At 39.7% G+C, this 72,089-nt stretch overlaps 1 long non-coding RNA gene across 2 annotated transcripts; it reads left to right on the plus strand.

Moving 5' to 3' along the window:
- Positions 1-31,796: 31,796 nt before the first annotated feature.
- Positions 31,797-56,869, plus strand: LOC132994414 (uncharacterized). Of its 2 annotated transcripts, XR_009676697.1 has the most exons (5): positions 31,797-31,938; positions 41,994-42,100; positions 42,387-42,501; positions 45,530-45,614; positions 56,644-56,869. It is a non-coding gene; the product is annotated as an uncharacterized LOC132994414 (long non-coding RNA). The 2 variants fall into 2 exon arrangements; XR_009676696.1 differs by lacking the exons at positions 45,530-45,614; positions 56,644-56,869 and having other exon boundaries at positions 42,387-43,086.
- Positions 56,870-72,089: the final 15,220 nt, after the last annotated feature.

Below are 72,089 nucleotides of genomic sequence, written 5' to 3' on the forward strand. Positions count from 1 at the left end.
GGTTGAGACAAAAGCTAGTACTCTCTATCTAGAAGTACTAACTGACAATTGTTACTTGTCCAAAAAAAAAATTCATTTAAAACCTTGTTTAACGAAAGAAACTTGGGGCCACAGTTATATGATTGGTCAATGCACTTCCTCACCGTTATGAGACCAAAGTCACATTATTAGATGGAGAGTAATATCATTAGATGTATCAGTGTATCATCAGAATAATGTCAAAATGAGACTGAATACGACAGATCAGAGCCTCCATTTTTAAATCTGACTACCACTGAGTATGTTCTTTTGTTTTTTTAATGTATGCATAAAGTAGTTATGTATCTGTATCTGGTCAAGGCTGAGTTGCTTGTTAGGGTGGATATCATGGGATGCACCAACGTTTTCAAATTCAAGGCTGACTGATCCAGCTCTTAACCCACAAACTGTTTCCCTCCACCCCCAGCTGAGCCCGTGTTTCCTCGAGAGCTCTTGAGACAATGCACTGAGGAAAGCAGGGAAAAGATACACTTGTATTCAATGAACCCTTACCCTGGATGTGTTTTATTTTACATTTGATTAAAAACACATTTGTAAGTGCGGTGAACTACTTGAAGTACTCCATGGACATAGATAAGTGTAAGTTCAGCATTGATGCATGTTCTCTTTTATCGTGAGATGTGCTAATTGTATCTTTTTTTTCTTTCTTTCTTCTCTCCCATCCCTTCATGTTCCCTCCCTCCTACTGTCTATTTTCCCTTCTCCTGTCCTTTCTTTCTCTTCCTTGGCCGCCTTGTTCTTCCCTTTTCCACAGAGAAGTGCGATGAAGCCCGACAGAAGAGGATGTAGACAAACACACAGAGACGTGCAGCGACAAAGCCTGCTTATGTTCGCACACTGTTGTAAATTGTTGGATTTACATACGCACATCCTGTAGAGGGAAAAGTAAATATCTATTTCAGTTGCATTTACATACATCCTTATGAACGATTGTACAGACTACACACTGGGAGGCAAACACCCAATCTGTCAGAGAGTCACGGACAGTTTCTCTCATCGTCCTCCTTCTCTATTTCTTTATACTCTCTCTTAAATTTTTACCTCTTTAATAGATCCCCCTGATCTTTCCTTCCCTTCCTCAGCGCCACTCATTTTCTCAGTGACTCAGACTGGAGCTGATTTCCACATCAGTCCACAGCAGGGAGAGAGACAGTGCCAGACAATTACACCCCTCTATGTTTATACAATTAATAATTCATTTGTTACCATCTAATATAGTCACACCACAGCTGAGACAACAGCACTCAGAGCTGACAAAAAAAAGAAAAGGTAATCTGCTGTGCTTAATCATAACAAATAGAATTATTACTGAGAGAGGACAGGACTGTTCATCCTTTAACAAAGACACACACACAAGATGCAAAGAACAGAAAACTATATATAGTCTGTGTTCTATCCTAAAATGCTTTCTTTACATTTCTTTTCGAATAGAGGTCCTTGGGGAGGTTGTTGTTGTTGTTGTGCCGGAAACTGTTGTGCATGTTAACTGCAGGTTAAAATGGATTGTGTGGAGGGTTGTGCAATAAGCAATGAGAGAGAGGGAGCTTAAACAGAACAGTATCAAACTAGCAATGTGAATGACAAAAAGTTTCATTGTGTTCTTTATGTCTTTGTGTCCTTTTAAGAACTGTGTGCAGATGATGAGGTCAGCATCTTGTGAGCATACTTGACATGACAAAGGAAGAATATAAAATGAAAAGAGAAAAAGAACAGCTGAGGTGCTCGACATGAAGGATGATGAGATTTATTTTTCAGAAAAGATTTTCAAACAAGGATGGCTGAAAAGATCATATACAAGCATTAAACATTTATTTTTGGTATAAAAAAAAATAAGAAGCTTAACACTGATTCTCTGGTCTGTCTTTAACAGGGTTGGAAATCACATAAACACAAGTCATTAAACAGTCATGCACACACAACCACTTGAAGGATATACATTCAAACAAGCAAGCATAGCTAATTCAATTAAAGTGTGTGTGCGTAAGAAGACAGTGACAGATGCGCAAGAAAACATGATAATGTAAGAAACAGCCTGGAAAATTGTTGATTTGGAAAATCTTTATTGTTCTCTAGGGGCAATTTGGTTTGCAACACAAGTCCACACTGGTTATACTCATCATGAAAACTGCACAAAGACATAAATACATACTATACAAAACTCTTATGAATGTCATCATGAACGATGTGCAGTGAGATATCAGACACAAATTCCAATGGTAATCTATAAATTAGCAATGGCAACAGGTTATTTAAAAATCCAACTGCTGATGGAACATGTACACCTGACAAAAGTACACATTTTAAACAGCCCCACTCTCACAGACACACAAGAATTGTTAAAAAAACGGGATTACACCGCACACTTGTTCATTTATTCAAACAAAAACAGTAGCTGACGCATGGAAGTGCACACATTCAACACACACACACATACTTACATTCACACAGTCCCCCATGCCCACGCAGTCATACTATGAGGACGAGTACCTCTGAGCGGTGACATTTGGCAGCCAAATGTGCCGTCAGTGGCATGAGTGTGCCTTGATAAGCCAATCTACTCCAATCTCCCAGAGCTGTGGAGCAGGGGAGGCACAAAATCAATGGGACACACCACTCATATTAGGCTGCATTGTGAATGCTGACAGCTTTAAGAGATTTAGGCTATGTATGTGTGTCAGGCTGTGTTTTTTTTCTGCATGTATATGTATTTCTTTGCTGGTGAGTGTGTGCATGAGAAAGAGAGAGGTGAAATTATGCTGTACGATTTTCTGACAGGCTGTCTGCTGTATGCCAGCCTGCCAGCCTTCAGACCCCAAGTAAAAAGCATTCGTACTCTTGCCTACTGACAGGTACACTGTGTTCTCCACCCATATATGAGAGTATGTAACTGTGTGTTTAATTTGGGTAACTGCATGTCGAATGGCTGTTTCTATGTGTTCTATGTGGTCGGGTAGATGGGAACCAGCTTGTGCACATTGAGTTATTTATGTGTTGATTTGAAAAGAGAGCTCGTTGAAGTGCAAACGTAAAGCGATGACTTGAAAAGGAAGAGGTCATGAGAGGAAACACCATTTAACTTGTGTTAGCCGAGCACACAGGAGAACCATATTTGTGAAGAAAGTTGGTGCAGAAGTGGGTGAACCGATGTGTGTGCACTGCATGAGCATGCATGGCTGTGCCCAATCTTCTGCAGATGATGGTGACCAAGCATGATATTGGGCCCCTCATCACATTTCTTTCACTTTCTGTAATCTGGGCAAAAAGTTGTTTGGTGTCTAGTTGTTTCAGTCATCCCTCCAAAATGGCGGTCCGCTATAAATTCAAAGGCTCCGTCTCCCTCTGCTCCCTTTGCTCCATCACACAAAGATGGAGTGCTAGCAGAGGGCTAACCAGCTGTTTTCTCTATGCACCCTTTGTTTCGGCAGCCTCGCATCTTAATTAATTAACATGTTTTATTTTCTCTAAATGTGCTTTTGGCATCTTGGAAAAACTCCTTCTAATACGTTCTCTTAACAAAAGAGCCACAAGCGAGTATAAACCCTCATGTGCAGGGGTACATTTAATTTGAAAGACGCCCACTCACACAGACAGTAAGACAGAGGAGAGACATTCTTCTTGTTTGATGCGCCGCTTTGACGCCGTCACTTTTGTTTGTGTGTCGTCCTGTCACCAACTTCTCACCCCTCGTCCAAATATTACACCTTCATTACTCTCTCTTCGTATATTCCCCTTTATGTTTAAGGAGTCTGGTTTTTCCTCCTCTTTTCCTCTCTCACACAGTTGTTCAGTTCCTGCCTTCAGTTTTTTCCTTGTTCGATTTCTTTTGTTTTTGCTGGACTGATAAGACTCAACACGGCAGAAGCTGCATACAGGAACAAAATACATTTGTGTGCACTCTTCTACTTTTGTATGAGAACAATTTTTGACCATAATCAGCACTGGTATCAGCGGGATTCTATTACAACACACACTCCCCACCTGGGCCTCCTGTGCCACAATGCAGGGTTATCTGTCTCATCACAGATAGCTCAGACCTTGTTGTACAACCCTGGAGAAACTCCAGCAATGTTTTTTTTGGCCTCAGTGAGCTCCATTTATCTCAGGAAGAGCCTCTCTGTGTGAATCCATTTAGCCAGCACCATGAAGGGCACCACACAAGGACAGTTTCACCGGGGTAGCTTTGAGGTAGCAGATTCATCTGATATCTAACGTGCTGCTTTTTAAAAAAAATGCACCAGCACCAGTATGACCATAGACAGAATGGTATTACAAACATGTGAATTTCACCAGTGTGAAAATGTTTTCAGAGGACCGAGGGCTGTTTGAAATGAGTCTGGTTTTGCTCGAGGTTTCTCCCTCTTAAAAGGAAGTTTTTCCTTGCCACTGTAACTTTAATAATTACATACATAAAATGTGTTTATGTTTCATTATTCCACAATATGCATCGCAATAAACCTTAAAGCAGGACTTTCATCTGTTTTGGTGAAGAACAGATGTGGTGGCCGTGCTCTGTTCCTGTCGTTTTGCTTTCATGCTTTATTCTCACTCAAGCGTTTGTCCTGAGCTCTAGCTCCTGATCGTCCTCTGTGTAACTCACTTTTCTCCATGTCTTTCGTCTCTTCCTCAGAGGTGGTTCCTTTGCCCTCCTCTGATCCCCTTTTATCTCCCCTATCTACCGCCTGCTCCTCCTTTCCTCCCCAAACATCTGTACGTGTGACAGGTGAGGGAATAGTGACATTCCCCCGGCCGCCCCATCCCCTCTCCTTTCTTTCCTCCCTCGTCTGTCGATGATCCCCAGTCTCACCCTCTCACCTCCCATTCCCCCACCACCTGTCTCCTCCATCTCCACTTCATTCAGTCAGCCTCCTCTCGTTTCCCTCCTCTCTGCCTTTGGCTTTCACCGTTGCAACACCTATGTTCTTTTTTTTTTTAATACATCACTCGTCACCCCCTTCATAACCTTTGTGAAGCTGCCTCTCCTCCCCTCTCCCCTTTCTTTTTGTGGCTACTCTTGTTTTATAAGTGTTCCTTGTTCCTCCTCTGCCCTATAACATCTTCTATTTGGCTCACTGCTCTTCTCTCATTTTTTGGTTAATTCCTCTCACACATTTTTCCCATCACTTCTTCAATCTTTTGAACCCTTATACGTCTCTGTGGACTGTCTTCTATCCATTTGTCTCTCCCTCATTCCCGTCTGTTACTTCTGGTAACCCCATATCCCTCTTCAACCCCAGTTCTCTTACCCACATCCTGTCCTCTAATTCACGCCTTAAAGCAAAAAAAACCAAATTGCCCATCAAAATGTTTTATCCTTGATTAACTTGTTAAGTTGACAGAAGTGCACTGTGCTTGGCAAACCATTATTTTCACATCTTGTATTGTCATGTGTGTTGAAGCCAAATAGTTGATTTTGTGATTTATTGGATATTTTGCATTTGTTTATCAATTTTGAGTTGTTTATTGATTATTTATCATTTAAATGAATTATTAACACTGTTTTTAGACCGCAGCAAAGCAGCCACAAAATCTACACAAAAGAATCTATCGCCAGGTAACGCATCAGCCTGTGTCTCCTCCATCCCGGTAAGAAAAGAATGCTAAAATTGTCTGTTAAGAAGAGGAATAAACAACCTTAAAAAAAAGGAAAACTTGTGGTTAATTGGGCGCGTCTAGCAGCGCATATCCTGGAAACCTAAAGAAAAGTATTGCACTTTTAATGTGAATGTAGTTTCAACTCGTAGATTTGCATCGTTGGGAATTCTGACCCGTCCTCTAAACTCCCAACTATAACTTTCAGCCAACCTGCAGTCTTACTCTTCTTTGATGGATTCCCCCTCTCTCCAGTGTTGAATGGTTTATCTCAACCTCCCAAGTTTCTCATCCTTTTCCCTCTGCTGTCCCTCCTCCCCTCTTCACTTTTGTCCTCATCTATCACCTCTTTTACCATACCTCTATTGCTCCCTCTTAGTCCTTTATTTCCTTCCCCTCAACGAGCTATCTCATCTCCGGCCTCCGTGGTATCAAAGCCATAAAAACCCCTCTCATTGCCCACTCTTCTCCCCAGCTCATCCATCTCTCTTAACCCTCCCTGATTTCCATTTCTCTGCCTCCTCCCGTCACTCGTCACCCCCTCGGATCACACCTTCTTGTCACTCTGTCTGACATGCTATCCTAAGATCTTGCACTCCCTTGCTCATTGTCCGCTTAGCTTGATTTCTTAATCTATATTTTCAATTGTCTCTTTACTTATCACCATTGCCCCATCCCTCCCGTTCCCGATTCCTCAGCCCTCCAGCCGCTCATGCCTCTTTTCTCTCCTTCTTTTTGATTGTGTTTTATACCCCTAAGAGAATGGCTTTGCTACAACGGTTATTTGAGGTATTGACATTTCAACTGATACGGGCCTTGTTATCTGTCAAGGCAGGTTCTGGAGTGTAATGGCTTTGTAATTGGATAAAATACAGGATTTTTGTCGTGGGGGGGAGGGGGGGGTACATTGCAAACTGCCTAACCCCCTATTTTATCATATGACCAATATCACTCAAGGCTTCTCCACTATGGTTTGTACTCTACTTCCTTTCTCATATTTTCTTCATCCTGTTATCTCCAATTCTCTTATTTGACCCATCTTCAAAGAGAATCAAAGGAGACGGCCGTGACATGGCCAGTCCATCCACCACCTACTCTTACCGATAATCATTTCAAAGTTGCATTCTGTCACAGGCTCGGCTGTTTGCTGCTCTGATACAGCTTCAGTGGTTGGTTTGTGTTTGTGTGCATGCATCTTTTTCATGCACTCTAACGCACACTGCATTCCTCACACTGGTTTGACTGTTCTCTCAGTAGCATACACATAATGCTGGCATCATGCCTCTTGCTTTTTCTCTTCATAGCAGATGGAATCAGGTCAGCGGGACCCTGTCCAGAATGTTTTCTTTCCCTTCTATCTTGCTCTTTTGTTTCTGCATCATTTAACTTAAGGCTGAGGCCCGTTTTGCCTGCTAGGTCTAGTATTGTTTGCCCTTGCTCAGGTAGAAACCTGGAGGTGTGATATGGGGCAACTTTTGGAGGACACATGGGTGTTTGTTTGGAATTGAAGGCAGACTTAAGGTTCCAGGCGGGGGATTCAAGGATGTCAACTGCCACTGGGTGGATTATGTGACAAATACAGCCATCTATTACAACAGTCAAGACTGTGGCCATGGAAAAACACTGTTAAAACATTCTCCTTTTGGTGCTTTAAAGGTCCCATATTATGCTTTTTCTGGTTTTATATGCTCTTTAGTGTGTTTTCCAAGTGTCCTGTGCATGTTTAGGCACAGCTATTTGCAAAAATTCAAAGTCTGCGGAAACGCGGCTTCTCCTACCTCCTCCTGTTAGCTGTAGCATTAGCCGCATGTAACGCTCGGTTCTAGCCCCCCTCGATAAAAATTTGTCAGTCCAACATCATTGTCAGTGTGAGATCACTGATCTAAGCCCATTGGCTCGCTGTGGCAAGTCCAGCAGCTCATGTTGCACGCCCGTTAACTTCTGTAGCACGCCCACGATATGCCGTAGCCTGCGGTAGCACAGTAGTGCTAAGCTGCACCCCTACATGCCTAGCCGATCTCTCAGGTCAGCTGACCAGCTGCTCCTGACAGTCCCTAAAGCTAGGCTTAAGCTCAGAGGGGACCGAGCTTTTGCTATTGCTGCTCCAAGGCTTTGGAATGGGCTGCCGCTGCACATTAGGCAGGCCTCTTCTCTATCTCGTTTTAAAACTCTTCTTAAAACCTACTTCTTTTCTTTGGCTTTTACCCCCACGTAGAGTGTTGATTTTATGTGTTTTATGTGACTGTATTTGTTTTATGTGTACACATGCATATTTTTATATATTTTTATTTATTTGTTATCTCTATTTTACTCTCTTGTGCAGCACTTTGGAAACCTTGTGTTTGTTTAAACTTGTGCTATATAAATAAAGTGGATTGGATTGGATTGAAGGTGCTAATGTTTATGCTACCCTCGGATGGAGCCAGTGGCTGCATTCCCATTATGGTAAAAGGGGCGTGACATTTCCGAGAACCGTGCTGAGCAACTGACCAATTACGGCAGAGCCGACAGGCCGACCAATCAGATCAGACTTGGCACACGTGGGGACTCTGAACGTGGGCACTTCAGAGCCTTAGAGAGAGAGTCAGAAGCGAGCCGGTGCATGGAGCGGCAGTACATGAAAACAGACACTTTTTTCAAAGTTTAGCTATTGTGAACGTACTTTAGTAGGTACATAGATTAAATATATGAACCCCAAAAAGGGCATAATATGGGCTCTTTAAGAGGTTGTCATTTCATTCAAAACACTATTTCCTTGGCTTTATTTTCTGTAAATGAGATCATAAAACCTGAAATTGGGTTCAAATAATTCAACCAAACAAAAAAGAAACATGTCAGCCCTGTTTAAGCACTGAGTGATAAATAGATATTACATTGTAATGTTGTGCTGACATTCTTATTCTGGCTTTATTCTTTGTTGTGTTTGAGCTTAAACTACACATATCTGCAGGACTACAAAAAATATTGATATATGTCTTGAATACCATTATTGAAAAGAAATCATCCTGAAATGTCAAACATACCTCTTCTACTCCAGGATGTGTGTGCTGTTTGTGAGTGTATAAAGTATGTACATAGTAGTTAGGAAGAGTGTACTCTTAAATCAGGTGAAAAATCTTTGATAGTAAGCAGGGTCAAGCCTTTCTGTGTCCATCTCCTTTTCCGTGCCTTTCAGAATTCATATTGGGAATTCGGGTTCCTGAGTGTAGACTAGAAAGCGCAGGAACATTACCAACCTCAAAGAAGACATTTGTCTGCTCTCAGAAGAAAGCGGTACAACTCAATATCCACGGTCATCATGCATGCTGGCCCAATTGACATGCCACGTAGGCAATCTGAGCTTTTGAAAATGGACTTAATCTTATTTTTAACATTCTGAAAACCAGCGGGAGTTTTTATTTTTTATTTTTTTATAAACTCTGGCACCTTACCGTGTATCATTCGGCCCCAAAGGAGTTTTGGCAGGCTACTTAGCATTCACGCATGGCTGGAGTTACAATGCAGTCTTCTGAACTTAGATTTTATTGTTTGATTTACAATTCTAATATCTATTGGGAACAGCATGCTCTTTTTAGACATGAATGTCTTCATACAAACCATTGTGGTTTGGGATACACTCCGGATGCTGAATGACATCACTAAAGAAAGTAAAGCCCAGAGATGGCTCCAAAGCTTTGCTCTTCCTCTGACTAAACCTGCAATTTTAATGAAGGTGAGATTATAGGTAGGGATGTAATTAAGTGGACCAAGCATTGTAAAATTCAGCTTTTGACCCATAACCAGAATAGTAGGCACTGGCCCCTGGTCTATTTTCTTTTACTGTAATATCTGCTATTTATTATTTATACCTTGGCTAAGCCATATGACCTTACAAAATATCACAGACCAGACACTGATAAATGAAAGTAAGATATTTGAACACAACCTTTGACTTCTCACTCATTATTTAAATGTCACTGTCTCTACAGGTGCTGGAGGATGGTCACCTTTGGACAGTGACCATTACCAGTAGCTACAGGTGGACCTGGGTTCCAGAAAGCAAGTGAGCGCCATAGCAACACAGGGTCGCTAAACCAGCTCTGATTGGACGACTCTGTACCGTCTCCTCTACAGTGACAGAGGAATTGGAAACCATATCACCAAGATGACAACCTTTTTGTGAGTGAAAAATGTGCATGTATGAACATGTGTGCTCTTTTTCTAATTTACATGTGTGCACATCTGCCATGACCCCCAGCTATCAGATAGGCAGAGCTCAATGAAAATAAGCATCCATAGCTATTTGCAGGCGTTACATTTTTCTGTTTGTTTTCACATCGTGGGTAAAGATTCATTGTAACGTATTGGCTTATTGGAATCTAGAGGGAATGATTTAAAAAAAAACTTCTGGAGAAACTTTTTGATGCGAGACATTAATAGTGTTCATAGAAGTCATTCTGTGAGTGTGTTGAAAGTAAAAGCCTGATTACGACAACTTAAATCTTGCAGAAAAAGTGAGCTGCAACAACTGCCTTCACTGGCAAGCAACCTAAAGAAGAAATACTTATCAAAACCAGAATCAGAGTTCAGCTCTGAATCAGAGATGTTCTCTTGACCAGGTTAGCTGCTTGCTTCAGTGTCCTTTATAATTGAAGTGTATTGTAGAAGTCTATAAAGCTGCATAGGTAAAGTGATCATGAAAGCAGCATTAAGAATAGTATACAGTATGTGAACATTGTATGTAGCTGTGCTTGTCATGTGAGAGAAATTACAGTTAGTATTTAACTGTGGAAGGTATATCCAGAAAATGTCATACCCGCTTTTTGTGTTAAAAAATCATCTTATTCTGTCCTGCTTGAAGGATCCTTTAAAAAAAGGCTGGTCATCTCTAGTAGAAGACAAATAGGTTTTTGCACTTTACAAGTTTGCAGTGTAGTGTGATTTTTTTTTTTGGTGTGGGTGTTTAGCTCCAAATAGCTCCATAATTATTTTCCCTCTTAGTACTGTTAGGCAGTGACAAATATGGATGTTTAGAGTTGAAAGCAAATTAAGCTGTTGTTTTTCTGCGCTGCATCGTAATTGTTTTTGCATTATTATTTATTCACAAGTGTTTCCGCTCTGCCATTAAGCCTGATTCATTGCCTCTAATATTTTCTGCAAATACTCCAAAACACATTCATCTCTTGAATGTGTGTGTAACTATAGCTGGCTTTTCTCCTGTTTGGCCTAGATGTATGACATATATATTGCTTTTTTAATTCATGGACTGTATAATTCAAAGCAGCTCTTATTTTTTACAAATACAGAGCCAGTAATTTAAACTGTGCATATGCCATTAATAACCCACTCTGCAGTTACAAAGAGGATATCAGAGCCATTTGTTTCTCTTTGTCTGTAGTTAAAACAGGCTATCACACAGATACACCTGTGCTCCTATTGGAGCTAACTATGTCCATCTACACAGGTTGAGATTTTTTTTTGGAATGAGTGTGTCTGTGTGTGTGTGTGTTTACCATTTTACAAGTGGTGATAATATTGAAGTTGTCAGTGCTATTGATCATGAGCACAGTTGGGGATAGTAGGGCACCAATGCCAACCTAAGGTTCATACACAAACATGAACACACAGAGCCACAATCAGACTTCATTTCAGCCCATTCAATCACGTTCGATTCAATCTCATTCACCACACGATGAGGTTCTTAGAGAGATACCCCGCCTGTCCTGCAGTCTTTGCACATACTCTGTGAGCACCCACACTACCCTCTGCTGCTGATCTAGTTAATGCTCCTGTTTCCACAGCAAACGCTGCAGCCTGTCTCCGGAGCGAGCCAGCAGCGCCACTACGCTCTGCTCCATTTTCAATACGCTGCGAGTCGAATCACTTTATCAACATTGTGTCAAAACAGGCACCAAATGAACAACAGATCAACCATGGAAAGACAAAGGAACATTCTCTTTATTCCTCCGTGATCTTGTAGTTCTCCTGTGATGTGTGTGCAGCTGCTCATGGCTGCGCTCACGTTCCAGAATCGGAGGCAGTTGGGCAGGCCGTGCGCCATCTGATGGAGCAAAACTGTAGTGTTAATGGAACGCAGAGTGCAAGGACAATGTATTTAGGATTTCTTAAGAAGTTTCTCTTATAGTTGGGTGTGTGTATTAGTACATTTTACTCTTTTGTATTGATTCTGAATAATACTGGTAATTTGGCCTCCATATGTATGAAACCATGTTTATGCACATTCACTTCCATAGACTTCTGCTGCTGCTTGTTATTGGTGATGATTCTTAATTCAAAATGTTTGAATTTTACTCAAAACACTTCACAGTCATCTATGTGACGTTTAAGGCATTTTTTAAAAATTCCTCTTGATAAAAAGTTATTTTTTAAGTTTCTGCCCGGTATCGTGATCCGCTGCAGTGACTCCACAGGATTTGAACGTCAGCCTTTTTCATTTCACTTCACTCCATTGCAGATAAGAGTTTAATGGAATTAAAAAATAGCTGAGTGTGAATATTGAGGAGGATTAATTGAAATACATAGACACAGGGCTGAACTGGGACAAATCGGCCCTGGCATTTTTTTGCCCAGACCGGCCCCCCAATCGGTTGAACGCCACCCACCAGTACACCATTCTTGTGGTCCCCTTAAAGATGATGGTACTATTCCCCAAAACCAGTACAAAGTGGAGTAGTAAGTACTTTGGACAAGTGGACCAGTTAACTCACTCACTTCTGGCTGACTGACTGCCTGGTGATCAGGGGTGGCTGAACAAAGAGGAACCTTGACCGGATCCTGAGGTGAAGCATAATCAGTGTGTAAGGAGGTTCTAGGATCACACAGGAAGACTCAGGTGTTTTGGGTCTGGGCACAGCCTGTTTATTGCCACGGACCGTATAAATAACAATAATCATGAACAGTTCGCAGCTCTCCGCCGCACACGTGGTCGCTTCTTCTCTTTCGACTGAACTCCACACCAGAGAAAATGACGCCTGAAACAAGGCAACCTTTAAAAGCACAAAAAATGTGGAGAGATACTTGCATCAACTTTTATACTTACTTAGTGGAAAACACTGCAGGGCTTCAAAAAGTTAAAAAAAAAAAAAAAAGTGAGGATTTCCGGTAAGAGAGGGTTAGAGGTTCAGGCTGGAAGAAAACAGAACTGCCTGCTGAATTACAATGAATATTTTGAAAATCACGTTATTTTACCTCGTCTGGCTACAAGAGCCATGTCGGAGTCCAATGCCATGAGAATGTCCTTCTCGGTGGCCATCAACATGAACATTTCCAGCTTTTGTGTCGACAAGCTGCTCCGCAGTCTGTTTTATATAAATTTGAGTGTTGAACATGTTCTTTCACAGGCCACCTGAGTCAGGGAGAGGGTCAGCAGGTACTTGTAAGCAAGCCCAAGGAGATGATAAGCATCTGAGTACATGTTAAACTGTCTCAGTACTTTACAGCAGCACAGTGGGCCATTTTTGCAGGAGGCACAGCTTGTATTTACAATGTCAGGTTCTTCCTGTTCTGCAGATCCATCTTCCACTGTTCTGGTCTTGTACTCATCCACATGTGATGCCTTAAGCCCGTCCCACTGTCCAGCAAAACCTTTCAGTTCTGACTGAAGGTTGTCCACCGTAGCCCTGCTGTCAAATTTGAGCAGACATTGACAGAGTTCTTTGAGTGCATTACTGGGAAGAGTAATGGTCCTGGTCTGATCAAAGGTCCTGGGGTCCAGCCATGCCAAATCAGCAAAGAGAGGGCCATGTGTTTGGAATCGCTTGTTTCGTGGCTTTGTTTCTCCCACAGATTGACCCTCTGATAGGAGTCCCTGATGAACACGGCGATGTCATTCAGAAGACTGAACAGTGACCCACTTTCAATAACATTTTGAGTAGTGTCACCTAGCACAAGATTCAGTACATGTGCATAGCACCACACATGCACATGAGTAGGAGACTGGGAGGTCATCAGTGCTGAAAAGCCTTTGTACCGACCCTGCTTATTGGCTGCCCCATCTGTTGCATTCCCTATGCACATGGCCTTGTCCAGTTTCAGATGCTCCAAGACTCCTGAGAGCAGGTCCACAAAGTATTGCCCAGTGGATGCATGGCACCTCACGACAGCTACAAGCCTCTCGTGCACAGCCTCAGTGGCATATCTCACTATCACGAACACTGATCATGACACGTTATGTCCTGAACGAGATGCCCAACCGTATCTATTACAGAGTTCACTGTTGTTTTGGAGAGTAGGGTGATGAGAGACCCTCTACCTCTTCTGGATTGATGCTGTGTTTTGCTCTTTACAATCATCCAGATGCTCTCTTAAGCAGACATATATTTTCCTAATAAAAGGATTAATTCTCCACCTGCCTATAACTCAGCCCCCTCTTCCCAACCACTTTAACCACATCCACTACACGCTCCAAAACCTGGCACCTCTTTTTTTTTATCTGTTCTCTATGAGCAGACATCTGACTGCCTGCAAACATGCTCTTGATGTCAGCTTTTGACAGGTTCGGTGTGCAATGCTCTTTTCATGATCTTCTGTTCGCTGATGTATATGTCTCCAGTCTGTCATCCCACTAATAAATATACTGGCATCAGTCCTCTTCGCAAATGCAAGACACACAAAACAGATTAACCTATTTGTTTCCTTCAAATACGTGAGCCTTTTCCCGCTGGTGCCATCTTTACAAGTGAAAGCTCTTCGCACTATGGGGTTCCTGGTATGCTGTTGTGGGTGGTGATCCAAAAATGCCTGTAAAATAACAGGCTCAGGGCGGGCATAGTAATCTATGCCATCCTGCTCCTCGCTCTCTCTCTCCTGCTCCTCGCTCTCTCTCTCCTCCCCCTTGCTCTCCTCTCTCTAAAATATACAGCAACATAGGTAACGCTGGTGCTGTCATTCGTATCCACCACCGGCCTCGCCTCATCCCCCCTCACGGCCAACTCCATCATCACCTGACGCCGTAGCTGCACCGGGTGCGGCCCCAGACTGTACTGAGGAAGGTCTAGTTGCTGCTGCACTAAATATGTCAGTCAGCTTGGCATATTTAAAAGAATCAGCCTGAAGGGCTATATTTTTTTGCTGTGATCATACGAGCGATAAGTTGATTGACAGCCGAGGGGCACAACGAGGAGGGGTGGGCCTCGGCCCTCCCTCGACCTGTTTTATTGACCATTGGCCAATCAGTGTCAGTGAACCAAAAAAAAAAGTTTGTTCGGCCCAAAAGACCTGACAGGCGGAGACGTGACTGTTTCTTTGATTTATTGAGAGCAGAGGGCCCAACGAGCGGAGGGTGGGCCTCAGCCCTCGGTACTCCTTCTATTTGTATGGGCAAATTAGTCACCACCCCACCCAAAAACCACCATATAAATGAGCAAAAAATGTTTTTTTTAAACGGCCCACCGGGCAATTGCCCACTATGCCATATGGCCATAGAGAGGACAGTTCCTCTGTGGGTCTCCTGTGGTTCAACTTGAGTGGCTGCTATGAAAATGTTATAGTAATGTCATGAACAGGAACATGGGGCCTCACTCACCAATATCTTTATATATATAAGTTTTTTCTTAAATTTGCTCTTCAGGAAGTCACTAATAATGTCAAGGGCAGATTCATGAGCCTGTAATTAAGCTGTAGATTTTATAACTGGGTGTTGTCCACACCCTCACAATTCAGCCATTCAATTTCAATTATTTGGGTCACGATACGATTCAATATCGATTTGATTCGATATCAAAGAGAGAGACATCATTACACCGAAAAAAAAAATCAAGTACAGGGTTTCCCTGAATCAACATTGAATTGGGAAAATGATAATTGCAATGCATTGATGAATCTATATTTTTAACCAGCCTTTGTAGTTTGCACCCATGTTCACAGCTTCATGAATACCAAGTCCTCATTAGTTTGAAGCACATGCCTCTTGTTTTTAACTAACATAGGTAAACGCCCCTTCTTTTAGACTGCGGGCACACAACAAATGAGTTACATGAATTCATTTTATAATTTTGCTGATTGATCTCATTTTCCTGAAGAGAGAAAGAGAGATTCTCTTGGGCATTAATGTCAGACCAGTGAGTCTGCAGTATGATGCATGAAGAGGAGTCCAACATATGAGAGTGAAAAGTACCCTAACCCTTACCAACACCATGTCATAACACTCACACACATACAGTACACAAATATGTATAATGAGTTTGTGAAGTGCAGCAGCAAACACACACACACACACACACACACACACACACACACACACACACACACTACAGTGATGTAGCTCCGGGTGGTGTGTGAGGTTTTTAGAAGAGGCGGGGAGGCCTTCTTCACTCCATCAGCTCTACTCCCCTGTGAGCAGAGAGGTGAGAAGGTGCAAAATGTTCATAGCAACGGACAGTAATGGACTCTTAAAGGTCTATTTTTTCCCGCTGTGTCTGTGTGTGTGTGTGTGTGTGTGTGTGTGTGTCAGTCTCTACACATCTGTAGAATTGAATTCAGTGCAGGGGAATATTTTAACATTCCAATCATGATTTTGTGACGTAATAGAGGAAATTATTATAATGATGGGTTGTAAGATGTTTCTTTATTTTTTTAAGCACACTTAATTCCATTTGATTTCTTCACACTTATTAATAAGCCAAAATTGTAAGAGTTTATAAAGTTTATTAGCATGAAATCTTCTGAAAGTGTTCCTCGTGTAAGTTCCTAAGTGATGCGTAGAAAACATTTCTGTTCCCTTTTATTTGTTGCCAGTTTTTGGGAGATCCTCGATAGGTGCAGGCAGTTAATGGGAGACTGAACAGAGGGGAACTGTACTGGTGCATAAGAGATATGGATGCATACAAAAATGTATCAGCTCCAATAAAATGACAGAACATCTGGAAGCATCCTGCTAATATTAATAAAAGTATGCTTTTAAGCATTCCAGGTGCTAAATTGAGATGATCGTAAAAAACAGGACAACAGGGAATAATACAAAAGACTTCAAATAAACTCTGTACAAAAATATTACCTGATTCATATAGATCAGAATTATATGTATTTATATTTATATCGATTATCACTTTTAATATACCATCAGGAAGAGGAGGATCAGCCTATATCACAAAAAAATACTAATATTCAATGATCCAGCATACGTTCCTCCTTCAGTCTGCCTTGTAGTGCAAACTGAGATTATAAATCCATTTAGCCTTCTGCCTGCAGCAGGACTCTGGTCTCTGTCCCTGGTGGGAGGCTTGATTGACTTTTAAGCTCAGAATTGTAATTATCTGAGGAAGTGTCAAGAAGTGATTAGCTATGAATAATCTCTCCCATTGAGAATTTTGTATCCAGAAGGAATTGTTAGCAAATGGTGTATTATATCAATATGTAGTGACGGGACTGATTCACTCGATACAATGCATAAAAAGATGGACGACATGAAAGCCCCCCAAAAGTGAAGCCAGGTCATTCCTGCTCACTCACTGTTGACTGGCTGCAGTACAGGTCTTAAATCCTGCCTCCTTCCTGACAAGTATCCCATATTCCCAAAAAGGAACTAAAAGTAACATTAAAAAGAATAAAAACGTAACTAAAACTCAGCATTTTCACGAGATATTAACAAAACGAAACTAACAAACCAGCATTAAAAACCAATTAAAACAGCTGAAATTGAAAACAAAAAGTCAAAACAAAAGAAAAAATTAAAAACTAATGAAAAGTCCAAAACTATTCTAACCTTGGATATCACCATTGATGGATGTCGACAATATTCTAGGTTCACCTTTTGCATGCAAAGGCTGAGATGCATGGGTCATCTTTTAATGCAGTCAATAATTCATGCACGACAATATGTATTCAGTTACACTCTTAATTCAATGTATATTATTAATACATTGTAAATTCAAGGTTTCACTCTTATCCCTAACATATTCAGATGTGTCATACATTTATCACTACAACAGTTTGTCCATCTTTTTCAAGCATGTACAAACACAAAAACAAACACCCACAAGACCTCACAGAAACACAAATTTCTCCACGGCCTGCCTGTTTTGTCCTGTACACTTTTTGATAAAAAAAACAAAAGACCAGACCAGGCTGGACTGATTTCCCCTGCCTCTCTTTGAAAGGAACACACATACAGTACCCACAGACACACAGATAAACACAACAGGCCAGACTCTGGGCCGGTCTGAAACAAGGTCCAGTTGCAACAAGCAAACACCAGGAAATAGCTTTCACTCGTTGTTTGTAAGTGTTGTCTGTTCTCTGGAAAGGCCTGTATTCAGCTGTCAAGACATAAACACACAAACACAGATAGGCAGATGCACGAACATACACACAGAAAATTGAGTGAAGTACAGTCAGGAAATGAAAAACAAGCAGAGTGAGGCAAAAGAAAAGTATAAAATGGCTGTAAATACAACTCTGCAGGGATGTTTTTTTTATAAGGGATACAAGCATAATTCATGAGATTCTTGTATATATGGCTAGTGATGAGTGTTGGTGTGTGTGTGTGTGTGTGAGACAAACCAGACCACCCGGACACTTGTTGACCAGCTGTTAAGGGATCGTCTTGTTCTTTCTTGAATGACGGCAGCCTTGGAGGTCCTAACGCCCAACGAGGCTCTCAGCTTCCCTTATTAGTTTTTACTTTTTCAACTTTCCCCTCATTGCTTTTCCTCCACTGATCTCACAAATTGCTAAAGTCATGTGACCACACTGGGCTGTTTTGATGTTCACCAAAGACGCTACTTTACCAACTGAAAAACTTTTAAAGTTTATGCATATACCCAGAGGAGCACTCAGAACAGATATAAATGTTTTTCGGTTTGGCTCCGGTAGGGATTCCCAAGTTCACCAAGTTAAGTTTTTTTTATGCAGTACTGCAGAACACTTCAATATAGTTTATGTTGAATAAATATACATGCGTTTTCTGCTCAAACTTCAAGAGAAATACAGAAATGGATAAAAAAACACACACACACACACACACACTGAGTAAAAAACACAAATTTGCCTCCATTAATTATTTCTCTTATTGATGAACCAAAACACAAAGTGTTTAAGCTCTTAAGTTGTCCAACACTCACACACACACACACACACACACACACACACACACACACACACACACACACACACACACACACACACACACACACACACACACAAATACCCAATGACTCATTGGTTTTCTGGTTAATGATTTGAATTTGGAGTAGAAGGAATTAAATGGTTGACTAGGCAGACTTTTCCGAGGTGTTCAGCACCCACAGGTTTTTACTTTCCTCATCTTCATCCTCCTCTTCTTCATCCATCCTGTCTCTCCTCTAACCCTCCTTCTGCCCTCCACTCTGCATAGAAATGTCTTTGAATTGAGCTGCTCATTCAGCTGAGCACAGAGAAATGACAAATAGCAGGATGAACACAATAGTGAAATCCAAGAAAGAAGCTGGAAAATTGGGACAGGGGGATTGAGCTTTTGGGTGGAGTCCCAAACGATTTTGAGCTTTCTCTCTCTCCCTCTCCCCCTCTCTCTCTCTCTCTCTCGTGCCCTCTCTCTCTCGCTCATACCTTTGCAAGGGTAATGGATTGAAAAGGATAACCTGGATTAGAAAAGCAGTCTTTCATACAGTCAGCCAAATCCTCTCTAGGTAGTCAGAATTCAGAGGTTTATTTTTCATATTTTATTTCTATATACAAAATGAGCTTACAGGTGATATCAGGTTTTAACATTGGAGAGAGGTTTAAATGGCGAGGTGGTGTGTGGGCGGTTGTGTGTATATATGTGCATTCGTGTGTGCATGCAAATTGATCCATTTGTGCCTTTTTGTGCTTCAAATCCTGAGCCAGCACCACGGGCAGTGTGGAAACAAAATAGTAGAAGAAAAAACTTTCAACAGAGATTGCATGATATGAAGGAGGATTTAGAGGACTTGACAGTAAAAAAAAAAGGAGTGTGGGGAGGGGGGGGGGTGTAGAGAAAGTCTGAAAGATGTAAAAACAAAAACATGGGGTTGTGTTTGTCCCAGTGTCTGAAGAAGGAACATTTTCTATTTTTTTGCGTGTACATGAATGCATGTTAAACAATGAATTACCCTCACCTTAAAAAGTCATGGTTCTGCCCAAAATGGTTGGATTGTTCGTTCTGAAAGAGGAGTGAGCTACTGCCTCAAGCAAAGACGTTCAAGAATCTCGGGGTCTTGTTCCAAAGTGCGCATAAAATGGACCAAGAGATCAACAGAAATACATTTACACATTTGAATTATCATTATTTGGGGACTTTATAACAAAATCGAACCATCCTCTCCCTTTGACCAAACTTGGTTTCAACCTAAGTACAACAGCTCTCAATTTTCCACTGCATGTCAACTCACACAACCTTAAGATGGATGTGCGCAGCTGATTTAGCAACTACAAGAAAAATAATATAATGGTGTTTGGGCATGGTGTTCTAATGCCAGTGTTTGGAGAGGCCTAGTGTGTCAAATGTTTTAATCACCAGACAGTTGGGGTCCCCAGTCTCTATCACCTTTATATTGGGGGTTGTGGGCTGAAAAGTTTGGGAACCCCTGAGTCAGCATTAAAGCAGCAAGAAAGCCATTCAGTCCCTTTTTGTTTAGTTTCTGTAAAACAAAATAAGAGTTTTAATGTCATTACTGATTATTGATTGTTGTTAAAAGACAGCCTGTAAAGACCTATCAGTCAGATTCTTAGTGAGACTCTGCTATAGTTGATTGTATAGTCTGTTAAAATGTTAAATAATTTGTTTTCTAACCTAACACATCATGTAGCCATTTTTTTTAATCCTCAAGTTAGTTTTTAGCACTGACTGAATGTAGGTCCTCATCAAATGGTCCCACCAGTGCTCACCTGGAAAAGACAGATACTCACCAGCAGGTTCAACGTTTATGTTGGATTAACCTTGAACTGTATCACAGCGATGAAGACAATGAAAACCATTACTGAAACCTTTGGGAATGGCATCAGGTCTTTTTTCAGGGGACTTGTGCCAGTACATTTTTGTTGATCTTTAAAGCTGCATTGAAGGAGAATGCAGTGTTTGGATGGGATTTCATAGAAAAACCCCAAGCTGGTGCACACACTTTTTTTTGTACGTGCAAACAACAGTTAAGTAAATAAATCTACAGGCATCAGACCATTTTACTGAGAAATGCTTTGTACATATTTGCTTTGTTTACAGAAAATACAATATGATGTTTTCTGAAGGCTGGGATTTAAGAGAGTGCACTAAGTAAATGTGCAGAACAAAATGGTAATAAGACAAGGGACTGTAAACCTCATCACAAGCCTCAGTGAATCTCTGGAGAGTCTGAAATCAGCTTAAATATGAAGCGATGTGAACAGGGAGTGTCTGACATGTACTTTGAGCTGAAAACAAGACACACTTTCCTCTTCCAACCCTCTGTAGTCGGAGAGTCTTATGGCAGGCACATTAGATATTTAGAGCATAGACTGTAAATAGAGTCCTAATTATTATGTATGTTTTGCGACTCTGCACCTTTGGGCAGGATGTGATGAGTGGAACAAATACACATGCACTTTTCCTAAAGCTGCTTGTTAGACTGCAGGCCTGCGGCTTGGATGTATTTAATTTAAATGTGTTTGTGTGTATGTGTGTGTTTACAGGCCTTCTCTGGGAACTCCAACTCCGAGAGCTCAGTCCGCCATGAGCTGCAGCAGGGATTTGTGGCACGCTTCCTACGGCTCGTCCCGCTGGACTGGAGCGAGGAAGGACGGATCGGTCTGCGCATAGAAGTGCACGGCTGCTCCTACTGTGAGTGGAGACTGACACACACTTACACAAAAACCTAAACCTTTTTTTTTTTTAGATCCAAACAATTCATTAAAAGGGTTGTTTTGTTTAAAAATCAAACTCAGTCAGTATTAAAACCTACCTCAACATAAAAAAGTCTTGGCAGAAATACACAGAACACAGTGACACAGTGAGACACTTTCAGACACACACACACACACACACACACACACACACACACACACACACACACACACACACACACAGTCTCTCTCTTATTAATGTATCGTCCAGGGAAGTGACTCTCCCACAGCCTCTTCGCTCTCATCCTATTAAAGGCTGCCAAATTGATTTTGATAACAATTTTCAATTAAGCCTCTGCATAAATTAACATTATGAGTGACACACATACATCCTTCATTCTGGAGATTGGGATTGCACTTCGTGTGGATACGTCTGTGAGAGTGTGTATGTGTCTGAGTGAATACAAGGGCATGTGTTGCATTCCAGTCATTCTTCACCTCTTTGATTATATTTATCTTGTGTATTTCCTTCCCATGCAAGAAGAAAAGCAAGTCAGTAATAATAAGTAAGACAAGAGGTGGTGCAAACACAGAGATGCACAATATGCATAAATGCACAAAGCAATACAAAACCGAAATACATCATGCTTTAACTTTAAACTCATCACCTGTCCCCTCTGATGAAACCATGAGTGCACTCAAACAACTTCAACTAAATAATGTACTCCTAATACATGTTGCTTCCTTTGTGCATCGATAAAGTCAGCTTGTGTTGCTGTTTTCTGACTAAAATAACATCTACCCCTTCATTTGTTGACAGTGTCACATTCATTTCTTAAAGGCACATTTTATATAAAGCTAACTGAACATTAAATGCTGTCTATTTTCTATGCTTTGTTGTTCAATATGAGAGTAAGGAAGATAGCAGCTATTTTAACAGCCTTAAATAAACATAGGTAGGGAAGGATGATTAGGAAGATGGCAGAACAGAGCCTGTTTGAATCATTTCATAATTTAAGAGGAGTATTATGCATTGAAAATGCAGTATGAACCACACAATTGAAGCAAGACTCAACAATATATATTTATTTACAATAGTGAGAGAAATACATGTAGTGAGGTTGGCTGTCAATAGAGCAGCAAAACTGTCAGTTGTATTAAAAGTTTGGCAGGTCTGAGTAGCACAGTCTGTACCTGCAAAGTATTCTCAGAAATGGAGGTGAGTTGACTTCACAAAACAGAAAAAATACACATTTTGTTTAAAAAAATGTCTTTTGTCACCATCAATCTGTTTGCCTCTAGTTTATAAAAAAGATAAGTAAGATAGGAAAGATAAGTATTCAACCCTGTGATTTGATTAGATGTAGATGTAATGTGTTTAAGCAGCTTCTCCTTCAACTTGTCACAAGTCTTCAAACAGTGTGTCAGGTATTAAAATGCCATTTTGAATGTTGCTGCTATGTGTCCCTTCAAATTCAATATCTGCTGGATGTAATTGCTATCTGAATTCTTTGGAGGATTGTGCATTAAACATTTCATCTCTTAGGTTTTGATTTCCTCTGCTGTGTGAGCATTTCTATCGTGATGCAGAGGAGGTTGTGTCTCTGTAAGTTATATTAGAACCCATTACACCTGTCAAAGAACAAAACAAGGATAAACCTATTATGTCAAAAGGACTCATTGTTTGATCAAAAACTGCATAAACCCCTTCACCTAGCTAAATTGGACATTATAAGAGATGAATACAAAAGACAACATGTACTCCCAAACAGCATTAGAATTAGATGTTGAGGCTTATTGTATTCAGGGCTAGAAAAGACCATTAGTGTCACTTTTTCTCTTTAACATCAACCACTTCTGACCTTAGCCAGCAGGATGAGCTGCTCTTTGACCAGTAGGAGAAAACTTTGGTTATGTTTGACTCCCAGAAGTAATTAGGTTTCATTTAAGTGAGATCAATCCGGTGGAATAGATCAAGTGGGCTAAAGTTTTCCTCTCTATGATAAAAAAAAAAAAAACACTTTTATTTAAATACATTTCAGACCCTGCATACTGCCATTCACAGCAAGACATTTAACTACTGGTCAAAAAGTCAGTCCAACTGTTATCTACATTCATGTTTATCATTCACAGCAGAACTGTGGAACACTGTGAAAACCAAAAAATAAAAGAATATTGTAAGCTCAACAAACTTTGTGTCCTTAATTTTGTAAAGTAATAATTCACTTAAAAATATATTGACCACATCAAACATAAAGTCAACAAAATGATGACATTGACTGACAAAATAAAACACAATAACAGCTATACAGATGTTTATGATTGCACATATTTTTAAAGTAGATGGACGATATGACAGCCCTCCAAAAGTGAAGCCACAGCATTAGGAGCGCCCCCTACTGACTGGCTGCAGTGTAGGTCACTCCACCAGCCAATCACTACAAATGATGGCAAGAAATGAGAACTATCATGTGTCTGTTCCTCTTCACTCCTTAACTTTTAATTTCTGAATCTACTTCTTCTGAATATGTTTCTGCTTTCAGATCCAGTAATGAAAGAGAAAAGAAGTAAAGTGTTGTGCAACGCCGAAGAAAAGAGGATGAAAGAAAGAAGAACAAAAGACAAGTAGGAGGAGGAGAGGGAGGCAGATAAATATAGGTGTTGTGTTCTCAGCATAATCACCAAATATGTTGGTTGTAGATGATAATTCTAGGTTTTGGAAATGAATGATAATTAAATGCAACACCATATTATGACTAATCTAGGATTGTGTTGTAAAAAGGCTTCTGTGTTTATGTGTCTGTGCCAGAGAGGGAGCCTATAAAGAGTCCTGATCCAGCATGCTGTGGAATTTACATGCTCATTTCCATTTTGATTAATGCAGGATCAACAGAAAATCAATTATTTCATAAATGAGTCATGAAGAAGTAGCGCTGAATGTGACTGAAATAAACAGAGCGCACAGATTACATTTCCTATACAAACACAATTATTCTCCTGCAGGAAGAATTTCAAAGGAAAGCAAACATGTCATGTCTCACGTCAACCTTAAATAGATGTGTTTATGGATGCATGGATGTCTTTTTAGTGAACCGTGACAAAACGGCAAATAATCCAATAACAGCCTCTGACGTACAAATGTGCAAATAGGTATAAAAATGTAAAGGTTACATAGCAAATGGCATTATTTTAACTTAGTGTGAATGAATTGAGTATAACTTCCATTTCTCTACACTTATATAATTTGTCTATTAAATATTTGTAAAAAATATTGGCAAACTTGAAATCAATGCCGTTTGGTTTTACTGTCTTATCAACTCTGCAAATAATAAGTGGGGACAACACTTCAAACAATTTGCAAAGCACAAAAAATCCTGTGTTTAGGTGGGTGACTATGAGTGACCTGCTTTGGTGCTAACAGTCACCTAATTGGCTGTTTCCTGAATCACAAATGTCACCACATGCCAGTTGTGCGCCTTCATTTTCGATCTTTAGATGATGTAGGGCTCATCAATAGTGTCACTTTCCTTTAGCATATTAGCAAAAAATAATGAGCAAATGAGTAAATGTCATGTCACATTCGGTGGCACAAGGGCGCTGTACCAACATGTGTTTTAGAAATACTACGTGTTTAACTAGGGCTCTATGTTAAGTGGTTCACAGGAAGTAGATTTGATATTTTCCAACTGAAGCAGTTGGCGATGTAATTAATATTCCAAGTTATTACATTTTATTAAAGATGCTACCAGATGGTTTATTCTTGGCCACATATTCCTATATCTCATAATGTTCATAACGCACAAAATCTAAGGTAGGAAACTGCTGTTAGGAAAAATAAATCACACATTTTCACCCACATTATGGTAAAACCTGCAGACATAGGCAAAGCAGGATGATTTCCGATGGCTTTTCAATAGACAAATGTCCCCTGGGGGTTCTCGTAGGGAAAGTTTCATTGTTTGATGACAGAATAATGGTAATCTGTAGCCAAGAGATTAAAAAGCTAATTTAACCTGGAGTCAGACAGCGGGGATGGCCAAAGCACGGTGGGTCATGTTTATGACAGTAGGATGTGTTAGTGAGGATCTCATTAGTCCCATATCTAGTTCTAGCTCCAGGCATCCCGGGGCTGACTCATCCCCCCATGTCAAAATCCAGACCGGACTCTCTAAATGTCCTTGTTGCTGTAATATCCACACGTTATTCTCTGTCATTCAATGATGTAACTTTCCCATCTGAACAAAACTTTCAGTCCCTGGTCTCACTCTGTCCAGTCAATATGTAACTGTCCCATAGAGCGCCCCTACAGGCTGTTAAAAATGTTGGAGTCGTTTCCTGAAATGTGTTTTTTGAGTTTGTTGTTTATGTATTTGCACGAGTTTGATGATAACGCAGTTGTTTCGGCTGTTTGCTGCATGTTTGTTTCATTTGCAGCACTATTTTCTTTTGAATTTGCAGTTTTTCAAAATTTACGGCACTTCTTTATTTTTTTTAAGCTGTAACGAGGACCACAGCCTCCGTACATGGGATGCACATCATTACCACTATAGGAAAGCTGACACCCCAAACCTGTTTTTTAAAAATGCGATAAAAATAAAGTTATTATAATTATAAGATTATTGTAGTCTGTTAAACTTGCAGATATGGTCTGTTGTACAGGCCTGCCTGCACACCCAGGTGATTTTAATTAGGGCTGATTAGACCTCTGCTCAGGTTGGAGCTTGGCAGAGTTTTGGCTCCTCCCATCATCTAATCAGCCGATTAAATGAAAACACCTGCTGGTTGTTTTTCTAGTTTAATATCATCTGAGGTGAGCATCATTTCTTATTCATACCTTGTGAGTTTAGGTTTTTTTTAAATCCCTTTGCTATTTATTTTTTAAACTAAAGCTTTTTATTATGAACTAAACTCCTGTATGATTCTGAAACATATTGAGTCAATGCTTTGGGAAACATTTACTTAAACAGCTCACTTACAGTGTTTCATACAGCAGCTACATATTTAAATGTTTAAATGTATCGAGAAATATAAAAGAAATCCAGCATTTGTTTTTACCCATAGGAGTTTTTTTTCTCTATTTTCTCTGTGTCTTCTTTATGTCTTTTTGAAGGGGTTGTTCTGATCAGCTTTGATGGACATGGTGTCATCTCATACTGGTTTTAGATTTTGGATAAAATCCTTGATATTTCATGTTATTTTGACTAAAGCACACCAAAAATTCATATTGTTAAGGTCCATTATGAAGGTTGTGCACTGGAAATAAACAAAAGCACTGTAATATAAGGAGGGATGTGTAATTTGATGGAAATATTTCTGTTTTTAATCCAAGTTTAAGAAGGTAAGAAAATTTAAAATGTGCTACCTGTGGTGTTAAGTCTGCATGAAAGAACTACAAAATAATCTTCACCGCTTGATTACTCTGCATAATGAGTACGAGACCTTTTGTCTCATACTGCAAATTTTCTCAATTCATCTAAAAATAAACACAGAGGACTCGGTGTGCAAGTTGTCTTTGAGTTATGATTTTTATCGGAAAAAAAACACATGAAATAAACAAACTTGCTGTGCAAAGGCCTTGATGCTGACGTGACTGGCCACAGTATATAGGACTATTTATATTAGTTTATAGGGGGCAAAAAACACACTTACCAATACAAACTTGCCCTTCGGGTGCATTGTGGGAGTGGAGCTTGAACAGCAATAGTGGCAGAAAAGGAGATCATGGCTGCAAAATACTTATTTAGAGATTAAAAAAAAACACTGTTGGATGTAGCTTCAGAGAGAAGAGTATGCATATTTAGTGTTGCTGTGGACTTGATTTGCCTGATGAGCGAGCTTGCAGGTCTTGTTTGAGTTGGTTTGTGTTTGTATTTTGGAGCTTAATGGTGGAGATTAGCTTCAGACTTCTGCTGTTGGATGTTTTTCCTAATTTATTGAATCTCATATTTCTCAAATCAAATCAAAACTCTTCCAAACTGCTGGGAGCCTCAACAGGTCAGTCTGAGGAATAAAACTAAAATTCTTCTTCTTCTTCTTATTATTACTATTATTATTAATAGTCCTGAATGATGCAATTTGTTTTCCTTACCTTCTTGTTATGAGATGGTTCTATGGTCTTTTAGAGATTATTCTGCTACATTAAGGAACTATTCATACCTTGTGGTATATTGGATTCCTCAGTCTGTTCACTTTATGATTACCACACAGGAAATTAGATATTGGTTTTACACTATGCTATAATCCTAGTCCATAAAACTCCCATAATTATGGAGTGGGGTAATGGAATGCAAATATCAGCTAATAACACTTAAAACAGGAAACTGATTCTTGAATGCACAAGTATGCATTTGTGAGATACAGTGTGTGCATGCTCTTGCAGCTGTGTTTTGGTTTATTGGCTTATGCATGGATCTGTGTGTGCTTGTGTGCGTATTGATGAGCTTTGATTGTGTGACCGTTAGCAGACATGATTATATGGTTGATCTGTTCCAGTGTTAAGTAGGATACTGAGACAAACCACAGTCCAATTAAAGTGAAGCTGTTGAATTAAGGGATCTTCAGGGAACCAGTGTCTGTGAGACAGAGAGAGAGCGAGAGGGGAACTCTGAATGGATCCCCCTGGTGTTACCGCCTGAATGACTCCAGCTAAAGATAGACAAATTGTGACCAGCTTTTACTCATAGTGTACCCATGTACTACATCTAGTCTCCACAATCGATTATGTGTATTCTTCTGTATGTGTGTGCACTTCTGAATGTTTCCTGTTCCAATTTAATCCTGCAGACCAAATATCCGGGTGCAATTGTGTCTACCCTTGGCAGTAATTATGAAGACTACTGGAGCATCACCACAGAAAAAAGAACATACTCAGACTGGGTAGACAGACACACATCGATTGGTAACCGCACACCACCTTCCATCATCTCCACTTCTCTTAAGAGCTCAAAGCTGTGTCTGAAGGGAGGAAAAAAAACAATGTACAGCTGTAGGAGGACTATGACACACATTTTACATTTCCATCAGTTGTATGTCCTTGAGCACTTCCCACCAGATGCTTCTTTATTAGCCTCCGTCTCCTCGCCTCAGTGCTCCTCTCATAACAAACCTCAGCCTTCTTTCTTTAATGCTGACTCACATTATGTGTCTCCACAGCTCTCAGTTAGACCTATAACTAAGTTTAATGTGTGACCATGATACATGTGATCAGAATGTCTCTCTATTAAATTGACTTGTTTTGTGGTTTGAAAGTATACAACCTTAACTCCCAAAATGTAAGACCATGAACAATGGATACCATGATTTGTGTATAATGACATTTCTACATAAAACGTGAACACAAGCTGAAAAAAACATGTAGTGAAGAGAAAAAATATAAAATTAGTTGGGTTCTGTTTTTGGATAAGTTTCCATTTCTTTATGCAATTTTCAAACAAAGAGTTTTAGAATCTTATCAAAGATAAAAGCTCATGTTTTTCATTTTGTATTTTGTTGCGTTATAACTGCTTGACCCTTGTTTTACTCCAGTTGAGTTTTGCGGGGATGCCATACAGTGGAAAGCCATTGGTACCATTTCCATTGGGCCTCAACCTTTGCAAGAACTCACACAGACACTCTCATGAACATTGAAATACATACAGTCTAAATAAAACACAACTTAGCAGCATATAGGTTAACCTACAGAGCTTGGAATCACATGCACACAAAGGCTGCTGAATACTGAACATGCCCATTTTATGTCACACTACCTGTGTATGTGACTCTGAATGAGACTGCACATTGTTGACTGTACCAAAATAGTAGAACGGATTCATAATTAATGAAGTGACCCATCAGTGGCCCCTCCATGTGTTTGCGTCCTGTCTTAGTGCTCTCTATTGAAATCATAGATGCCTTTTCACAGCAAACTACTAAGACACAGTTTTATTTTCCATTCATCAGGTCCGCATTCATCGTTTTTTCATGAAAATTTGATGTCCTGGGTCATCGTCTTTCCTTGAAATTTCTGTCAGGGTCGTGGTCATTGTTTTTTCATATAAATTTGCAGCTTCTAAACATGAAGCAAATATTTTAAACCCATTAAAATTAAGGATAACATTTTTATTATTACAGTACAATTACAATACACTATTTCCGTTTTCTTTGGTGCCTTTTCCTTTTTTTTCTTCCTCACATCTCTTTGTCTCCCCTGCCTCCCTTACTCGTACTCCCTACTATTTTCTCCCTCCCTGTCTTTCTTTTTCTTGAAACACACTAATGTATTCTTTTCACTACTGGTTTAATATGACATTATGCCAAGGGGTAAGCATTATTACTGAATCACCCTCTAGGCTAATTGGGCTTGAGCCTGCGATCACATCAGTATTTTAAGAATATTCAGACACACAAACACAAGCCCCCTCCTTAGGTTCTGTCATTTGTATCTCTAAGGAAAAAAGCCACTCATGGTTTCTGGTTCCAAAGTCACAGTGGTAGCTCAACAAGCTTGTAATGGAATGGTCAGTCACTATTAACAGCAAATATACTGGGGAGAGATGTGGACTTGAGCACACACTAAAATGCAGAGAGTGACAAAGAGAGGTTCTTAGAGAGAATGCACATCCAGTTTTCTTCTCCCAGTGGGGATAGTTTGTTTATAAAGCAGTTTAGCGATAGATTATTCAGTATACTATAGTGTGATGCCATGGTACATAGTAACTCCTATATTGCTATGGTACATAACATAGTACCTCCCATATTACTATGATACCATGGCATGTACTAAATAGTACCTTACATACCATGGTATGCACTTGGTTGGCCAACCAAATTTGGAGGGGCCTGTGCAACCCTGGGGCACCCCTAGAAAAAACTGTGATCATACCAGAAAGCAGACCTGTATCTTATTTTCTGTCATTATTTTTCCGTCAATTACTTATTAATTATAACACAACTGTAATCTTATAGAGTAGGGTTGCATAGTGCTCTTATCGTTAAATCAAATTGATGGTTGTGTGTGTGTGTGTGTGTGTGTGTGTGTGTGTGTGTGTGTGTGTGTGTGTGTGTCCAGTCTTTTTTTGTTTGGTCACTGCTATGATCTGACACACACATGCCCTCTACACATACACATAGTCTCCCTGCTGATGGAGAATAATTAACCAAGACTCCCCACTGACATGAAAGCTAAGGGTCTCCAAGTCCATTAACAGAAACCATGCAGAAGTGCGCCTCATGAACAGTTACATACAATGCAAAGGCATGGAAGACGCTAGCACACATCTCACACATACACATGTTGGATATATTGACATAAGTAACATGCTAGTTGCATGTACAGTGAGTAGAAAGCAGGTTCGGGATTTAAAACACTCCACCGTGACTGTCCCTTTAATTTTTCTGAAGTGTCTTCACTATTGATGTATATCAGTCAGTGAGGCAGTTAGCAGAGCTTAGATTTATAAAAATGATCAATGCTGCTAATGGCCACAAGAGGAAAATAATATAAAGACGCCGGGAAGAAAAGGTAAAAGTAAAATGCAGAAACACAGGCTGTAGAATAAAGACAGAGAGACAGAGGAAAGAATCAGGGACAGAGGTGTAGCAGGGAGGGAGGAAGACTAGAGATTGGTGTCAGTAAGAGGTGATGTATAGGAGAGAGGTTGATGAGAGTGAGCTGGCTTCTCTCTGCTCCAGTAGTGATGTCCTCTCCAAAAACATCCCTCATATTTAATGAAGCAAAGCTACAAAAGAATAGAGAAAAGGAGAGTACAAAACCTGCACGCCACTCACACACTCTACTTGAATCTATGCAGACAACACAACACATTACAGACAGTTCTCAAAGCTTGCACACGCATGCACTCTGGTTCTCTGATGCAAATAGAGTTCTCTGTGAGTTAATGGAGTTGAGGCTCAGGGGCCTTGAGAGTTGTAGAAGCTTGCTCTCGTCTTGCAAAGAAAGAAGAGAGAACAAATGTGAAAGGAAGAAAATAATTGGGGGGCATTGGCATATATATTAGAACCCATGCAGTAGTCAGGAACAAGAGTTAGATCCTTTTTTTTCGTACCATGTATTTACTTCTTCTAAAGCCACACTCACCCGGCAGTTGGATGGAGGCAAACAAGGGGTTAAAAAAAAAAGGGTTTATATGATTGCGGAGAAAAACGGTTATAAGACACAGTAGAAGGTGAAGAGAGGGACATCGACACTTATCAGAGAGAACATTCTTGTTTCAGCTTCTCCATCCACTCACTTCTCACCCAGGATGTATTTGAATTATGTTTTCAGTCAAGTCGATCTCTTGTAGTCTCTGTGGAAATTGCTTGTGTCCAACTCAGAGAAGTTAAACATTTATAGAAAATGATTGTTTTAATGAGTATGTGTTGTCTTAATCAATCATTATGTTTGTTTTATCTATGTTCAAGCCTTAACTACGGCCAATGGCACTTGATCCGTTTGGTCGCCATGGAGAACTTTGCCATGTGACGATAAGACGGCTTGGAGGCGTCTGCTTTGTGCTCCACGTCACCGCAGCATCACCACCGAAGGAACCTATCACATGAAAGGTAAGGGTCACCCCAATAAGATTCTCTTCCATCACTGAAATCCCATCAAATTTCTCTCTAATTCCCATCAGGGAGGCATCAGAGTGGAAGATGTTCAGCACGCTTTTGGAAGTAAAATTGGACAGCGTCAGAAAACAGCATCCAGTATATATCCCTTTACAGTGTAGATTTCAAAAGAATATTACTTTTTGTTGTTAATTGTGTAGCGCTTCCTATGTATCAACTAGTCGGAGATACAGCGCCCTGGGTTCTTCTCTTAGAACTCACGTTAATCTTATTACTATTATTGCTCCTTTAAGTTTATATGTCCTGTAATTGAACCTACCTTACCTTGCTTCCTCGTACACGAAATGAATTAACTGACTCTAGTGTGATGACATGTTTTACCTTTAAACACTGTAAACGTTCGGTTTTTAAATATGCTTATTTATTAAACCGACCAAGAGGTGAATATGCATTTTAAAGTATTTATTGACAATTATCAATGTCTTTACTTTTTAGTAAATGAAAACAAACAAAACACACTCTCAGCACTCATTTAGAGTATCAGAAAAACTACCACGAGGTAAATGAAATGATAGGCAAGTACCCTTTAAACCTGACTAATGGCACTCTTGAGCCACCATACAAACACTCTTATGATACTTATCTAGTTGGTCATCAAAATACCATGAAACTATTTAAACTGACCAGAAGAAATAACCAGCTATTACTAGTTCACTTTAAGTGCTTAAATCCGTTAGAACACATTAATACACTCTTAACACTTTAATGTGGGCCCACGCAAAAATAACAAAAGCCGGCATTAAAATAAACAAAACCCCCGTTGCAGGCCTGAATTGAGTTCGATGCAATGAATGTTGGCGGCACGCCGTACTCACTCACCCACGTCGAACAGTCAGTTCAACGTTAATCCAGAAAGGGCGATAAAGAAGAAGACTGGTCCAAACCCGGTTCAGCCGCGCTGCTCCACTCTCCGTCAGTGGAGGAAGAAAAGTCCGCAGCTCATCTCAGCGGCCATGAAGTAATGTCACCAGCCGCTCTCAGCCGTGGCAATGAAGAACAGACCAGGAACAAAGCAGGAGGGAAACAGCGGGTCTCCCTCTGAATCAGTCCGCTCCCGCGACGCACTGTCTGGTGCTAAGCGACAGCTCCACTGTCCGTACATTCGCTAGCACAGAATTAGCATTCGGGCTAACCAGCAGTAGCCGAGGAGGTTACAGTTAACTTTCAAACAAACATATACTAAATAAAGCTGGTAGCTGTTTAGCACCTTACTAACGTTCACTTAATCCTACACTTACTCAGTTATTTAGCTCATGGCAACTCAGATAGGAAACACGCCGCAGCGGTGTGAGGAGAGACCCCGCTTCTCTCGCTACTCTCTCCTGCTCTCCTCTCCTGTCCCGCCCCTCGACCAATCTTAAATAAAGAAACGTGAGGTGTCTCTAAATTGACCCATTAGAGGAAGGTAACAAGAACACACATGAAACATACAAGATAGTCTGTCTTGCCTCGTGTTGGGGGACGTACATTTCAAACAAACTATCCAACCGTGACTTTCTTAAAGTGACATAGCTTCTTTTGTAGTAACTGTTGGGTTTCTACTACTATGTATATTTTAACTTTAGTTTACTTGATTTTAACTCTGGGATTTATCCCTGGGTTACAATTGTATCGCATTGATTAATAAGATTAACCCCTACTGCAAAAAAACAAGCACTTTCTGCTTTTTGTCAAACTTTTTATTAAAAACTTTTGACACAAAGTTTTTCAGCTTGGTGAAACTTTTACTATGAGCTGTGCTAACAGAGGTCTTATCCATCGTGTGTGTGTGTGTGTGTGTGTGTGCGTGTGTGTGCGTATGTGATAGGTGTAATTTATTTGAAATAACTGATAAGTTATAAATAAATTCATGGAGAAATAAATATGATTTTAGTGACATAAAACAGCGAATTCTTGTAAAAAATGTCATAAAACAATTGTAGAAGTTCATTTAACTTTAATAATTTGTAAAAGATATCAGTGTTAAAACAGATTCAGTCTGAAGGATTTAAAACACTTTAAAACTTATTTTTTTGTTAAAAACCTTTGAAATATACAGATATGTCTGCCAAGATTTATGAATCTGTCATCTACCTGTAATGTCTATCAAGAGATAATGCATGTGATTGATTAGTGATGCCTGCCGAGGCCGGAAGGGGGAGCTCTCAGCCGCGATGCCTCATTCTGCATGACGCTGACAGAGGAAGCATCGTGTCTTGAGTCCATTTATTCATTTTACCCTTTTTCAGGTAAAAAAGATAATATATATCTGTGTTTATCTACAAAGGATGTTTCTAGAGATGTTTTCGTGTTTATTGTTAGGAACTTACAGAAAGGTTGATGTTTAAAATGTTGTATTTACATTTTATGAAAGTTCAGTAAGACACTAAGCTAGGTTAGCTCCGTGTTGTATGTCGTCCACATGTCACCACACGAGGTCAGTGTTGGCATGAGCGTGTGTGTAGGTCTGGACGTGTGTGTATATTAAGAATCTGAAAGTGTTTATAAGAATAGTCATGGTTGAGAATATTCATGTTTAATCGTGTCAGTGAGCACATATATTTTTTTGTTAGGAAGAAATTGTTCAACAGAAGAAATATGAAGTAAAGTGATAGACAGGATATTTTTGTTTGTATTTTCAACACTGTTGATTATTTTATTCTATTGTACTTACCTGTTATGTTTCATATTTGCCTGTGAAAAGAAAGCACCATTGTGACTATGTGGATCATTTTGAAAAAGATAAATTAAATCATTCTGCATGACGCTGACAGAGGAAGCATCGTGTCTTGAGTCCATTTATTCATTTTACCCTTTTTCAGGGCACAACACGTGTGTGTGTGTGTGTGTGTGTGAGTGTGTGTGTGTAAGCATGCAGGCAAAAATAAGTTTACAAATCATTTATCTCTTGAAAAATCTATATCCCGATTGTCAGAGTTCAGGAAGTTACTCACTTAGCAAGAATACAGACACAACTAGACCTCCTGGTACACACCTACAAACACAGGGGGACACACACACTTACACATAGACATTCACCCACAGCAACCATAATCTGTCTGAATTACAAAGATGCCAGGTTAATGATGCCAGAAACTGGTGTCTGTCTGTTGGAAGATGGTCCGTATCTAAATGGGTCTGTGTGACAGTGTGTGTTTTTGTGTGTGTGTGGGTACCTGTGTGAAATGACAGTAACTGTGAGAGATAGTCTGAGCTCTGGTAGTTCCATCAGGCCTCCGTCCCTCTCTGACTAGCAGACAACAATCTCCCTCAACAAGCAAAATCATTTCCACAGTCTGGTCAATAAGGATAAGAGCACCTTATATATATATATATATATATACACACACACACACTCATTCTTTTGTCCATCTTCATTTGCTCCTAGTTGCTCTTGAGTGAATCTCTTTTAAGCCAATGATCGATGTGTACTTTCAAGTTATGAAATCAAGGTTTCTGAGGCCTTGATATGCTAATGTTGAGCAGCATTCAAAGACTCATACCTTTTTTTTTTTTTAAGAATATTTTATCTTTCTAAATCAACATTACAGAGCTTAATCTGGGGATTTATGTGCTTCTTTAATCTACGGTGTAACAGAATCATTCGATAGAAACAACTGATCTTTCAGTATCACTTTTCTCACCTTCACCCTAACTTTTTCCTTTTTGTATTTTCTGGTTCTCGTCCATTCTTCTCTCATTCCCTCTCAGCGTCTACTATCCCTTTGATCCACTTGTTGATTTATTGATTTTGGTAAGCTGAGTTGGGATCAATAGTGTCTGGGAGGAGATGGACTGTTTAATGTATATAGCCCTTTAAGAAGACAGAGCAGACAAACAGAGAGGGAATGAAAGAGTGAAACTGGAGATGTGGTGGGTCCCAAACAACATCTGTTAGCTTGTGCTATAGCTTGCTAAATTTTGAGCTTTTCCATTATAAAAAAATGTAGTATTCTAAGGTAGCTTGCAGTGTAGGAAGCAGTAAAGGTACACGCTTACCCTGCAGTGGGCTTGTGCTTTTGGTGGTTACGAGCGCAGGACGAGGGCCCAATTAGAATGTTGTATTTACAATCTGCAATGAACATTTCTACTGAACAAACCTTTAAATGACTTGTTGAATGATGAGGAGCTGGGAGTCTGGTGGTACACACAAGACGGCTGCAGGGGATTCATGTCTGGTTATGACTAGAGCAAGAAGTGGACGTGAAACGTATTTAAGTTGTAGGAAGACATTTTTGGATATAAACTTCATGTTAAGTTCTGACTAGAGAGTTATTTGTTTGTTAAATGTTTGTGTACCATAACTCTTTTTAACAAGTCTTCCGTTGACTTTCTGCTCCGTTTGACGTCGGTCTTCTGATTTTATGACCTGATTTTATGACTTGATAGTCAAGCCTTCATTCCCCATCATCATCTGAATCTATTCATATTTTTTAACCTCATTCTCCAAAGAAAACATGCACAGAAAAAAACACACTAAACCATAAACTCAGACACAATATGCAGAATGTATTCAAAACCCTGCACCTCATCACATTTAGGAGGCTGATTTCCATTTCAGAACAATATAAAGAGAGTAGAAAAGATAGTTCAGCCTCTGGCTCGCCCTTTGTTCCTCTCTGTGATCGCTCAGCTCGATGAGTCAGAGAGGCCGAGCACATTAAGCTGTCCAAAATCTCTCTAACAGTATACCATCTGCACTTTCTATCTGAATGAGACTCATCTGTCAACGTGCCACAATTAGCACAAACCCCTCAGTATCATGAACAATCCATGTTCTTATATAGACAGAACAAGGCTTCAGGTGGTTTATAATTAAGTCCTCCAGGTAGCCATCTGCTTCAGATCTCATGGCTTCAGGGCATCAATCTGCTGTGTTTTCATTGGCAACAGTTGTTGATCAGTGACCACACACTGAACTAGACATACTATGCAACAAAAAAATCATTCTACTGCCAAGAAATCAGACAACATAATAACGAAAAAGGCCCAAAACACAGATTCTGACATCTTGATCATCTCAGCTGTCATTTATGTCTAATTTCTGGTTGTAAAATCTTTAGCAATTCTTATGCATGCACTTTAAATTGAAATGAAAGGAAAGATACATTTTTAAAGTCCAGAATGTCCTTTCCCTGCACCCTGTAACTCTATTTGAGTAACACTGTTTAGTAGCAGCCAGTATTCACTCCAAATTTGGCAAAAATGACAACGTTGCATTGTATCACGACGCAATGATGTACAGTATGCATTCTCATTGCTTACTTTTTAGGTGCTCTCTTCTAGCTCATTGTGTTGATGAGCTTTAGATGTCATGAAAACATGAAAAATGGACCTGAAAAGTTTGTTTTAGTATGGGGATGGGGGTTATGAATCAGTAACTCAAAAACAGGACCCAGGTTTCGTTCCCATGTGAAACAAACAGTCAATATTGGCTTCTTTTAAGAAGTTATTAAAGATACTTGAGATGTGATTCAACATATGCTTGTTAGTTGCATCACTCACTGTGTGCTACTTAATGCCATTCCAGAGGAAGACCGAGTTTGTTTGTTGCATGAGTTAGGAGAAATTGAAAACGAGGTTCACTTTCTGTTTTACTGCCCGATGTATGATGACATCAGGGATGTTCTTTTAAAAAAAATGTCCTCAATTTATGTTGATTTCTTTTGGCGAGAGGATTATGAAAAAACTTGAGTTGTGTTTTAAAAAAGGAAACTTTGTTATAGCAGATTGTGTTTGTAAAGCCTGGGAAAAAACGTTGTTTAAGACTGAACTGTGACAGGAGCTGGCCTCTTTTGTAATGTTATGATTTGTTAATGTAAACCACTGCAACTGAATTTTCTGGTGTGTTATAAGCCCATGAGTGTTGGGCACTTTGTGTGCATGACACGAAAAATAAATTAAATCAATCAATCAATCATACCATATGATTGGCTATAATTTCAATATAATATGGAACAGGTTTACTTCCATACAGGATCAGCAAATGTTTAAGTCAGACATATTGCTTTTTGGATGCACTTAAAGTACCTCACATTAGCTTCAACTACCATTGATGCTAAAGTACTTATTTATACCCAAACCAGGACCTAGTTCATTTGGTTCCAAATATGTAGCATTACCAACCTGCAATTGTTTATTGGCACTTTGATGGTCATATTTGTGCATGCATGTGTTTTACATATTATGCATACATTAGAAATCTCGCTTGTATATCAAAGTAAAGAGGTTTATTCTATCTGTCTATTTCTATGTTCTTCAATTTGTGCTTTTTTCCACAGTGGCTTAATCTAAATTGAGCATATCCAATTGCCACATTAAACCACATTAGGACTAATCAGAATTATATTGAAGCTTGATGGCCCCTTATATGAATGGGCTGCACATGCATCATGCACACAGTGTGAAAGCACATTGGTTTGACTTTTAAAAGAATAATACAGTGTGATTAAATTATATGATATCAATATTCTATCTTATATTCTAATTATGCCTTTCAATCAATACTGAACTTATTGGCACTAAAGTAACTAGTGAATGTAGGTTTTGATATGTTGTATCATTAAATTATATCATATTTTTTTTTATGTCAGAGGAAGGAAAAAAAAAAGGGTTCTCCCTAAAAATGCTCTCTTTTGGGTCGAGTCGGTCGTCTCTCAGCTGGAAGGTTCGGCTCCTGCAACAACATGTCCGATGTGTCCTTTGGCAAGACACTTAACCCCAAATTGTTCCTGCTGCCTCATTGGTGGAGTATGCATGTATATGAATGGATTAGTTACTCCTGATGGACACTTTACATCGCAAACTCTGCCATCAGTGTGTGAATGAGTAGGTGTGACATGTGGTGTAAATGTATCTTGTTTTTTTTTTAATCCTCTTTAACTGGGTATATATCTCTCATCAGCCCCCTCTATTATTTGAGTGTCACCATTCTGAATCTGCCTCCTGAACCACAAGCCTATTTGACGGCCTGTAGTTTCTCACTCCTGATGCTGCGCTTAGAGCAATTAGCAAGTGACTGACACAAGACATCCAAGAATTTAATTTATCAAGTGGAGAGACAGATAGACGCTCTACACTCACAATCACATGTATGAACAAACACAGGGCCGTGAAGTCATGCTTATCACTCTGCAGGATCAGTGGGAAAAGGATGGATATACTGATGAAAGAGAAGTTCTCCACTCTGTAGCATAATGGTGTTCAAGAAAAAAGTTATCGCTCTGTGTTTTCTTTATTTTTTCAATCTTCTCTAAGTTTTGCTGAGTTGCTCCTAAAACAGTGACAGCATTTCTCTTGCTACAATGATGCTTTTTCATTACAATTATACAGAGACTAAAGCAAAACCTTAATACAATTTTTAACATTCTGCATTTTATGTATCCTTAATACAAACAACTGTCCAATCAGATGTAAAGACAATTAGTTTAAATTCATATCTACAGTATGCATTTCAGGAATAATTGTTCTATATAGCACACTCTCAGTTGGATTATGCACGTTATGTTTGATAAGTCTGTGCTGTAGTATTTTACTTTCAGTAACTATCAGTAAAATACCCCAGGGATCATTTATACTTTTTGGAAATCTACATATTTATTTTGGTACCAATTTTTGTCACTTGTTTGGGTATGTTGTGGAGTGTATTTCTTAATGCTAGTTAGATATATAATCGTGAGAAGCTTTCTATGAGTAAGCATCTAACTAAATTAAAAAAAAAAAAAAAAATATATATATATATATATATACATACATATATTTTCAATCTGTATTTCAAAAATAATTTTAAAAAGCCTTTCTTATCGGGTTTGGTTGCGGTGTGGTTATGAATATTTATAGTTAATTGAAATGCACTCCTGCATGATTAATTGCAGATGAATTTCATGGATAAATGTTTTTTTCATTTTTAAGATTTATTTGCATTCCTGTATGGTCTTTTTCATCCAAACAAATGTATTAAGGGAACAAAACTTATTTCAGAAGAGATTTAAATGCAGACAAACATTTTTATGCATGGAAATTTACTCCAAAAAAATCATTGGTATACAGGCACAAACCAGGTGCAACCTGACAAACAAGTGAGATATTCTGAGTAAACACTGTTGGTGGTTCAGAAAGAATAACAGAGTACCCAACCTCCTGTTACCTTCTGAAATCTTCATCCATCCTTCCACTGTTCCAAGCATTGCACCGTTTGCTCTGCCAAGCTGTCATGACGGCTGCATTTCCTATGCATTCAAATGTTATACACAGGATACAAACTGCTGCCAACCAGCTCTGTAGTCTGCACCTTTCCCATCTTTCCTCTCCATTCCATGGTTCTGTTTCTCTATTTCCATTCTTTGTCTGTTTTCCTCTCCTCTGGAAAGACAGCAGACAGGTGTGGCAGGAGGAGAGGCAGATGGCAGGGATGAAACTTTTGGTGCAGGAGCTGAGTATCTGAATATGTGTAGAGGAGGATGAATGCAACACACACACACACACACACACTTACTGGAGCGCACATTTTACTTTTCCTCTGCTTTACTTGCAGGCGTCTCATATAGCCACACAACACATACAAACTGCACATATGCCCTATGTAATAAACCTTTTAGATGCATTGTCCTTGGAGCAGGTATGCTAGAGAGTATGACAGCTTATAGCACCGAGATGATGGAGATTTCATAGCAGCACTGTTCTTTGAGTGACCTGTGTGTTTATGTCTCGGATTAAAGCCCAGGTGCTTATCTCCTGGCTGAGCCTTTGTGCTGTAATATCACCTGCAGATGTGCACACATGTTTACTGTAAACAGATGTCCACAGATTTGTTCATATAGAATACACACACCTCAAAATCAATGGACTTTTACTCACTCACACACACATTGTTACACACAGTTTTGTCCTAGCCTTGTCCCCATTTCAGTCAAGGCCTGGTGCTACCTCAGGATGGGCCATTCACTCTTGTATCTCATAAAGGTTCTGTAAAGCCTATATGTCCTCTAGTCTATTGCAGCCTTAGCACCGATATAAAGGCTGATTGGACTTGTGGATAAGCTTTTGAACAAAAGTGCTGATCACGGTTCACAGCACTGTAGAGTGACAATAACCGAGCAAAGGCAAGGTCCGTTGTTCCTCGTCAAGGATAATGGCGTTGTTAACTCTGATGTCTGCCTCTATAGAAGGTCGTCTTTTCCTGTGTTTTAAAACATTGCTTTATAGAATCCATCTTTCTTTATTTATGGTCATCTTTCCCAGATCATTGATTTTAATGTTCTGACACAAGGACTTTCTACTTTCTACTCTTTCTAAGATTCTGTTCAGTATTTAGTATATTTATATACGGCTCTTTTTGTGATCATTTCACTCTCAGGAGCTTCCTTATCCGGATGAAATCTACAATTTATTTATTGAGACTCTATACAGTGAACAGTTACTCCAAAATCCAATACTGGATGTCTTCTCAGAATTCTGTATCCAAGTTAACCATCTGTTAAATCACTTCCTGATGCCTTGTGTTCAATCAATTAAAAATACACACCATGTATCATATGAACAATCCTTCAGTACATCAGCTTCTTAGTCACTTTAGATATATGAAAACAGTGATTGCCTTATCTCTCTTTGGAGATAACATTACTTTGTGCTTCTTAACAGCCCGACTCCCTGCATGTCTGCAGAAGAAGCCAGCATTTTAAAAGAACCCCTGCAGCTCCTCTGAGTCACTGTTTGTTTTCCCTTCCAATTGGCTTTCCTCTTAACATCACTTTGATTCATTCAAATACTCACACACAGATTATCACTTGTCATCACGTGTGTGAGTACATGTGTGCAAGTTTTTATGCTATAGTAACCAGCTAGGATTTTTTAAGCTAAGTTATGAGCTCTCTGAGAGGATTCTCCGAATGTTTGTGAATACCGAGAACATTAAAATATGAAAGAAGATGGTATCATACACCTTGCACAGTGTTCTTTAATTGCACAATTGAAATATTGAAATAACTCTCTCTCTCTCTCTCTCTCTCCAGATGTATGCCTAATCACTGTGAACATGGCGGTTGCTGTAAACAGACGTGGGACAGTTTCAGCTGTAGCTGTGATGGAACAGGATACACAGGAGCCACCTGCCACACATGTAAGTCTGTCAGTGTGTGTATGCACCACTCTTTTCTGTTTCTTGTTGGTCCGTTTGATTCTGTTTTCCTTTTCTTTTTCTCCTTTGAGAGTTCAAGCTGTTTACTTCCATTCAAAGCCTCAGCAGATGGACTCGTGAACTTCTAACCCTAAGTGTTCACAGGCCGGGCTGTTCTCACTGCGTTGTGTGTTTTGATCTGGCCTGAGAAGAGGCAAACTGACCTAACACACCCCAAAACAAAGCACACATAGAGAAATTAGCCAAAGAGCTTATTTTCAAACCTCAGCTATCTATGAGCCATCCTGTGAGGCCTTCAAGCACTTGGGCAGGTCCTCTGACACCTACTGGATCGACCCTGACGGCAGCGGACCCCTTGGACCCTTTAAAGTCAACTACAACAAGTGTGTGTGGGCAGGCAGGCAGGGAATGGCTTTTTGCCTATACATATGGCACATGAATGTGTGTGTGCTTGAAAGTTTGTATATTTGTGTGTGTGTGTGTGTGTATCAATTGTCTAGCCCCAGTGACCAGCGAGGGAAGAAAACTCCTGCCCTCCTCATTCCTAACCTCAGACAACAGCACTCTTAACCTTCCATACCTGGTGTTTCCATGGGAACACAGTCAGAGTGACTGACATTTAACGCAGTCACACATAAACACTTGTACCCACAATAAACAAATGAAACCAACCAGTAATGCAAACCTAAGAGTGCTCAAATTGCTGAGTGACAGTTACTCCCACAAATACTTTACTCCATAATACTCACTCGCACACACAAATACACACACGCAAGCATGCACGCACACACAGCAACAGTGTGGAATAACTAGATATAGTGTGCCACAGCAGAGCATGCAGGCAGAGCAAAGGCGAGACTTTTAATGAAATGTCACTGCACTCCGCTGACTGGCCCCTTAGTCACGCTGAATAACACTCTCACACACACCTCACAAATGTGAAGAGCTTCTCTCTCTCCGACACATACACACACACACACACACACACACACACACACACACACACACACACACACACACACACACACACACACACACACACACACGAGAGCTGAATTTCTCTCTCACACACACATTCCTTGACTGACAGTGTGAATGAACAGAATGATGCCTGAGTGGTTCATGCTGCTATAAGTCTCATAGAGTAGCTGTTATCTCAAGATTACACAGAAAATATGTCACTATGATGGTCACACTGCAATTTATTGTGTGAATATAGATTATGTGTGTGTGAATATTGATAAATGATTATCTGGTGTAGTTTTTTTTGTGTGTTAATGCATGTAAGCTTACTATAATTAAAGGAAGAATTTTTCACACTTAAATGTAGCAGAAATCAAGTATATCCTCTGAAAATAACTCTGTGAGTCTTGACTGTCTACAATGAGTGTAACACCCGAGTCCCACTGTCTGTGATGCTTTCCGAGCCGTAGCTACACTTTGTTTATATCGCCGGGACGGCCGGCCGGCTCATCCTCTTTCGTATAAAAGTTATTTAATTGAGGGACTAGAGAAAAGAAGAATAACATACTGTACTCACTGCTTAATTGAATGTCACATAAGCATTTTTAGATCAGGGTGACATCTGCTCAAAAAATTGCATATTCTTCCTTTAAACTACAAAATAAATGCCATTCATAAAGGTGTTTTCAATAACCCAATTGTTTACCACATAACAGAGGTGAGTTTATACTTATTTAAAAGAACAATGGAAAGGAGTTTATGGGAAGATATCTTTTTTAAAGGTTTTCCCCACAGCCCTGTTTGCAAAATATTCTGTTACGTCAGGACGCTTTCTTTGTTCTTTGCTTGTGAAAAACAAAGTGTTACACTGTAATAAACTCCTAACAGTCACTTCAGTGTTGTTCAGTGGAAGAGTTGATCGTCTCTCAACTGGAATGCATCACATGTCAAGACACTTTTTTTTTTTAAGATTTATTTTTGGGCTTTTTTGTGCCTTTTAATGGATAGATAGGACAGTGGATAGAGTCGGAAATCAGGGAGCGAGAGTGAGGAATGACATACAGGAAAGAAGCCACAGGTGGGAAGTGAACCCGGGCCGCCCGCTTCAGACGACGGCCTCCATACATGGGGTGCGCACACTAATCACTGCGCCCCCATGTCAAGACACTTAACCCTAAGTTGATCTCACTGCTCGGCGGTGTTGACAAATGTGTATGAATGGACTAGTTAGTAGTGATGTATACCTTACAGTACATTGCAGACCTTACATCAGTATGTGAATGGGTTAATATTTATGAACCCAGTGTATACAAGTTTAACTTAAATTTGAGTGTTTCATTTGGATCTTTTTAATCAAACACACTTGTCCTTCTGTTCTTTTTTCCCCCATTTTTTAAAGTTTGGTGAGCGTACTGTGGCTTCCCCAGGCCTCCATCATAACAACATTTTAGTATGTGAGCTTTATTATTTAATACATTTATTATTTAATAAAGTTCATATCCTTACATCCTTCCTTTTTCAATCTTAATCTTGTGTCCGTAAATAAGCCTACATATAAACCACTATCTCATATCTTAGTATGGGCTTTCCAAACACTGCAGAGAGGACCAACTATAAGAAAAACATTTGAATTAGCTTTTCAACTACTCATTAAACATGTCTGTCTGCAAATGTATTAGTAAAACCAGTCTGTGTAAACTGAGCTGGGTTTTGCCGTTGTTAGCATTTTGTCTGTAACGATCTGTAGGATTTATTCCCAGTTTCATAATAAACACTAAACTAGCAGTGAATCATTTAACAGGTTTGGTTAGGATTTTCTGAATCCTCAATTTAAGCAAGATAGAAGTGTTATTCTGACATTCTTGTTATTGTCAGTGATAGTAAATAGAGGGTGAATGGCCTTGAGCTTGTAAAGCACTTTTCTAGTCTTCTGACTACTCAAAGCGCTCTTACACCACATGTCACACCTACCCATTCACAAACTGATGGACGGGGCTGCTAAGTAAAGAGTCCATCAGAAGTAACTAATCCCTTTCATACAAATTCAAATGCCACCGAAAAAGTAGTTGGAGTAAAGTGTCTTGCCAAAGGACACATTGGTCATGTGGCTGCAGGAGCTGGGGATCGAACCCCCGGCCTTCCGATTGCGAGACGACTGACTCTTAACACTAAACCACAGCTGCACCCAAGTGACTGGAAAACTATGTCGTTTTTTTTATGTGCAAGACTGCTGTGTGACATAACTTTCTCTCTGTTATTATCCCTCTTAATTTAGATACAATCTCTTGTCCCATTTTCCGCTTCCATGAATCCCTTGGAGTTAATTTAAAGCAACATATCACTGCACGTTGCTTCATTTTGCTGCCTAATAATTTGTTTTCACACCAAATGGACCTGTCTGGCTGAGTAAGATATAATGAAGAAATACATCTGTGTGCTTGTTTTCAGATGACAGCCATCACCAACAGTGCAGGAAGCTGTGAGCAGCAAATCGCCTACAGCTGTCGCATGTCCAGACTGCTCAACACTCCAGGTAAGAGCTGAGGATGGCATCTTTATTCACCGCTGACTAAACAAGCACAGTGAGACAGGCAGGATGTTCTTTCTGTCACACCGACAGAATTTGATGAGAAATTAATTTTAACAACAACTTCCTCTATCCATGTCCCTCTGTGGGGATATTACAGAGAAGAGACAAACTCATCAGGGTTGGTATGGACATGAATAACTGGAAATGTTTGGAAAAACATTAGCTTCACTTACATGCAGACATCTTTTTAGAGAATGATTCGAGCTTAATCATCATTAGATGTCTGCCACTGGATTTCAGGATTGCATTATGGTAGATTGTTTCTGCCTCATTTGCTCTAACATTGATGGTTGTCCAGTATACAGACAATGCACTGTCAATACCAAAATCTGGTCTCATGTCTACAAACTTTGCATAAAAATGCACCATTATAGGTTTTTGAAATATGTTGGTTAAATGTTTTTTTAACCCTCCGGTACAGTCCAAAATACTTTTAAATCAACACAGAGCAGCTTTAAAAGTTGTTCAGCATACACACACACACAATGGCACACTAATACACACTGTCAGTCAGTCCGTTATTAATGCTTTACTCCCACTTCACTACCTTGCAAGTTAGGGAAATCCAATTACCAGTGTAGAATGACTGAGGAAGTAGAAGAAGGAAAAATCATTTACTCCAAAATATGCTTCATAAATTAGCTGTCATCCTTCATCAAATTATACTGTCAACAGTTTCTCTGCGCAGACACACGCAAGAAACACAAGCGCGTGCGCACACACACACACACACACACACATTATGCACACTTGCTACTCTTCCATGTCCAGTATTTTTCCCATACCCATCTCATCTATCACACTAGTGATGGCATTTGAGAGATAAACGGAGCATTAAATGGGAATCATATTCTGCCACCAGTGACAACGCTAATTTAGATCTGGGGCCGTAATTGCTCTAATATCCTGACCCCTTCATCGCCTCTGTTGCATATTCTGTCCTTTTGAATTATTGTATCTCCTCCATTTCACTTAAACACATCCTGAACATGCACATACACAACGTATGGTAGTCCGAGCTCATGGGACGGTAACATCGAGGGAGAGCTGGATACAGATGTATGCAGAAACACGCACAAAGATTGCTTGACTGTGCCATGTCTTTCATTACCCAACTAATGTTCTGGTTACTGCGTCATTAATTTGTGAACATACTCCAGGCTAGCAGCAAGTCCGGGGCTGAGAGAGAACAAGAGCTAATATATCACAAGACAAGAGAGAGAAGAACAATCACCAGGGTCCTCAGGCCAAAAAGAAGTCTCTCTCGCTCTCTTCTCCTCACCTCATGTCGCCTCCCTCTTTCCCTCTGCTACACCCTGTAGACAAGACGCTAATTAATGCTAAATTATGGTCTCTATCTTTCCCTGGATTCAATGCACTGTTGAGAATCTGCCTCAGTTCAGGGTTACAGGAGGCTCTTTTGACTGGAAGCAGATGAGGTTGTTCACTCGGTTGACAAAGAGTTTGAGGCACATGTGTAGTTAGGCTTTTTATAGCAAAGCAAATTAACAGATGGAACAGACCTGGAACCTTTCTACAGCCTTTCTACTTTTTTTTCCTTTTTTTTCGGGGGGCCAAAGGGAACCAGCAGGTCTATGTGAGTGCAGGAGTTATTTCTTGTAGTATTGTTGTCTGAGAGAGTGGACAGAGAGAGAGAGCTGCCACAGAGGAGCCAGTATCATTTACATCCCATAATATGTTTTCTGCGGTTGCTGTTCCTGGTGTAATGCGTCATTGCTCGGGATAATGCTGTCATACGTTGTGTTGACAGAGTCATGAGTCTTATCCCTGCACGTCGTCTGTCTATCTACCTGAGAGCAACACTTACAGCTCACAGACACACAGGAAGAGTTTAACACTTCACAGTACATTAGGTTGGAGTAACAAGGTGTTTGTAAGGGGAGGAATGATCTCTTTCTTCTCTCTTATTTCCTCTAGAACACATATATATCCTGGAATATGTTCTTTTTGTATTGTGCTCTCACAGCCTTTTATAGCCACAACTAATCCTTAGTGTCCCAAGGGTGTACCTGCCTATCTGTCTCATGGCCGTTTAGTGTGAGATTTGAACAAAACAATTCAAGCCGCTCTTACTTTCTCATTCACGGAGCAATTTTATGAATAAATGAAAATTGAAATACATTTGTGAGGCCATGAATTTACCTAGGTGGTCCGACCAGGTATCGCCTAGGATTGGGAAACACTGTTTTAATATTATGTTTGTATTTATATCAAATGTGTTTTCCCCACTAAATTAAATTATTTTTTGCAACAAACAACTTTAATCTGCTCAATTTAAATGTATCCACGCATGTGCACACACAAACATCAGGACGTATGCCTCGCGTTTTGAAATGCTCCACTCGATAGTCTGTTATTTATAGGAATTCAGCACAGCATCAGGGCTTCTCATGGCTTCAGCTTTCATTGGAGCAAGGTGCATTTACAAGAGGGGTGTACGGACAGTGGACCTTCTCTCTAGCTCTCTCTTTCTCTGAAGCTGATGTGATTCTGCACTCTTGGTTTTGCTGTCTTATCTGTCTGCAGGAGTCGAAAGGGATTTTTTTTTAGCTATGTTGCACGGAGCCGTGAGCTCCTTGCACACGCTCTCTCTCCCCCGCTCTCTCTTTCTCTCTCGCTCACACAGCAAAATTTTGAATAAATAAAATATTAAATTACCTTTTCAGAAATATACTTGGCGGCAAAACATTTTTCCTGGGCAGCCCGCCCAGGTATCGTCTATGTTTGGGAAACACTGGTGTGTGTCATTTTGTCACTGTGTGTGTCACTGTGTGTGTCATTGTGTGTGACTGTGTGTGTGTGCATACTGGCTTTGACACAGAGTGAGCTGTCCATGCCATGCTGGCCATTGGCTGCATCGTTCTCTCAGCATGTCAAATGGTCTCTGCTCCAAGTTAGCTCTGTGTTGAGCAGAGAGCACATGATCTGTTTTAACACAAACGGAACCAAGAAGACATCGTGGAATTCTTCTGAGCAGAAAACAAAGTCCAACATTCATAACTTCAGTATTGTTCGAGATGCTCTTTGTCCATGGATTCATGCAGGCACAAAACACAAGAAAACACATTTCAAACAGTGACAAATGGTGTTATTTTGATGGCCTGGTTTTGACTCCCTGATGAAGGCTTGGTACTGAATATGTTGGAGTTTGTTTTTAAGCTCCACATAGCCTTGCTAACATATTAAGTTGCTTGGTATTGTTAGCAATAATGATTTTTGGTACTGCCATTGTGTGCATCACAGTTCCAAATGAGACATACAATTTCTAAGAAAAACAAATTCACAAAGGAAAGACCTTTCTAGATAGAGCAAGAAAGCAGTCACTTAAACAGACAGCACTTTCCAGTTGACTTCTGATTTTGTTTTCGGCACAGTTAAGGCATTTCATCTGTTAGTTTAGATGTGTTTAGGTTTCTGCTTTCAAAAATTATCCAGATTAAAGCTTCAACTGGTAAAAAAAAATGTTTTTAATGATCCCACTTCATAAACATAGCTCAGGAAGTTGAGTGGCAAAGTTTCAGTACTTTGTAGATTGGCTCTGTCAAATCAATTTGCAGCAGGGTCTGCTCATTCTCACATCACACTGATTCTTATACATCCTGACATGTGCATTAAACACAGCGTATGCAACATTATACACACCATTTATACATGAGGCCCCTGGGGGATTAGCTTCATTGTGTGTGTCATTGTGTCACTGTGTCGTTGTGTGTGTCAGTGTTTGTGTCACTGTGTCACTGTGTGTGTCACTGTGTGTGTCATTGGGTTGTTTGTGTCATTGTTATTGTGTGTGTCGTTGTGTGTGTCATTGTTTTTGTCATTGTGTGTGTCATTGTGTCATTGTGTGTGTCATTGTGTCACTGTGTGTCATTGTGTGTGTCATTGTGTCACTGTGTCACTGTTTGTGTCATTGTGTGTCTCATTGTGTCACTGTTTGTGTCATTGTGTGTGTCATTGAATCGTGTGTGTCATTGTGTCATTGTGTCACTGTGTGTGTCATTGTGTCACTGTGTGTGTCATTGAATCGTGTGTGTCATTGTGTCATTGTGTCATTGTGTGTGTCATTGTTTTTGTCATTGTGTTTGTCATTGTGTCACACGCACTGTTTATGGTCCCTGGGGATTACCTTTACAGTTTATACCACAATAGAAAAGAAAACAGCAGTGGTTATTTTGCATCACCTGTATGCAAAATTGGAATACAAATGTGATGGTTTTACTCTTTGGTATTATTTGTGTTGTTTACTCAGTTTGGGGAATAGTTAGTGTTTGTGCCAAAAGGCAAATTCGAAAAAGGACAATTAGAGGAGGAGATGTGAGTTGGATGGATGCTGTGATATTCATGAAATCAAGAGCAGCTGGACACCCACAACCATATGCAACATCTTTCACCTCTCTAAACAAGACTGTTTAACCTGTACCACAACACACACACACACACACACATAATTTATATCAAATACTGTACATACACCGACCCATCTGAACCTCTTTCTTCCCCACACACAATCTGATCTATGAACACCTCTTTCACACACAAACATGCACACACACACAGGCACGCTGAACCTTCTCGCCCCCACAAGCCCTTAATTTTCCAGCTGTGTAGGCAAGCAGCAGTGGCCAGTTTGTCCTCCTCACAAGGGTCACCAACCCACGGGAGAGAGCTCCCTTTCTCTCCTCTCGGCTCCCTGGATGACTGGAGCGCAGGCTGGAGATAAACACTCGAGGAGAGAGAGGGAGGGAGAGGGGTCAACGGGGGGGAGTAAGAAACACGGAAAAAAGAGCACCGATGGGTGGGACCAAGGGAGAGAGGCATACCGAGCACGGAAATGAGGAGAGGAGGAAAAGGATGGAGCTGGGTCAGAAAAGCAGCATGAAGGGTGGAGGTGAAGATGAGAGCGGGGAATCAATGTGCAGCAAGGGGGAGAGAGGGGTCCAGTGAACCACAGCTTGATGGATCACGATGTTAGCGTATAAGATGGATGTTACGAGGGGGCAGGCTCGGCTTGTCGAGAGCAGCTTTTATCAGAATGCAACAAACAGGCACCGAGAGAAGGAACAGTGGAATTCAAGGTCTGATGTATTTCTTTAGACATATCTGAGGAAAAAGCATGAGGTGGTGAAAGGAAGAGACAGGTCACACTTGCTTAATCCTTTTTGATTTATGAAGCACTGTGGAAGGCAATTCCTTCAACTAAGGATTCCAAGTATTCAACCTGCCTTTCATGCAGCTGCACTCAATTGCTCAAGAAAGTGCTTTGCATGCAGTTTCCCCCCAGTCAGTCCTTCTATCTCTGTCTCACAAACATATGAGAAAGCACACAGATCATTGACCTGACCAAGGCAGGAGCCATATTCAGTTTAGGTCCTCATTCTGTTTACCACTGAGTGCCGGCTCCAGTGTCGGGTTCAGGTGTAGGCTGAACTGTCTTGACCTTAACACCTCAAAGACCAAAGAACTGGTTGTTGACTTCCGGAAAGAACCTAACAGCATATTTATCATGCTTTTAATAGAGCCACTTGTATGTGTGTGTTTCTGCTGTTGTTTTTGTGTCTAGCTGTATGCGTACTGATGCTCTTTTACACAAATGAAGTTCCTAACGGATAAGTAAAGTTATTTGAATTTGAATTGAACACACAACTTTCCCTCAACCTTGACGTGGCCAAAAAAACGCTACAAAAGTAAAGCTTATAGGTGGAAGGTGATTAGGACATGAAATGACTTGGGCATGAGATCAGAAACATAGGTTCATCTTGACACTTCCTTGGCCCTGGCACACTTTGAAGAGGTGTGCTTCAGCATGATACAGATACAAACCGTGCTCAGGCCATTTAGTCCTGGAGCAGTATGAGTGCAGGCCAATGGGGGAATGGGGGGGGGGGGGGGGGGGGGGGGGGCGGCAATCGTGCTTAAGCACGGTATTGGACAACTTAGCCTAGTGTGAGTTGTTTGTTTGTTTCAAACGTCTGTGGTTTTAAATTATACAAATTGTGTCTGTGGCTCAGCCGTGTTTATGTCTGCTTCTCTCAGCCCAGACTAATCCCATCCAATTACAGGAGCAAAGACAATGAGGTCATTTGAGAGCACTCCTTTTGCTCACAAAGGTACATGTCAACCCTGTACAGCAGCTCAGTTCATACATTTGAGTCCTCAGAGGATCAACCCCAGCTCAGACCACAGAGGTGCTGAACTCATGACCATCACTGTTTTCTGAGAAACTCAGGGGCCTTCAAAGAGGCAAAAGTGTGAATTGCTCATAAATAACACAGGCCTCTTATGTTGACCTCATCTCTTTAGTCCCTGAATAATCTCAGTATCAAATCCACTGACCACCAGAGCAACTGTTTGACATTTTTGGGAAAACACTTGGTTACATTATTACATCTTCGTCTGGTATGCAAATAATAAGCGTGTCAGTGTTGAAAAGGCTTTCTCACTTAAAAGCCAAGAGTCTCAGGCTTTGATTTATCTGGAGGTTGTGGAAGGTGTTGGTATTGATAAGAGATTTATTTAGAGCTTTTAAATTTTAGAGCTTTTCTTTTCAAGTATATACTGTATCTCCATTTATTTCTCTATAATAGCAAAGCATTGACCTTTACAATAGAAGTTCATATTTAATAAATGTATTTCTCCTGTTTCTGCTTCTCTTCAGAAACATTTGTGTCAATACTTTATTGTCTCTCACATTGCCCTGCTGTTGATTTACCACCTTTCACGTCTGTGATGAGGTTGTTTCTTTATAGGCTTTAACTCCAAGTTTTTATTGTCATTGAATAAGGACCTTCAACTGCTCACTGAGAGAGTGTTTTGTTTGCTACATGGTGTGTTTTGTACCTTGGGTAGTGGAAAATAACTAACAACACTCTGAGAATCATTACAGCGTGAGACTACGAGATGCTGTGTTGCTCTCCATCCATTCCGCTTCATTTTAAAGCCATGAGTTGTTATTATCCTAGTTACAAAACGCGCCACCACAGGACTTGATGTTATCATAAAGTTTTTAACCATTTCAAAAAGGTGCTGCTGTGTGTACGGTTTATAAATACAGAAGAACTGGAATGATAAAAAGAGAAAGAAAACAAGACTTTGAGAAACAGAAGGGAAAATAAAAAAATGGAAGGAAGAGGAACATGAAAAGTCGTTAAAACGTATGTGATATTGGTTCTTTCCACTCAAGTCTTCTGCTGTGCTCCTCAGCAGGAGGTTATACTGCTGCTTTCATGGCAGTTATTGAATTATCATAATCCAAAAATAAACCATTTTCAGGTTGCATTGCAAGACTCGTGCCATGCAGTGGGCTGCAAACTGAGATTAGACTCGGCAAGATATATGGAGGTTTCTCTATTCATAGATTGGACGTAAACAGAGTGACTTTTCTAGGGGCCAGATCCTTCAAAGGACATGATGTACATTGGTTTTGGCCTTTCATGGAACCTGAACTTTTTTACTAAATGTGGATTCCCCTTAGCTTTTGTTGAAGTTTCAAAAGCTATAGGTGCATTAAGCAGTATTTATTAAATAATAAAGTCAGAAACTAAGTGACAGAGAGGACCACTGATGTAATGACACCTCGCGATACACTCAAACAAATTGATACAAATAATGGACGATTCAAATTAATGGGAGATATATATTGCAATACTCTTCTTTTTTTTTTTACCATAAGGGGGTGCTGTCTATTTTGGCATCTCTTGTTTGCCAACATGTGTGTTGCGCCTGTAGCTGAACAGATATGTTCAGTAAGCAGGTTTAGTGCAAACACTGAGTCAGTTAACCCTGAAATGAGGGACACTCTGGGTTTTTCGTTACAGACAGAGAGGTCACTTAAACTTGAGAAAGAGGGGTAACTCCAACCGTTCCAGAGACGGACTTTACCTCTAAGTCAGTTACTATGGTAACTGAGTCTGTGAACCTAGCCTGGTCGGGAGCAGGATTTCTTCAGTGAACACCAAGTTTCACTTTTCATTTCCTCAGTCTTTCATTCAGTCCGTATCACGTGCGTGTTATTGAAGATTCACCGTTTGTCCAAATAAAAATCCAGGATGTAGTATCGTAATATCTGGGCTCCATTAATGTTGGCTTTTTAACGTTGTGGTGCCCGTGCTGAACACAGAGTGCACCTACTCAGAGTTGATTTGACAAACTCAAATCTGCTGATCTGGAAACGAAAACTCAGAGTTTCCCACCTGAGGGTAAATCAACTCAGAGCTCAGGGTTAGACTGAGAGTTTGTCGAACCTTCTTTCTGAAACGGGCCCCAGGTGTGAATGACAAGCAAGGGAAGAAGATAACAGACCAGATAAAAACAATGTGAGTAAATTGCAAGAGACAAGTGAGCTGCACAAATAGCACCTCTAACATGATGCCACTTGTGTCATTCATATTCACACTGAAGGCAGATGCTACAAAGTAAAGTATTCATCAGTATTAACTAATCCCACTACATTGACGAAGCAGCAGGAGCAATTTGGTTTTGAATTGACCTTCCAGTTGAAAGATAACCGACTACAACTGAGCTACAGCCACCCCAAATTACATTTTTATAGTCAAAGAATTTAAATAAAAGAATCGCTTTCATTCATGGCTCAACTTCAATCTCAGAGCCACAAAAAAGAACCATATTGTGATAAAGCAAATTTCAAACCCAGCATTGTGATATTGAATTATGGACCCATTAACTTGTGTTATTCAAATTAGGCAATATTAATCCTACATTTAGCTAATGCTGAATGTGCACATGCTTTCGTCATCATTGTCACTCCCTATTGAATGAAAAAAAAGAACCTCTCCAGAGTGGTGCAACCTTGTCTGTCTCGCCTATGTTTCTTCAAACACAGATTTCAAAGGAAGCGGCCCTTGAAATGAGACACAGCCAGCATATCTGGGTGTGTGCTCTTCTACACGAGCATGATATACAAGTCGCTCAGCGTTTCTGCACTCACAGTGACTGCTAGCATTTAAGGATACTTGTCAGTGTCTCCCAGCTTGCCTTGGGCCATCCTGCTGTGTTTAAATCTGTGTTTCATCTGTCATTTAGCTTCTGCCCCTGTGGCTCTCAGAAGCCTTCTGCCTCCTCTTTGCTTTCCTCACTTCACAATGCTTCCGGTACAATCAAGCAAGTTAACAGGATCACATAACATGGCATGACATTTGCGACCTCAAATGGTAGATTTTTTTATTTGTTGTTCGGATTTCCTGTGTCTGACCTTTTGAAATGTTACAATTTCTAACTGTCCATCGCTCTGTTTTGTGTCATTCGACATCAAGCTTTTGTGTCTATTTGTATCTCTTACCTAACCAATTAATTTTTTAAAGAGAGGACTGCACATCATATGGCCCTCATCCAGCAGAGTTTCTCCGGTGATAGTTCAGACAGCACTTTCAATTTTAAAAAGTACAATGAGTGAGGTGTCATATTTACTCATGTCACAGAGAAGACTTTCTAATTTGGCAGGCAACATTTTTCACATTAATGAACATATTTTGATAGATCTGTGCAATACATATCTTGGCACACTCTATTGCTTCAAAGTATACTGTTGCAATGATTTTACTGATAGTAAAATAAACAGATGCCACCAGTCAGTGCAGTTACAAAAAGGACAAAAGATATGTCTACTGTTTCTAATGATTTCACAGTTATATATAAATAAATACAACTTTTGACACATTATCCTCACATTTGCAATAACTGAGTGAATAAACATTTTTAAGACCCAAGTATATTCCTGGGAAACATTCAGATGTGTTTCTCCTGGTAATATGATGTTTAAAAAGATTTTAGAAACATTTACTGGTTTCATAATGAGACTTTTGGCTCTCTTTCAACACTAGCTGTGCAAATTGATTTCACTTTTTACATTTTCTTAGCCATACATGATTTTTCAGTGTGGAATTTGAGTGGTTTCAATGATTGCACTGATCATTAACTTTAAGACGGTCTGACTTTATTCCAAGCATGAAAGCATGACATGTTCTCCAAGCCATATGATCCATTTGAATCCTTTCTGCAGGAATGGTAGAAGTTGTGTTGACAGCATCTTACTTTTCCCAGACAGTTTGAAGAATCCCAGTTTTTCTTCCTGGGAGCGATAGCTTGGCTGCACAGATTGTCGTTAGACGGTGGTGATTAATTGTAAAAGGCAGAGATTGGAAATACTCTCTCTCTCTCTCTCTCGCTCTCCTCGGTGGTTAGCTGTGGATTGCTGGGTGGGGTTTCAGTTTCTGCAGAGTGTCAGAGAAGAGGAGGCTGGCAGAGCAGACAATCATGACAACATTGTCACCCTCAAGGCCCCGTGTTTAATCTCAATAAGCCCCCCAAAGTCTCCCTCCAGCTCCAGATCAGTTGGAAATAGAACTTGGGATTTGTGCAAGTTTATGTGTGTGTTTCTGTTGGCGCGTCACTACACGTGTATGTTTGATAACTTACCGAAGCAAAAAAGATGTCAGCCAAAGTGAGAGGTCATGTTTCATTGTGTCAAACTGACTGCAGAGGAAAAGAATGGAGGCGGTAGAGAGAAAACAGAAAAGAAAAATGCTGTATCTTTTCTACGTTTAAATAGTAGTTTGTAAGTAGTCTTACAACAGTGCAGTTCCACTCAGAGACCTTGTGGGCGCCAAAGCACATCAAACCAAATGGCTTTAAACGTACAATATGTAGTATTTTATTAGAATGTTTACACTTACAATATCTAAATAAATAAAAAAATTACTAAACCTATGTTTTATATTTTTTTATATTTTTTGTTTCGCCTACATTACCTCAAATATTTCCAACATTTATCAAAGCCAGATAAAGCCGTAATTTTATAGTTGTAACCGGCTGCATAAGGAAGCGGGAACCGCTACTGAAAGCTGCCTTAAAGTTGCTGTATGTGCTGCTGTAGTAAAAATGTCATGTAAATCATACTTGGATACATCATTGGTAAACATGTTCTCTTCCTTTTAAGTTCAGGACCCAACTATCTGGTCGGTTTCTTTTCATCAGCTGCAGGGGAGCCTGATTCCCTGCCAGCCTCAACGTCATCGTCATTATTATCGTCATCATTAGTATTTTGATTGAGAGCCCCCTGGTGGTGGAATTTACATACTGTGCCTTTAACATAACAAAGATAGAAAGAAAAGATTTTAATTAAGTAAAAGAGGAGTAAGCATGGGAACGCAAACACACATGAAGGGTTGGAATATAAACTTTAAACTTTAAGTTTTCTTGATTTTTTGTACTGGTATTCTCAGCCCATTATGACCCAGTTCATTGAACCTTATTGGTGTTAAGTTTCAACCATGAAGTTTCCATAGAGTGAAAATACAATAACTTAGTGTAAGAAATAAAAAAACAAGCAGAATCAAGTGTGTGTTGCTGTGCCTTGTTAGTAGTATAGAATCTGCCATAATCATCTCCCAGACACCATCACTGTGATTTAATATCAGTGTTTCTCTTTTCTTACATCAAACCTCAGTCCAATTACTGTATGCTTTCTTTCACTGGCCCCATCTTCCTCCCTGTAACCCACAGATATGATTTCTGTTTACTGTCAACAATCTTGCAGGTCATGACAGCCCATCTTTTTTAGCCTGTTCCGTCTCATGAAAAACTCATCTATCTTGTGTATTTAAATTGTTTGCAGTACACATGAAGACACTATTGTTCCTTCAGCAAGTATGTGTCTTTATGTATACTGTTTACCAAGCATGGCCTCTGTCGTTTCAATAAACAAGTGCTGTTTTTTTTCTCAGTTGCTTAAAGAATATCTTGTTTTTCTTACTGTTTTTTGATATTTACTTGGAAGTGGCAGTTCTCATGCATGTGCTTTGAATAGTTTGCTGAAGTGTTCATGTTTGACGAGTGCATCACAACTTCTGACAGCCTCACAGCCATTGTGTCCTTTATTCTGAGATCTCTAGAGAGAGAGCAGTATTTTGTCAAAATAATAGATGTCAAGAAGATATCGTACTATAAAAAGGCCCATGATACACAGGAGTAAATAACATTAACCATATATTTAAAGCTATAACACAGGGTGAGCTAGTGTCTTATACTTTGAATAAATACAAACATTTGATAAAGGCATTGGGATTAAATACGATACTGAATGACAAGGAATTATAAGCAGTAATCTGAAATAGAAAAAAACACCTGTTTCAGTAGCTTCCAAGTTCTTAAAGGGATAGACTTAAATACAGACACCATATCTATACAATTAGTAAAGTAACAAGCTCTTCCCTTGATTACACCATTACCACCACAGAATGTAATTCTTATTTATTCAGTGTTTGGCATCTGCCGTTTATATCCGGAGCTACACCTGCGTACATGTCAAACGATGTTGGGCAGATACTGAACCCCCCTGAAGGCTTAGCCATCAGTGTGTGTGTGTGAGAATATTTAGCAAATTAACGGCCTTGAAATGTAATAGTGTTTAACTCCATCACTGTCAGGTGAGTTGCCCCAGTGTCCTTCTTGTGACTGTATTCATTTAGTTGTGTCCATGCGTTCATGCTTGTGTGCCTTGCCATGAAAAGTCAGGAGGTGACATTGACAAGGTTGCTCGCACACCCCAAGGAGACTCATGCTCCTGCTCATCACTCATCAACCCCCATTTTCCTGGGAATCCCATCCCTGAAATGACTTCCAGGAATTATGACAGCTTTGACATTTGTGGATGTCAAAAGCTCTGAGATAACTTCCTGTTAGCAGCCACTGGTCATGTTCCAACAAGCGATTATTCCTGGCCGCCCCTCTTGTATTTCCCTCAAACACTGGCAGAATTACATTTTCACTTTGCTGCGAGCACCTTGATACATGGCTGTAATCCAGCAACTGGCTGAAGAACGTCCCACACAGGGGTAGATCCAAGGCTGCAACTAAACTGTTATTTTGTCATAAAACCATGATTGGTTTACACCGAGAAATCGACTGCATCATTTTAATTCAAAAATTATTTATAATACTCCTGTTACTTCACCTTAATGGACAAGCCTCATAATGAAGGTTGAAGGATGATTTTTGCTGAGGCATTATTTTCTGTTTGTTTCATCTATAACACTTTTCAACCATGTGTTTGCATGTTTTTTTTTTTTTTGCTAAAAAATGCCTTACAGGACCTGCAAGGATGAGATTTCAGTCATGGTTCATGTGTCCAAACAAACACTATCTCGAAGAGAACATGAGATCTATTATATGAGCAGCTGGAAAGGAATCTAGCACACAAACATCAACTCTAAAAAGAAAAGGCACAACACAAAGCTACAGGAAGGGAAAGACAGACTTGATATTGAACACAAATAGCAAGTGAAAGTATTTAAATTGGGAACATGTATGGATGTGTGAGGTTACAGCTGAGGTGACATGTACTAACAAGTGCATGTAATGCAGTCATAACAGCTTTTTTTTTAGTCTAACTTCCAGGAGGTATCACAATCTGACAGCCTTTTAAAATGTTTTCTTTCTGTTTGTTTCATTGTTGATTTTCCTTCAAAGAGAGGAGTTTTTTTTTTTCATCATGAAGGATTGTTAATGTCTGTGCTTCTGCACTTACAGGTACATGTAGTCATTCAAATACTTCTACTCACATATAAAGCTCTTACAACTTCTCTCTGTACGCCCGATACAAGGTGATATACTTTTGGCCTGTCCGTTATTATATTGCTTGATTGACAGAAAAAGACAAAGGCTTAAAATCTCGCTGAAGTAAGAGTTTCAACTTGTGTGAAAGTCTTTGTAGGGGATCTTTTTGTATGTTACTTAAAGCAACCATTTAGCCGCCTTATAATAATTACATTGCAGAATAATGTTTGCGGCATGCTCTCTCCTTGTTATCCTCGTGTTTAAAGGGATCAGCTGATACGGGTCATGCCTACAACTTGATGTGATGTATATGTGCAAAAGTGCACATGTATGTATGTGTACTTGTGTGTAATTGTCGTCCCTCGGGGGGACTTGTTCATTTTATTAACTGTCTTCCTGATTACATCTCGCCCTGGGGTATACTGCCTCCATTAGCCAGGTCAAAGCATGATCACACCAGAATAGATTAGTGTCTATTTTGGTCACTTAAAAAGCACTGCGGAGGAGGAGTAAGACCTCGGATGGAGATGCTCTGAATGTAAAGACTAGAGAATGGCTTCAGTGTCTATTGTAAGAAGGCAAATGGGAAAATGAAAGGATAAGCCCTCATAACATAGAATTTAGTTTCAAGTTTTGGTTTCTGGTAAAGCTCAAACTGTGTGCTAAATGGCCAGCCTTGTCCTGACCTGCACCTATTATATTAATCTGTTATATTGAGGTCACTGAAATGTAGCTTCAAAAGAATCTGAATCAGTTTATATTAAAACATTAAAAGTTAATTAAAAGTGTCTAGATAAAACCAGCCACCTGTCTGCTAATATTTTAAATTGGACAAACGATTAGAAAAGACATAAAAGAACTTTCAGGTTCAAGTATTGAGTTCTGCCTGCAGCATATTCTACTGAAGCTGCCCAACATGCCCCTTGTTAAAGAGAACAAATCCCTTAATGGAGATTGTTCCTTTTGACTTAGAAGTTGAAGCTTGGTTTGATGACTACGGTCAGGGTTCTACATGCTGTGCACCAACTGGGATTTCCCCGGCTTGAAATTCAGATAGACAGATATGTGCGACATTTCTCAACTCGATTCCCAACTATGGACGAGGCCTCCTCTCCAGCTGCCTACAGTGCACCTGATGACTTTCTGACAGCTGCAACAAAAGATGAAGGCCTGTCTCTAAATTAATGAAGCACATTCATCATTTGCTCTCCTCTACAGTGAGACAGGAAACTTTGACTCCGCCATATCAGTGCTCATTAACTGACAGAGCATTACACTCACAAAAACACACACTCTTAACCACACACTTAAAGAACTTAATTCACTACCACAGTACTTTAAAGTGTTTTTAAAATGAATATAGCCTCATAAATATGTGCATTCATGCATTGCACTCAATTAATTTCACTCTACAGACATCAGTCTTGAAGATATGTGATGACTACTTATAACCATCAAGACAATCGATAAAATCCATTGCTCTATTTTATGGTTAATCCTAAAAACAAATGGGAAAAAAATTAATATAGCTGGAATAATATCCTGGATAAATTAACTGGAATGCTTTACGCATTCAGTGACTCTAATGAGAATACACAAAGAGCATCTAAAGTCTTCCAAACCAAATGCAAATTCATTTGCACAAACAACAAAAACTACACCAAACTGAAAAGTTAAGAACTCCAATTAGAAGTTTTCTACTTATTACTTTGACCACATATACAAGTTAAAATATAAAACCAGCAAGGCTACACTTGCTTGCACATCTTTATCTCTGTCCACATTTTAAGAATAAATGAAAATAATTACAGATGATTAAAGTTGCATTTGTTTACAGTCTGAGAAGCAACTTTGGGTGGGAGGATGGAGTTGGACAAGATGACAGATTGCCCGATTGTATTGTAGATTGTTTTCAAGCGCTTTTCTCTCCAAACAAACAGATTTAGATTATCTGTATACTTCCAAAGCCCCCTGGAATGCTCTCTACTTGTACTTAAGGAATACCTATTCCAAAATCCGGTCCCACCATCACAGAATCTAAATTCAAAAATCTATAATTGGAGATTAACACAAGAATGACAAAGTATAAACAGCACTCCTATGCAACAATTCCCATTGCAAAATTCAACATAAAGTATACAAACCATTAACTGTATACATAAACAGTTGTACACCAAGTTACATCTTCTTTGAAAGTTGGGAAAGTAAGCAAAACAAAAAATAAAGTATAGTTTGTTAATTGGGAAAATATCACACACAACTGAGTTTTCCAACTTTTCAACTCAAAACCCCTTTTCTCATATAATCCAATTATTATCATCCAGTACCACATGTGTGCTCGTGTAAACTCCTGCAGAACTTCTTCCACTGGCACATCCATTAAGAGCTCCACAGAGCTCTCCGACTCTGTGTGCATTCCTGCTGTCAAACCAGACCAAAGCACCATCGCTGCCCACCAGCCAAAACAAAAACCAAACAGTGAGTCAGGACAGAGAACCGGAAAGTTTCCGAATTAAGGAACACAGGACCTTATTAAGACTCAGTAATGAGATCCAGAAACCAGGTGCTGACCTCACCTGTCAACCTCATCCTCATTACTAATGTGGTCATCATGTCCCCAAGACTTCATGGACAGGTTATTAGAGAGTGATTGGCAGATGAGAAACACTTACTATGCTGCTAAAGTATAATGCTGCTCTTGTCAAAATAAATTGGCAATTTGTTGCAAAAGTTCAAGTAATTACTTTATTTGTACTTGACCTTCAAAAAAAAGTCAGAAAAGCAAGCGGCAAAAGTTTGTTATAGAGTATATTTGACTTATTGTTCTATCTTAATGTTAAGTCTCCTTTTTTCTGAAGGCAAAATAATGCTTGAAGTTGGGCAATGAAGTAGTATCTTTTCATTGTCCAACTACATTCCAGTTTTTTGACCAATGTGTCATGACTGTGAGAAAAGTGTAGCACTCAGTTTATTCTCTTTTGACAGTGTTGCTGTTGCTGGAATGGACTATTGCAACTTACAACTGCTTCATATAGTACAATCAACTTAAGTTATTTTAGTATTTTGAGCAATCAATCAATCTCTCTACTTTTATGTAACACCAAATCACAAAAAAGTGATCTTATCACATGCATACACAAGTTTAGACTGGTTCCTTTGTTTAATTAACAAAGACCAAACTGTTTTCTCATTGGTAGTTTACGTTTGGTCTCAACACTTTCTCATTGGTATCTTTTAATGGACAGAAGCCTCCAAGAGAAGCAAGCTCATTGGTGAACAACCATCCGCCACAACTGACTGAGCCTAGAAAGTGAAATAGAGGCTGACATTAAGATTGACAGCAGGTTGTGGAAAAGTGTGCATTCTTTAAAAGTTACTTAAAGTGCTTGTAAGGGTTAGAGTGTGGTACAAGAATGTAAAAGCATGGAAAACTTAAAAGCAAAATGTAATTCAGTGCCTAATTTCTGAACCTAATCAACAACAGCCTATTACTCATTCCATTCACTATTTCCATAAATGCACTGATAAATATTTATGAACAACTTTCTTGTCCATACATTACACATCAGTGGTATTAATATGACCTCTGTATCTTTAAGCACTTTCAGCAGTGTCTGTTCTCGTCATTAATATGCAGATTTATGCAGGAAGGCCTTATTAAATCTATAGGGAGAGATATGAACTATGTCTGTGAATATAAGTAACTGTGTGCATAAGAATGTTTCTGCTCAGAGAGACATAAAATTATAAAGATGGATGTGCATGAGGTCACACATGTGGCCCATGTTGACGACTTTCACAAATCACTGTCATAATAAAACCTGCTGAGTGTCCTTAGACGAGGACGCAAAGTGTTTGAGATATAAAATATGACTATGATAAGCAGACTCTCCCCTAGATAGAGGATTGAGAAGCAGTTTAAATCCATGAACATGTCTCAGGCGCACATTTTTCTTCTCATACATTCATTTTTCCAGATGTAATCGTGACAAATTGTTGATTGGTTTTACACAGATCATAAACAATGACAAAAGAAATCTACTTTTGAAGCATTTTCTCTTCAAAAAAAATTTGACACACTCAAAACTCAATATTTCATCTTAAAATCTGCCTCAAGGTACTGAACTTTTTTACAAACGTTTTGGCACATTTATCAGATTAATTATTCCACACAACACTTGTTTGGTCTGGTTTGAACATATTTATTTAATTTAATATGTTTAACTTCTTTGCTTTTCAGGTAAAATTTCAGGAATGACTTCAAAGCACATTTTTAAGAAAAGAACAATCATTGAAACTTTATCCAGGACTTGTCTTATTTAGACACTTTTTCTTGAGCAATGATGTCCTTTGAATTTGCTAAAGTAGATTTGACTTAATATATTTCAATAAGACAAATAACATAAGCTCAGCCTGTCCAAACAAGCAGCGTAGGAGAAGGAGATGAAAGACCAGACATAAAAAATGTAGAATGAGTTTTATTCCAAAGTTTAGCTTTAGAAAAAATAAGACAGAGATACATTATTTTAAAAAACTGTTGGAGACTGAAAGATAAGAGAAAAAAGGATAAGGGAGAGAGAATGGAGAAAGGAACGCAGCAGCTGCAGTCAACCTTTACAGAAATCTATAACTCAGACTAAGATGGAGACAGCAGGGCAGTGAGGGAAAGAAGGGGAAAGGGAACAGAGAGATGGGGAGATGGGAATACCAAGGGGAGAGAAGAGAAAGCAGCTGGAGCTGGAGACAGACTGAGCGTGTAGGAGAGGTAGAATAAGAGAAGGATGGTGGGTCTTTGTGTCTTCAAGTAGAAGCCCAGCGGGTTTGTGCCTGGCCCTGTGAGGTTGACCTCTTCACCTGCAGATCGACTGCAAACAAAGAGCAGACTAGTGGAGAAAGAGACTGTAACATACTGGATGAGAGAGGAGTGTCACAGGTTATTCTTTGTTCTCCTCTCAAAGACACTGCATAGACTTTTGAGTCAGAGTCTTGGACTGTTATACCTGTGAGAGATTATCTTTGCTGAAGCAATTATGAATTTATTTAAACATAATACACTTCAAAAGCAATTAACATATGTAGGTTATACTTATTGAGACTTTCAGGGCAACAACAGTTTAATGTCTTAGAGTTTCTGTTACTCTCATTGACAGGAATAGGATGGAAGCTCACTGTGTGTCGGCTAATATTCGGTGACAAAAGGTGAGCTGTAGTGGGGACAAATTACAGAAAAAGGATCAACAGTGGACCAGCTTACCTCCGTGTAGTAGTGGAGTGATCTCTGAATGGCCTTCGTAAGGGCATTAGGCTGAAACACATTAGCATTTTGTACTCTATTCTTTCCTTTCTACCTTACCCTCTCCCACACAAGTCTGCCTGTAACTGCTTCAAATACCATTCCAACACTACGTGGAGGTAGTTTATCTTTTCCTTTTCAGGGTAAAGGAGTTAATAGCAAAAGAACAGGTAGGAAGTAGCCCTCCTTGAACATTGTCCACATCGATTAACTGTAAAAAAAAAAAAAAGAATTGACAAAGAAATCATGATCTATTGGTTTGTAAACTGGAACACTGGTGTTGGGTGTTTGGCCATTTCCATGTTGGTTTTCTGGAGCTGATTCATTGGCTGGCTAATGAGCTATTTAACTTTTATGTTTCCCATAGAATAATAAACTATACTTTGTGGTTGGTCACCTGAGTTGTTTATTAATTAGACTTGTGAAAAGATTCAAATGTAAGAATCTTGCAGGTTCTCTGCTGGCTTGTTAATATCTTTAAGAACATAATTCAGGTGAACAACACAAACAGGTCACTTCAAATAATCTATCTTCTCATTATCCTAAAGTAATAATTACAATAAATGGAAACCTTTACCAGAATTTTTTGAAAAGCTGCAAAATTGTAGCTTTCTGTGCTGCAGACAGTGCTGAGATTTTCTGTTTTCTTGTGCCTCACATAATCCTAATCCTCTTGACTTTGTGTTTAGCAAACAGTTGTTCCCATAAAACATTCTTTATCACATTAGGTGACGGGATGTTTGTAGTTGTGTCTGCTTTTTATCACATGCAACATCCTAGTTACTATTTATATGTTTTACGGTCTTCATTCTGTGCATATAGACTAAAAAAATAATTGCTTAATAAAGCAAATAAGAATGTGTAAATTACTAACTTCCTTGGGAAACTTGACTAAAAGTCTAGTTATCAGAGTCACACTTTTCACCTGAAAATCACAACTTTCAAGTAACGTGCAACGCTGTATCTCAATTAAGCAGTATCTCATTAACAGAGTGAAGTCAACCATACTGTAGGTGGTGACTATTAACAATGGTATTAATCTGTCATCTTGGCTGTGAAATTTCACACGACTGCTATCAATTGTCTTGTCACTAAGACTCTGATTTCCCATCCACCTCCAAACTTCTCTGTTAAGACCTATCCCTCGTCTCTTTCTCCTGTCTTGTCATTTCTGGAAATGTTGGGTCCTTCCTCTCTTTTTGTCGACTATATCTGACTTACTTTTGTTTGTTCAAGCTTTTATATGTTTGTCGTTATATCAGCATCCCTGATTTCTCTTCCTCTTCGACCTCGATGGAGTTGTTTATGTCCTGCTCCTCCTCCTCCTGTGTTATTATGAGTGTTGTTCACATATCCTCATCCGTATCACAAGTCTGACAGTTATGAAGTGTGTGAGTGAAAAAGCAGAGTAAAAAATGAGCATACCTTGTCAGAAGCAATTTTCCTCATGAGACATCTGTCCATTGTCCTTGACCAGGAGGGAACAGGGTATTAAATCTGACTTATGGTCATAAACACACATATTTAGTCACTGATTGAGATTACCTTGATGCTCATGGTTGTTTGTGGGTTTCAGGCTAAACTTTTGTGTGTGTGTGTGTGTAAGCACATGTCGACTCTAGTGCTTACTTAAAAGTAAGGAATGGGGGGTAATTTCAGCAAAGTCGGGTTATCGTGTCCTTTATCAAACAGACAAGCCAGTTAGGGGCTCAACCATTTGCAAGTTGTCCAAGCATTCTGGAACATTTTTAGGCGGTTCAACGATGACGAGGACATTGAATAAATGCTCAAGGTGCTTTCCACACCTGGCTATGACCTGCAGCATCCTTACACCTGCCATGAAAAAAAAAGTCATTTAAAGTTAGTTTTTTAGAGATGTGTACTCACTCGCAGCCCGATCTGATCTGTTGCTGAGCAGCACTACTAATCCTCCGGGCAAAGTCAAGTTACCTTGCAGTCTTTAGTATCTCACTTCACACATTTACTCAACTAAGGATAAAGAACTACAAGGACTTGTAGATCACAGCCGTTTGATATTTAAGTATACAGTGTAGCCCGTTGCAGATCAACGCGAGAGGAAAAGACAAGGAAGGTGGGATGTGTTTCAAGCACAACTTCACATCAGGATCAGGGCAAGGGGAGTTTGCAATTAGCAAGGATTAAAGGGCAGATTATAGTGAGAACATAAAGAGATTAGACGCTAGGGAAGAGTCTTGGATACATGGGGTAGATGGACAGATATGGAGCCTAGAGATGGAGAGAGAGAAAGGCCACTGAGACCAACTGATATACGATTGAAGGTGGAAAGTGTGCAAGGAAGATATGAGAGCTAGGAGGGGTACAGCAATAGATCTAGGAGTGCAAAAAGAAGGATGATAGCCATAATAGGAGGAGTGATGAAGAGAAAGGGGCCTCTGATACAGAGATATATGAGAGAGCAAAAAAATGGATTGCAGAAAGAGAGGCCTCAATATGTGTGAGCCGTAGAGACAGAGAAAACGATGGTGGGGGCTTGAGGTAGCGAGGTGTCCTCTGAGTTGATTATTGTTATTGATTAGTTATTGATATGAGCTGAGTGTGACCCATGTAATATCTTTACCACGATATAAAAATCTGTGTCCATTTTGAAGTAACCACTCTTATATCCTCTCTTGGAGTAAAGAAGAGGATTCTAAAAAAGCAGCCAAACCTTTCCCAACGAAAGATAAATGAACCAAACCCAACCCATCCCTAAACCCCATCTCACCTCCCGAACCCAACCCAAGTAAACCCCACCCCACCCCACCCCACCCTACCCTACCCTGCTCAACCCCACCCAGATCAATCCTACCCAAACCCACCTTTTCCTATAACAAACTCCCAACTAATCATCCTCTTGCTAGTTCTGAAATACACTGCTTTCCTTTCTTTTAAAACCAAGACTTTTGTACACACACACACACACACACACACACACACACACACACTCACACTATGTGTCTTTTCAACACACACACATGCTGCTTAGCCTAATCTAGTCAGTGCCCTCTCTGTTCTGCTCTTCATATGAAGAACCACCAATATGATTCTATCTCTCCTATATATCTCCATCCCTCCATGGTGTCAGCCTCTTATTTCCCTCCTCCATACTCGTCCTCCCTCTCCATTCCTCAGTTGTTTGCTTTGGCAGCGCTTAAACAGAATCACACAAGAGACTTAAACTGGCACCATGCGTAGCTCCCATTCTACCTGACGCCCTGCTGTTATTCCTATATCTCCTCTGTCCTCTACTCATCATGAAATAAAACAGTTAAGAAATACCATGTCTGAGGCTTGAGTTTTGTCTGGCTGTGCTCAGCACCCTCACTGACTAATCTGTGAAGGTTTAAAACTCAAACTTCTAACTTGTAGAAAAAGTTGCACAAACATGTACATGCACATGTATCCACACAAACTGAAGTATCTTGAGGAGGAAGTGTTAATTCTATTGACAATAACGTGTCTGACCAACAGCCTGTAGAGAGCTACGACTAATTCTCTTTATGAGGACAATAAACCCCCAGGTCAGGAAGGCCAAAAACACACACATAAAACAGACACAGGCTAAGAATATATTTAATACACACAGACACATCCATAGCTTCCTCCTGGACTTTTGTGCAATAATAATACAGTACAGTATATCACACTTCTTAATGCAATTGTGTTGATTCAAAGTCTCCTTCAATCCCCTGCTGTGAAGAAATCTGGCTCATGAGATTTCATTGTCTGATGGAATTTGACAAAGTGATATTGACAATGCAGCTTATTTTTCCCAGAACAAAGAGTAAATATAGTTTTGTTTCATCCCTTCTTGGTGTGATCGTGATGTATTTCCAAGCGCCAAAATATTTCCACCTATCTCTCCGCCTTGTTACTGTCTCAAGCCAGAATACATTATCCCAGCCAGAGCAAACAATATTACATTTGTTTTTGAACAGCAGTGATCCTTCACCTCATATTCTGTCATTAAAACACACACAGACACACACACACATGCACACAAAGAGGTGTCTGGACACGTCTGCTTTGCACTGCTGTTATGCATCAACGCGTGTTCACAAAAACAAATACAAAGATATTCACTCATTATATTTGCTTAAGATGAATGGAAATGCAGTGTGTGTGTGAGTAGATTTCTAAAGTCACAGGTGTGATCTGTGACTGAGTGTGCCTCAGTCTCAAATGCTTTTATCATCCAGCTGTTCTAAACATGTGGAGAAAATGAATATCATTCACCATCCAGCTGCTTACTGTCAATATAAATCACATAATAAGACAAAAGACTCTAAAAGTTAATTATTTACCAATTAACATTTCCCCAAGTATTTACATGTGATAGGAAGATTGTTTAGACATTTTAGTGACTCAACTTAATAACCTTAAGTCTGTTCTGTAGTTTTTCTGAGGGACACAGCGAACAACATAGGGAGGAGGCGTTTAGTGAAGTTGGATTTTGGCGTTGTCTGGGCAACTCAAGGTTCATGAGATGTATACCAGCAGTGCTTATAGTGCACTACGCAACCTTTTTGCAAAGTTTTAGTGGCAAGAAAAAACTTCCTTTAAAGAGGCAGAAATCTTAGGCAAAACCAGGCTCATGATTAACAGCCATCTGCTGAAACTGCGCCAGGTTTGAAAAATGCGATGACAGATGGGTTCCAAGATTGAATGATAGCAGAATGCATTCCCCACCTTTTGCTCTTCACATGGACTGTTTTCCTGCATACAAACCAAGCCGGCTGAAATGCAAATGGGGGGGGGGGGGGGGACTCAGCACCGAGCATCCAGAAAGGTGCCTGTGGCATCGACAGGAACTGATCCGACCAAAAGTTGCAACTGTTTCGCCGACCACAAACAATGGTAAGACAGACTCCTCGGTGTCCTTGAGCACCGAACTCCCAACTGCTCTGGAGCGCTCCCAGCGAAGCAGTGTGTAGCAGCCCCACTCTGACATCTCTCCATTAATGCATGTCCACAGGTCCTGTTTGTGCATGTGTGTGTGATTTGGGCCTATGTGTGAAGCATGTCTCTAAATAACAGAGTGTAAACCAGAATTTTCCTCAGGGATTAATAAAGTATTTCAAAATTAGAGCTTTTCATTGTGGCTGACATTCAGGCATAAGAACATCTGCGAGAGAGAGAGAGAAATGATGGCAACTCTATATCCACAGAACTTAAAAGTGAAATATGTCAGACCCATGGAAAGGTTGATGGAACAATTTTCACTGTGCTGACAGTACAATTGTCGCTGCTGCTGCTGCTAATGCTAATGTTTTCATTAATCTTTCAGAACAGAGTGTGCCTTAGCTGGATGCTCTGATGAAGAGTCTAACTTCAAAGTGACTGAATGATGGATTCTATCATCACTGATACATTTATTTAAGAGTGATGTTTGCCTCCACAACAAACAGTTTGTGTTTCAAAGCTCTTTTAGCCAGCTGATGGATATTCTCTTTAGACTAACTGCATCGCTGTCAATGAGTGTGTGTGTGTGTGTGTGTGTGTGTGTGTGTGTGTGTGTGTGTGTGTGTGTGTGTGTGTGTGTGTGTGTGTGTGTGTGTGTGTGTGTGTGTGTGTGTGTGTGTGTGTGTGTGTGTGTGTGTGTGTGTGTGTGTGTGTGTGTGTGTGTGTGTGTGTGTGTGTGTGTGTGTCCGTGTCCGCACTTTGCAAGAAGATATTTCATTCATTTTCCTGTCTCCGTCCTGATCTCAAAAACTGATGAGATTACGAATAAGTCTCACTCTCTCTTGTTCTCTCCATTAATATTTCATCCATTAATGTCTCATTTTTTGGCTGAGTGACTTTTTGAAATATTTCCCACATATCTCTATTTCCAGTCATTACCAATCATTTTGGCAGCACATAGAAACACTCAAAGTGTGTCACTTCCAAACTAAAAGGATGGAACACAATTTAAGTGCATGTGAGGAATGAACTCAAATACATTCCTGCCTAAAAGGCTGCAACACTTTTTTTACATATTTAATTCTATTAATTGTTTTCATTCACTTGATTGACTGATTCATTTTATTGATTCACTTTCTTTCTCATGGATTTATTTAAATGACTCTTTTCACCAATCCACCCAAGCATCTATCTACTGTTACAATGTATCTATAGTCACTATTGCACTGAATTCGCATCCCTGTCTTTAACCATGACATTAATAAATGTAAAGTGTTTGCAACATGTGGACTGAACTGTCTTTTTACATCCAAGTTTTAGAACATATGTACATGATGGTACATTTAAATTTTAATACTTGAAACAATATAACACAAATATTTACATAGATTCAGGTATCCACACATATATCTACTCTTTTGTATTATATATATATATATATATATATTATGATTAGTTTCATATGTGACATGCAAAGCATCTTACAGCATATAAAACATTTGTACATTCATTTGTGGTGGCTGTGGCTCAGTTGGTAAAGCCTGTTGTCTATCAACCGCATGGTTGGGGGTTTGATCCCCAGCTCCTGCAGCAACATGTCCAAGACACTTAACCCCAAGTTTCTCCCGATGCTTGATGGATGGGATTAGTTACTCCTAATGGTCAATTTACATAGCGACCTCTGCCATCAGTGTGTGAATGGGTAGATGTCACCTAAGGTGTAAAAGCACTTTGGTTAGACAGAAGACTAGAAAAGCGCCATAGAAACTCAAGTCCATTAACCATTTACATTGGCAACATTACTCCAATATGGATATTATAAGCAAACTCCAAACAAACAATGCATAAACTCCCAAATACATATTTATATTTAAAACTTGTTAAATTCTCTGATTGAGGTTTTTTTTTTTTTACATCTTGATTGCAGTAACAGTATAACCCTGCGGCCTCATGCAAGGAACATTCAATTTTTTCTACCTCAATTCTTCCTCTTCTTTCAAATTCAGAATTCCTGTTGGTCAACTTTAAAAACTACACATGAACATGCTTTTAGTAGATCCTCTGAACCAAAACATTACTCTGGAAAAACTGTATTCGCACACAGTAGTGACATCTGGTGGGATTTAGAGGGTTAGGGGTGCTCTAGGATGTTTGTTGAATCAAGAAAGTGATTTGTTGTAAATCCCAACCCTTTTGCTAGCACAGGTCAAGCATTACTGCATGGACAACTGAACACAAGGATTTGTTTTTTTAAAGTAAGGCTGTGTTCTCTTTTATCTTTCGACCAAAGAAGATCATTTGTGATCCTCTGGAGAACGGTGTCTTTCATGCAGGGTAGCAGCCTAAAACCAGACTGGAATCTTTCCAAAGTTTAATTAAAACTGAATAAATGAGCTGAGAGGATTCTGCATTCTGAATAAAAGTATAACAAGTGTTGGCAAGCCAGTCAGGAACATTGTTAGAAACTGAAACTTTTGACAGATAACCTCCTGTGTTATGAAAGGGGCTCCCAATAGGTTTGATAAGACTTCCTCTTGTTTGGCTGACTGACAGGAATAAATGGACAACACACTCAATATATGTTCATATGCCTGGTGCATGCAAAAGTTATA

This window comes from Labrus mixtus, chromosome 19, assembly GCF_963584025.1.
Source record: "Labrus mixtus chromosome 19, fLabMix1.1, whole genome shotgun sequence".
Classification (NCBI taxonomy): domain Eukaryota; kingdom Metazoa; phylum Chordata; class Actinopteri; order Labriformes; family Labridae; genus Labrus; species Labrus mixtus.